Source organism: Coturnix japonica, chromosome 20, assembly GCF_001577835.2.
Source record: "Coturnix japonica isolate 7356 chromosome 20, Coturnix japonica 2.1, whole genome shotgun sequence".
NCBI lineage: Eukaryota > Metazoa > Chordata > Aves > Galliformes > Phasianidae > Coturnix > Coturnix japonica.
Genome location: NC_029535.1, coordinates 11,117,828 through 11,189,916, shown reverse-complemented (window position 1 = coordinate 11,189,916; position 72,089 = coordinate 11,117,828). Strand labels below are relative to the sequence as shown.

The 72,089-nt window shown below is 43.1% G+C and overlaps 1 protein-coding gene across 4 annotated transcripts; it reads right to left on the bottom strand.

Moving 5' to 3' along the window:
* Nucleotides 1–15,750: 15,750 nt before the first annotated feature.
* BCAS1 (breast carcinoma amplified sequence 1) lies at nt 15,751–52,881 on the bottom strand. 4 transcript variants are annotated; one of them, XM_015882072.2, is made up of 13 exons: nt 52,753–52,881; nt 49,000–49,073; nt 48,806–48,887; nt 44,222–44,799; nt 39,502–39,660; nt 38,888–38,932; nt 34,701–34,838; nt 32,321–32,356; nt 31,776–31,982; nt 26,621–26,785; nt 23,701–23,766; nt 21,425–21,694; nt 15,751–16,684 (listed from the first exon to the last, which is right to left on the bottom strand). In XM_015882072.2, exons 2-13 carry the CDS (start codon nt 49,066–49,068, stop codon nt 16,610–16,612), a joined length of 1,890 nt encoding a protein of 629 aa, XP_015737558.1. In that variant the 5' UTR covers nt 49,069–49,073; nt 52,753–52,881; the 3' UTR covers nt 15,751–16,609. The 4 variants fall into 4 exon arrangements, with proteins under 4 accessions (XP_015737558.1, XP_032304471.1, XP_032304470.1 ...); XM_032448580.1 differs by lacking the exon at nt 34,701–34,838; XM_032448579.1 differs by lacking the exon at nt 23,701–23,766 and having other exon boundaries at nt 52,753–52,880.
* Nucleotides 52,882–72,089: the final 19,208 nt, after the last annotated feature.

Below are 72,089 nucleotides of genomic sequence, written 5' to 3'. Positions count from 1 at the left end.
TTTAAGTCTGTTAAAAATAAATAATAACAGCAAAAAAAGGTTTTATCTCCTAATCTGCTTTTTCAGAAAGGAGTGTTCTACCTGGGCAGAGCGCTGTTCTGCTCCTGGCATACACAGCAGGTGTACAGCAAGCAGGATGGCAGTCACCACTACACCCCATGCGTATTTCAAGGCAGTTCAGTAAGAAATACTGAAGAGTATTTCTTAGCGATGCTCACTATTACATTTGACAGATAGCATTTGCCTCCAACCTTTCAAACCAGAAGTGGAACAGATGTTCATGAAAAGCCAGTTAATTTCCTGCCATTTGTGAACTGATTAGAAACTGAAACATTAGCACACTGACACTTCTTTATTTTTAATCTTGCTCATGTTTAGAAAGGAAAAGAACCACCGGGAGCTAAGGTCTGGTTTTCAGAGAGGGGTGGCCACACGTTTTTATTTCCTCTTTTAACCCAAACCTGTGCTGCCGAGGAAATAAAAGGAGAGCAGAACGGACTCCCTGCAGCCCAATAGGAAGCAAACGCTGCAAACCATCAGCTCGTGCTGGGCTGATGCAGCGCAGTGAGCAAAGGGAAAGGCGTCACTGCCTTCTCACAGCCCAACCTCCTGCCACAGCTGAGGTAGGTTGAGCTCCTGAACAAAGGTTCTGAAGCTGTTTGCAAACACTGTTACCAAACAGGCAGTTCTGCTGTACAGGTCATAGTCAAAAACTCCGTATTCTGCCCCATAATGAGGAAGAAGGAAGGAGGAACTTTCCCAGTTCCAGTTTTCAGATGCAGTGGTACAGAGCTGCATCTATAGCAGGACAAGCACGATCTGCTTTCACAGTTCCCAGAACAGAAATCCAGGCCCAGGTACAAATCTGGTATCAGCAGGCTGGATTCCATCCTAAACTGAATGCTGTCTCCAAATCTACTTCAGGGACAACTAGCTTTTGTTATCAACATGTATGTGCTCTTATTAATGCCAATGGGAGAACTTTAGGCATGCATTATCAGCAACTTCTGCACTCCTGCCCCAGGAACGCCTTTTGCTCTCCCAGCTGAGATGTAGGAAGTGACTCAACAGTAAAATTGGTCAGAATTTTTCAGACCAGACCAGGCTGCATTGGACAGGCACCGCTCACTGAACAGGGGTTGAAAACCTACCATCCTAGTGCAGACAGTGTGTTTAAAGCAAGCAAAACCAAACAAACACCTAGTTTTTGCAAACTGGAAACCCTGCTTTTCCAGCCAGCTGTACCTGGAGTGATTAAAAGATGAAGGGAAAAAAAAAAAAAAAGAAAAAAAAAGTTAGATTTCTGAAACAAGGATTAAAGGAGAAGAATCTGCCAAGAAAGACTTTCTGCCCAGTCACAGGGACAGTCAGTTCTGGATATCCTTTGCCCACACTGCATACACCCACAGTGGGAAAGGCGCACGCTTTCAAGCATGTAATGTATACATTTGTTATCTTTGCTTATCTGAAGCCTGAGCAGTGTAACTGTGATCAAACAGAGCCTCGGTGAGCAGTGGGCTCTCTGTGAGGGCACGTGTGTGTGCGACCGCACAGAAATGCAGGGCTGGTGTACAGCGAGCTGCTGAAAGACAAAAGCTGATGCTTCTATGAAAATTGTCTTGACTGCATAGCAGTTCCAGCCAAGGTGTGCCTTCCTGGGCGCTTCTGGAAATGTATGTAATTGCTTTTCTGATTGAGTTTCACGTTTTAGTAACAGGTGGTTGGACTAATCCTCACAAAGTCACATGCAACACAAAGCTTAACTCATCCCGACACTGCTTTTCCCGTACTGAAGCGGCACACACCCAGCTTAAAGGTTATGAAACCTTGCAGTGAAACTCTCCGAGCCATCCACCTCCCCCCTGATATATGTGCAATGAGGATGTTACACAAACGTGCTCACCTCTGCTTTATCCAATTCCTTCAGGCCACACCTTTGATTTGAATAAATCAGAGGAACTAAACTAATAGCAGCAGGATCATGCACGTGCTTAAACATAAAGCCGGTGGCTTATGCAGGCTGGAGCTTTCAGTTTATCCCAGAATTTAGCCCTCATCCCAAAGATTCACCAAAAAGTGCACAGTTCCCCTTTAAATCTCTTTCCTTACTCCACTTTCCAGTTTTCTTTACTATTTAATTCCTTTCTTCTTCCCACTTCTACTGCTCCTCTGCTTCCCCCTCTGCTGGGGGAGGGGAAAAGGAAGAATAAGTGCTTTGTTGTCCCTCCCCTCCCCCAGCCTGCCAAGTTTGCTTCTCCTCCCACCCCCTGGAAAACTGCATTTCCCAACCATCCGAAAGAAAGAAAAAAGTGCAATTTTTAATTGATAATTAAATGTTTTGGGGGAGTGTGTGTGTGTGTGGGGGGGGGGGGGGGGGTGGGGGGCAAAGGCTTTGTGGGCAGAAAGAATGCTTTTCTTTTTTCTTTTTCTTGTTGGCCATGTGATGTGTAACTGCAGAACGGGGCTGTACATCATGGTGCTACATTTGTGATCATGTCACTCCCACCAGCGAGAGTGGAGCAAACTGAACTCACTGAGAAGTGAGAGAAGCTGCTCCGCTCCCCCCAGCGACTGCAGCCCTGCGTCCTCATCCACTTGGCTCCAGGTCTGTCAGGGTTTTAATTCCCTGCTCTCTACTCTGCAGGCATTTCCTATTCCCAGCTCTTCCAGTCACCCTCACGCTTTATGAGGTGATCAGCTGTTAGAATGGCAAGTGCCACCGTGCAGCTGTGCTAAGCTGCAGCCATGCACTCCCATGGCAGCACCCCCAGCAGTGGCAGAGCTCTCCATCCCATCCATTCTGCGCTCCCTGCTTAGTTCTCTTCCAGCCTTAACTTCACTCCCAAAACCAACAGCTTGGAAGGGGCGATTTATCAGCTCACATAGGGTCAATAACAGAATTAATAATTTCACATAAACCACAGATGTGCTAAATCAATTCACTATCAAAGACTGAAGAAAACCGGTCACAAACTAATTTTAAAGTCATACACATCCAACTGAAAAGAGTTCCACTCAGACTGTGCAAACATTGACTCCTCATTTGCACTACTGTTATAACCCTGAACCAGAGCTTTAGAACCCAAACCAACACAGAGCTTCAGAACTAAAACCTCCTGCCTCCAGGCAGCTCCAAAAACACGACCCAGCAGATAACCAAAGAGAAACCAAAACAGCATCGGTCCAGCTTCCCTGTGAGCACAGAGCTTACTCCAGACGTGTGCTCCCAAAGCAGGAAGGGCTCTTCTGAAGCCTGGCACACGCACTCCCTCTGGGCAGCATTCCACATTTTGGTCCCCATAACAACATCCTTTTGTCCAAAAGCAGAGCTTTGGGAAAGGATCTCCAACATCACCCAGCCCAACCAAGACTTCCCCACTAAGCCATGTCCCAGCAGCACCTGCTCCAGACACAGACAAACACTGAAATAACAGGAGAGTGAGTGAATCAATGGCCCAAGCAGAAACATTTCTAAAATTAAAACTCATAATAAAAAAAATTCCACTAAAAACCTCCAAGTAAAGACTGCTGATTGAAGATCAACAGACAGATGCTCATCCACACTCAGGGCCTGCTTGTATGTTATATTTGTGTTGTGCTAACTCTTTTTGTATCATTATTTGTTGCGGTTTTACTCAATTGCTATTAGTCAATATTGCTGGGACCGTAACTGCAATGGAGACGTACTGTTGTGTGAGGTGCATTCTGCAGTGTTTCCAAGGCATCTCTGAATGCCATCAGTCTGTGTGCTGGCCATGCACTGTGCCACCACTTGTACACATAATTGCAGGCTGTCTGTACTCATGCATTAAATGAACAGTGTAAGCACTGCCAAAAGAAAAGAAAAAAAAGCAGGAAGTATAAATGCAGAGAACCAAGATTTGTGCATCTTTGTGCTGAAGAGTACTGAAGAAAAGCAGCTGCACAGTGAGCCCTGATGCAGTGCTGGCTGGGTAGAACAGTCACAAGTAAAGGTGCTCTTAGGACAGCTCTAAAAAGCTTTAAATAAATACATAAATAAATAAAATCTTACTGTAGTTAACAGTTGAGATAATTGCAAGACCTGCCATCTCCTAACCCAACCACCAAATAGGAAACAGCAATAACAGAGTGTGACTTGTGACCCACCATGTGACCAACACTGAACAAAGCTGAATCTCTTCCTGTACTGGCTGTGGAGCAATCACAGGACAGGGTTTGTTTGCAGGAGCTGGGTGATGAATCACTGCTAACGAATAGATTCAAATCAGGTCATTCAGAAACAAATAGGAGTTAAATTAGATAATTTATGATAGCTGAGATCAAATTTAAGTGGCTTATTTTATCTCATTTCTTTTTGTCTAATCAGACCACTCAAGGCTTAAGGCACTGCAGTATTGCTTTCAGTGAGCCACACTGAGCAATACTTTGAGTGATGAATGTGTTGAGCCTCCCACAGTTCAGATTTGAGTTGCTTGTTTGATTCAGTCCAGTCTCATTCCTAAACCCACACCTGACCCTCAGTGGCATTATAAATATCACTTCTCTACTCCAGGTACTGCATATCTTTCTCTTCAGCACGTCCCTTCTGCGTGCAAATCAAAACAGCCCTCTCTCTGTATCCATAACAGCAGCAATAGCTCCAAGCACTGCAGCCTGGGATGGGTTATCAGCAGCTCCACGTGGGTCAGGTATAGATTCCCAAATCTCCCTGTGTGTATCAATCCAGGATTGGAGTATATGACTTGATTCTATTTTCACTTGGTGGCCTGGGAAGAAGAAACTGCAGATGCTGTTTCAAAACAGAATAAATCCTCCTGCCTGCAAAATACTGACCTCTGGATCCCCATAAGCCACCCCAGGCCTCACACTGCATCCCACTTGGGATTTGCACTTGGGAGATCGTGCTCTCAGAGCTCTCTCTGAGGAGCTTTATCGATAAACCTGAAATAAGTGATTTCTCAGAGCAGAGATGTGCTCTTTCTAAGAACACAGATATCTCTTCTGAAAATCTTCAGCGAGATGTTCAAGCAGCACTGGTGCACGTGGGAAGCTGCATTTCACAAGCATCTCATCACACTGCCTCCATTCCATACGCCAATAAAACAGGGCACGGGCCCTCGGAGGTTAAGTGCTGCATTTATTTGGCCTTTAAGTTTTGATAGAGCTTTAGCTGCTGTGTGATCTTTATTAGAAGCAAGGAGACACTGTGCAGCGTGTCAGGCAGCGGCAGATGTGAAGGAGTGTGTGGTTTCTTTTGTTTTGTTTTTGACTCCTAGCAAGTCCTGACAGCCCTGCAAACATTTGACCCTATGCTGCGTATCAGCACACAACGTGCATTTTTTTATGCTTTTCTGTTTCAACTTTTCATTCATCGTAGTGCAGTTATGGTCAGAAAAGAACCATCTGAAAACACACCCAGCCCTCCCTGTGATGTGTCTTGTGGCTGTGTTTACCACATTGGCTACAGGCACTTTACAGGACAAGGCAGCGCATGAAGCCAACCTGCACAGCTGCCCACTCACCCCAGCGATGCTCCCCATCATACACAGTGCAGCAGCACTTCCTGAGGAGGATAATCTGGAAGGAGTTTGTCTCCATAAATCAGACACTAGTTTCCATGCCCACTCCTTGCCAGCAGCTCAGAGGTTGCTGGTGTGCTGGTTGTTATGGCTGGGTCACTTGGCCTGAAATCAGTGAACCTGAACAATCAAACAAGGTGCTTTCTGCCAACCTGGGTCACATTGCCTGAAGCAGGTTTGGGACCAGCTGTGCCAGCAGCAGGCAACACAAGGGACTTGGGCAGCTGGGCAAAGGCATCCCTGCCCCACAGGCAGCCACCACCTTATGCAGGGAGCTGCAGCCCACACTCATCCCTGGGTCTCCATGTGCCCCAACCATCCCACAACAAATTTTGCTCAGAGCTCCAGTGCTGGAGGAAAGCCACTCCTCTTCTTCCAGGAAGGTGACCACGTTACAGCACTGCCAAAACCACGGGTTTGGCAGACAGGCAATAGAAATAGCTGAACAGGTTATCCTGCCTTTACCGATGCTTGGCAAAGCCATAAGGAAACGCAATGATCGTTACTGGACCGACACATTGTTTTTCTCCTCCTTCCAGATAAGCCCTGAAACAGAGCCCTCCTTCACAAGCAGACCAAAGCAGAAGCATCCAAGCAGAGACTGAAAACAACTACTGCACATCTGCTTATTGCTGCATCTGAGAGAACACAGAGGTGCCTCTGGTACCATAGGAAGAGTTGCTGTAGGGGCAGAACACAGAGCACATGGCCTCCCAGGAAAACACCCTTTTAATTTCTGCCTAGGTCTGCAGCGAGAGGGGACAGCACACCTCTAGCATAACAGCAGCAGCTCCTGGTCCGTGATTTTCAACACCCAACTCCATTCTGAGTCTGAGAACTAACATTTCTTTTCGGAATATTTGTGGGTTCCCTTGAAGATCAAAGTCCCAGAAGACAAAGAAGTGGCGACTGTGTAAAAACAAACAAACAAAAGCACTCTGGGGCTTTGCTAACTAGGAGGCTTTTCTCCATCACACGATTCAAATGCACACGGGGTCAGAAACACACACCAGCAGGTACCGAACTTCTCAAGGATGAAAACACTGCAGTTGTAAACACGAGGGCCTCAAAAATAATATTTTCTTCCTCTAAACGAGGCGTCCTCCCCTTCCCAATAACTTCTGTTTCAACCTGTGAGCTGTGATTAAAGGACAACCCGCTAATTGCTTCAGCCAGCAGGCTTAAATGCTCATTCTTATCACCAAAGAAATCTCAGCGCAGAGCTGTGCCCGTCGGAGCCAACCGAAGGACCCGAACATTCGCCTCATTTACACAACAATTCGATCCGGGTCCGTGATTCATATCTGCCTGAACCAGGGAGCTGGTACTGAATACCGGGAACTTCAGACAGCCCTCGTGTGGGAGCTGTCCCTTATCTGCAAAAAGAGGGCTCAGAATACGCTTCTTTCCATTATTAAACTGAAATACGTATTAGTCAGTTTTAGAAGCGTTTCACCATTTTCAGTGTCAGGAAATGCCATGGTTCCTAAGAGCTGCAGCCACAGAGCAGAACCCCGTTGTGTCAGTGGCTGCAGCAATAGACAAACACTACACAGCCAATGCCTTCTCCCATATATAAGTAAAGTAGGAAATTAGAAGTTTTCTTTTATGCCAAAAGGGTTAAAGGATAATGAACAATTTATAACTGGTCCTGCTAAATGTGCTCGTTAAACCCAGATGAGTTTGTATTCTAAATAATACGGGCAATGCTGGGAGATCCCTCCCAGGCTTCAATGTGGGGCAGGGGCCACAAGCACAGGGCTGGTACACACTGCAGAGCATCACTTCCTTCTAACACCCACTGACGCCGGGGTGGCTCTTCCACTCAGGTGACCCATAAGGGACCCCCACTGTCCTGGTCCATGCGAGGCCCTCGTTAACAATTTGTCTCTCTGGGGATGCTCAGCCTGTCGCGACAGGTATGGCTGCTCTCCTACCCCACTCACACGGTTATCACTGCATATATTATTTAATTAATCATGCACATAACCAGGCAATTAATTACCTCAGTGGGCAGTTACACAGTTATCTGATGCATGAACCAAAACCACAGACCCAACGGTGCAACTGCATAAACACGTGTGACAAATCAGAGGACTTGGCTTAATTTCGAGCACCTGCCAGTCAGCAGCCCACCAGCATTTTTGTGCCAGGCATTCTTTGTCACTTCTATTAGCAAGCAGCTTGTTCAGATAGATGGCAGCGATAGGTGGGAAGGGTTGACATCAGGTTCTGAAGGGGGGTGCACACAGGTAAGCTGGTCTCCCCTCCAAAAGCCATCTGCCCCAGCAGGGCTTTGTCCCCTTCTCGCCATTAGCATTGCTTTTCTTTCATTCTTAATACAAACAGGGCACTAAGAGAAGAACAATAGCACTATCACAATAGCACAAAAAGTGACTTCCGTGTTATGGTGTCGGCCAAATCTCTCTTGACCTTTGTTTTTCTTCTGCATTTGAAAGAGAGAAAGGAGCGCAGAATGCATCTTTTCACATATAGAAGGCACTTCTTTTAATCTTTTTGTTTTTAACGGCATTTCCGCGGTGTTTGCTTAATGTTCCTCTTAAATTGTGCACCGATGCCCATTTAGGTACGTTATTTTTCCGGGCTTAAATATATTCGGTTTTGAAAGAGATGAAGCCTCCATAGCGCTCTCTCTCATTCCCCCCTTCGTCTCTTCATCACCCCGCTCCCCCCGGGGTCTCAGCCCCGAGCCCCTCAGGTCCCCCCTGAGGCTGCAGGTGAAGCCTCTGTCGGTCCAAACATTTAGAACGAAACCACGCCGTGATGCTGTTTCATTCTTCGTGAAAGGACGTAGCAGCAACTCCGAGAAGAAGCAACTGAGCACAGTATCTAAGTTGAGTAATGAATCACTATGGGGAGGACACACACGTATATAAAACGTGAAATGTATATGATGAATAACCAGAAAGGAGTGAACAGAGAAGGAAGCCGCAGGAGCGGAGCTGTGCGCTGCCGCCCGCCCAAGGGAGCGCTATAGAGCGGAGCACCGCGGGGATGAAACCTCTGAGAGCTTTTCGGAGGCGACTTTCTGTGCCCGCCCCCCCCGAGAGGAAAGATCCTCCCAAAAGAGAGCATGGCTTGAAGCCCACCGAGACGGCATCCCCGGGCACAGCCCCGCAGGCACCGCTCCGTGTGCTGATGCCGATCACGCAGCCTTCGCCCGTTTCCTGCTTTTAGCCTCCCGGTTTCTATGAATGGGACATAGGAAAAAAAAAGCCTACAAGAGCAGCTCGGAGCGCTTCCAGGGAGAGAAACGTCCGAGATATTGAAGCCAGGAGCCCTCCAGCGGCACGGGAGAGAAACGCGAGGCCGAAACACATGGCGGGGGGGAGGGGGCTGAACTGGCAGCTGGTGGGGGAGATCTGAGGGCACTTCATAGTAACAGCAGCACTGCTGGCACACAGCCCCGCCCTCCCCCCCTTTTTAACATCACACACAAATACTGAGAGGTACAGCCTGGAACTTTTGAGTATTCCCTACTGAAATGCCTTGTTTTTAAAGCTCAGAAAAAAATCAGTTGTGCAACAGTGACATTGCTACATGAATCTGGCCCTGGAAGAAATTATATCACATTGCTCTTATAGGAACTTAATCCATGAGGTCCCAGGAATGCTGGGATGCTGTGTGAACATGCACGCACACACTGACAAAACTGGTCATGGAAAAATCTGTTTCAGACTGTCATTTTTGGACAGAGAAACTCATCCTTGCCCTATTGGAAAAGCACTTCATAGGATTCTATTGGTGTCACTGTGCTGACATTGGGTGAATTTGCAGCATCTAAAACATTCTGTGTCATATACAGTTATAGGACAGATGTTATTGAGTCTGGTAATCTATGGGATCTTATCTACATCCTCAATAAGAATTAAAATAAAGGTAACTCTGCTATGGATAAACAGAGGAGCTGCAACAGAACAGCAGATAGTTAACATACAGGTAGTTAAAAATATACATAATTCCAGGAAAGTACTTTGAATTCCTGTAATTACAGCAGCAGGTTTCTCAGATTCACTGAAGAGAACACATTGAACATGAGAGCATCCCAGCGTGTAGGGGTGCAGGGGGATGATGCTCTGAGCAGGAGGGCTGGATGGAGATGGGATTCAGCTGTTGGATGAGGAAGCAACTTGGGGAAGTGACAGCTCTGCTTTCTGGCAGGAAAGGAGGGGAGCAGCCATGCTCTGTGCAGCCTGAATTGAACTGGACAGGACTGCAATTACTCCCTGCAAGACTGAGGTAACCACTGCAGATCTGTGCCATGTCACTTTTCCCTGCTGTGTCCCATATCAGTTTCACAAGTGTCACATGCTGAGTCAGTCAGAACATGGCTGCAGCACTCATGCTGGGAGAGACGTGATTCATGCTCTTCATTCATGATCTTCACTATTGGATTTGCTCTGCACTCTACAGTCCAGTTTAAGTAATCTTGACTTAACACTCATTCAATTACAATAAAAGCAAGTCCAGTTTAAGTAATCCTGACTTAACACTCATTCAATTACAATAAAAGCAAGTTCATTTCTGACATGTAAATTATTTTAATATGTGTTGAAACCTATAGAAATTACGGTAAGGCATTGTGTGAAATCAAGTTCATTCATCATACTTTTTTAATATATTGCATACTAGACCAGAAGCTGACACAAAGATCAGATTCCCACTAACCAGCACCTCCAGACTGACCTAAAACTTAAGAACTTGGTCATCTTTCTGATGTACATTGTGTGTATGTGTATATATATATATCCTGCTAGCCAGTTAGCTTAGGATCTCTTTCTGTATGAAACACATGTTGGTATTTGATTACTTGCTATAATAGCATCCATCTGTGAGAAGGGCTGCAGTGCTAATACACACACGAAAGCAGTAATCTCATTCTCAATACCAAGAACTGTTTTATCTGCTTCATCTTTAATATTTCCCTGCTGAGAACAGGTTGTGCATATGGCTCTGAGGCTCCTTTTTTTGCAGTCCTTCCACTGTGAACACCTCCCCTTCCTCATCTGAGCTGATCCTTTACACAGAACAGGGTTAGTTTTTCTGCCGTGTTCATCATCTGGCCCAAACCCAAACCTCCTCATGGGCCGGATATTAAATCATAAACAGTTCAGGACTAGTTCTGGTAATGAAAGTTGAATATCAAATGCAACAAGACAGGAAAAAAAGTCAGCATTTCTTAAATGAGGACACATCTCACTTGAAGAGTGACAACACGGGTGTCAGGGCTGGAAGCACACTCCCCTGGTGACAGATACCAAGCCTACCTTGTCTCAGGTAACATACAGCTGAGAACAATCAAATTAAACACATGCATACACAGCTGTGTTTCATGTGCTCCTTGTTTACCACCTTGGGAAGAGCCCCCAGCTCATCCCCGATTGGCTCAGCCCCATCTCAGCATGCAATCTCAGCCTGGGAGCTCCCAGCAGCAGCACAGAAAGCTCCATAGCCACACTTCAGCCCTTCACCTGCTCGTTTTGCACTGTAGACAAACAGCAAGAATGATTCCAACTACTGCTGGATTAAAGATCTCTTTGTAAGTACATGAGATGCTTGCTGGTGATGACTGGATTGGTTGTGATTCTCATCTCAAATGAGAAACTGAAATCTTTCAGAAGTACTTTGATACTTCCCATTCACTTATTGGTAGGGCAGAGATCATCTAGATATGTTAAGAGGAAGCCAGACAAAAAGAAGCACAATGAAGTAGCCCACAATGTACATATTTGATCCTGAAAGCAACATCCTGAGACCTACAGTGCTGCTTCCTGTGAACACTTCAAATCCATTTCTGAATTCAACGGCTTCTTCAGCTTGTATAGGAAATACCACCACACTTTTACCAAGAGCCCAACAGGGAGAACAAATTCAAAATGAGAGAAGGCTGAAATACGCTGATAGTGTCAGTTTAGAGCAATCATTACAACATCACTGCCAAAGAACCAGCATTCATAGGAAGTTCTTTAAGAAATTAGAAGCCAAGCACCTCAAAACAGGAGCATGCATAACCCTGAGCTGCTTAGGAAATTCCTGGCAAACATCACCTAAGAACAAAGATACATCTGTGAACAAACACTTAAGGAGCACTCTATGCAAAGCCTTAAATATCGCTTCTATCCCAGAATACCAGCATTCACAAGCCGTTTTGCCAGCAACCAGTTGTAATTTTAGTACAATGTTTGTTTCCAAGCACTCAAAAGCACCTACTCGTGTAATGGACTAGAAATAGTCACTGCCAGCAGAAATCACTCTGCTTTTTTTCCTCCCTGGAGCTGGAAAAACGAAGCATGGGTTTAACAGAAAGAAAAAGAATAACCTCCCTAAATTCTTCTCCTTTCAACATATGGTTTAGTTTCAGTTTCCTCCAAGCTACAACAATATGCTTTACAGGAGACAAGATGATGAATGCTTAATTTGGGGCTCAGGAGAAACAAACAACTTTCTCTAGAAGCACATGCTTTGTCTCAAAGTGACATTTGTTACAAGCTCTGTGTGTCCGTATTGTGTTACATCACTGCAGGTCAACTGTCAGGACTGACACAGGACAAGGCCGGCACAGGAAGACAGGCTGCCCTTAACCCTTCCTGCTCTGCTTCTCCTGGGCACTCCACACAATTCACATTCACTCTGCACCTCTTCTAAATCACAATCAAGGCTGACTACAAGCTTTAAATTCACAGAGGCTGAGAAAGGGATTAATGCAGCAACCACTTAAAAAATACACCAGAGAAACATTTAGCACAGACTGCACATAGACAGCAGCCATCACACACCAAGATGCTGCTCAAAGTCTTGCTCCTGCCTGCAAAAAGACAGAGCTTGCTGCTGCTCTGGGGAGGATTCTCACTACTTCTGGCTATCAGTTCGTTTACATTTTAGCACAGCCATTTACCTTTAACAAAGTATCAACCGGGGTCAGAGTTGTTTATGATTCCAGGTTAAAGTTAAGTGGCTAAATCCACATTTAGACTTGTAACAAAAGAGACACATCGCCTCACTGACTTAAACCACCAACTTACAGGTGCACAACATTCCCAAAGCCTTCACAAATGAGCCAACATATTGCTACAAACTTTCCAAACCAACCCCACCATGAACTCCAGAGGACCTAAAACCAGACAGGTTTGCTTACTAAGGGCCAATGTCCTCCTAGGAGGATATAAGACCGACCCCCACCCCCATGAAAAACTGAACACACACACACCAGTTCAAACCAAACCACCCACCCCATCTGCTCCCATAGTGAACAAACCACTCTTACCTGGATTCTCTCTGCAGCCAGTCCCCTCCCAGCACAGCTGCCATGTTACCTTTATATTCTTTCCCAATCCCTCTCAAAGAGTTTAGCTCCTTTACTGCCACCAGCTGTGCTGGCCCACCCCACAGCAGAAGTTAACCCTTGCAGGACCTGTGTGTCCCACTATGACAGCAGCCTATGGGAGACAAGGCCCAGATTCCCTCATAAGTGTACCAAGAGGATTGATTGGAGGTTAGAAGGTGCAAGAGGGGACCCCAAATGTCTTTCAAGTACAGTCATTATATTCCTAAAAGCCTTAGTATGGATTTAGTTACACTGGAATTAAATGGCTCATGTTTCTGATGGAGCCCCTTTGCTATAGCACAGCTGTAACGACAACCACCAAGGTGCTTCTGTGCCCAGCATCAGTGGGTTCCCTGGGTACTCAGAGCTATTAATTACAACATTTACCTGCTTCAGGATTGGGATTGTGTTGAGGGTCTGTGTTCATTGTTCTCTGTGTCAAGGTGACGGGGCAGTGTCAAGAGCTGCATCACCTGATTACAGTGGGATGTGATAAAGGAGGAATTTGGACTTTGCACCTTTCTGGTTTAAAGTAAATTGTTAATGCTTCCTCTGCAGGATTAAGAAAAAAACAAAGAATGTTGATAGGGGATTTATTTTTCTTCAAAGCTTTTGATAACTTGTTCTCAAAAAATAATGCAGTCTTGAAGGAATCTGTTCAGTCCTTCAGTCTCTGTCAAGGCGGGTGCAGAATTTCCTGTTTTTGTATTCTCAGAACTGCTAAACTGCTGAAGCTGCCAGTAAAGACTTGGGTGTGTTATCCAGAAGAGGCGGAGCCTAAAGCAAATCCAGCTTCTTCACTGATATTCTCAGATGAGTACAAAGAAATTACAGCTATCCCATCTCTGTGCTCACAAGAGGGCTCAGCCCCCACAGTCACAGCTCTGTGCTCTAACCTTGTGTGCATTTCTTGCCATGCTATTCTTTCTCAGTATTAAACCAGATTTTCTTGTATGTTATCCCAAAGCCAGCTGTAAATGCTTACATACAGAAGAGCCACAGGGGCTGCTCAGAGCCTCCAGCCCTGCTGCCATGCACAGGACAGGCTTGGAAAGGGTGGTTTGTTGTTGTTGTTGCTGCATTTTAAGAGAGGCTGTAGGTGATTGCTCACACCAAACAAGTACTAGCTGCTGAAGCGCAATTATTTATTTTGTGTGTACTGGTAATTAGCAGCTGGTTATGCATACAATTAATGGGTAGACTGTTTAAGACCGGATATTACCTTGTTCTGTGCAGGCTGTGTGTTGTACAAGTCAGTGCAGGGCAGCTTAGCTGGGAATTATCTGTAGAACCCACCTTGAAGTGTAATGAATTTAGACATCTGGACAGGATCCAGAGAAGAGCAATTGAGCTCTGATATACTTTCAAAGGAGATCATTTGCTTTCAGGTTATGAAAACCCACAGCATGCAGGCTGCTGCAATGGTGCTCATCTCCACCAGCTTAGGAAGAGCATAGCCCAGCCCCAGCCCAGCCCTGCACGGCATGCAGGAGGACAGGCCAGGGGGTAAATTCCTGTCTACTGGAGAGGAGTGCTTTGCATATGGAAAGCAGCACTTAAAATCTATACCCTGGGTTATTTATTCCTCAGACTGCATTTTGTCCTTAAAATTCTTCTGCACATGCATATCTGAAGTAGTCTGATCCGCTTCAATTCCCCTCAAAAGGTCTTATGTACAAAACCAGAACTGTTTGCTGACAGCACAGCCTAAATGCAATGCCTTGGTTTGGCTGCTCTTCTCCTTTGTTTTGGATCGCAGTCCTTCCCAAAGCTTTGATTTTCCAGCGACTCGTTAAGCTTTACCCGGCCTGAACACAACAGCTGTACTTTCATGTTTCTTACACAGCACGTGGAATGCGGAAGCTCGACTTCACTGGGGATGCATCTCCTAAGACTTTTCTTCCTCTTGGGGCTCTGTGTGCTGACTCGCTTCCTCAGAGCTCATATTTTCCTGTTGTCAGAGAGGAATCAAACATAACGGGGGATTTCTCTGTGGGAAGCAGTGCCAACAGAACCCTTATTCCATCTGCAATAACAGCTCCGTGGCATTGGGGCACCCGCAGCCAAACTTGCTGTTTTTCTTGTTTCTCTGCCAAGAGGATTTCCTGATTCCTGAAGTTCACCCCACTGCCAAGGGATGGGGCCGAAGCACATCTCACCAGCCCTTATTGCCTCAGGGGGGCAGAATGGCAATCAGTGCAGTTCTGCTCCTGAAGCACAGACCAGCAAAGAGTTATCTTATACAGAAGGCCTGATCTGTCCGTAATATAACAATCTATGCAATCTGTAACGCAGTAATAATAATGTATGGGGCCTATCATACAATTAATTAGCCCTTATTTTTTTCTTCTTTAAAAATAGATTAAGTGCTTTTCTAATGCAGAGGCAATTACGTGGGGCATGAGGTCAGTGTTACAGCATGATGGTTTATGCGCCTTTCCTGATGGCATTCACTGTGCTGACATCAAACTCTTTCATACACACATGTAACCACGGTGGTTGTCACACCACAACTTTGCATTCACCGATTTAATTAAGACTGCGTGCTCCTGCAGCATAGACAAAGCCTAAAACCATTTAGTTTTGTTGCAGTGTTGGATATAACAATCCCAGTTCTTCCCTCTTGATGCCATAAATGGAGACCCACAGGAAATCCCACATCTCATGCAGCGGTAGAAGTACATTGTTTTTTTTTAATTTTTTTGAAAGGATCAGTATTCCTTTATTTAATCAGAAGGAGCTAATAACAGAGTACTGCACCTTTCAGATGCAAATGTGCCTTAAAACATCAGGTTTATGGTTCCTTGTTTGAGTGAGCCCAGGGCTGAATAAAGCACCGACACCTCTGTTTTCTGTAAAATTTATTAACCACAGTTATTACAGGAGCCTCATGAAGCAGGGAGCTGCCTGGGCAGCTTTGATTTTATTAGGATTAATTACAAGTACGAATATAAACAAATATCGGAAGCGGCTAAGTATTTCTTCCTATCATCTGCCAAACATTAGGAGCAGGATTGAAGGTACAGCCTGGCGTTAGGGCAGCGTGGGGATGCGGCTGCCCCCGTGTGTTCCCATTAGAACTTCAAACAGCTTTAAATTTGTTATCCTGCCTCACCAATACAGGAGAGAAGTTGCCTCAATCACGGAAAGCCTTTGCGTTTTAGCTTTTTAATTTACATTAATAACCAAGACAAAGCGTAACTTTAGAACTGCTGATTCTATTGGGCTGCGGGCTGCTGGCTAATTTCAGCGCTATATAAAACCACAGTGGGTGACTGGGTTGTTTTTACAATTAAGTATAACATTTATCAGAGGAGATTTTCTTTTCCTGGCTAATTTAGAGCTCTCTAAAGCTGAGATTTGTTGCTCACACTTTGCTGCACGAACTGCATTCCTTTGTCACGTGCACTTTTTCTGCTATTTATTTAATTCACTGCCACTTTCTTACCTTACGTGCCCTACCTTCCACAGACTAAAAATGACCTTGCTTTAAATATGCTACTACACATTCTTGATAATCTTTACAGTTTCTTTCTAACGTCTAAAGAACATACCCTGCAAATGATACACCTTACATGATACACCAGCGTTTGCTTGAGCCTCAGGCATTCCATGACAGCCATGTAAAGGAAAATAATGAGTCATCTCTAGTGCAGGTGAGCTCACAGGGAGCTGCCCATCCTCCTGCAGCCAAGTGCCTTTGTTACTTGGATTTCCCAGCAGGTAGGATAGACACTGGATCTGTTTGCACTTCAGCATCAGACATCCTTTTGGAACCCTGTGGAATAAGAAACAGAAATGTATGAATTTTGTTTTGCTATTTCAGAAAGGTTAGGTCAGAGATTACATGTTAAAGCTTTGCTAGTAGACACCATGCACTCATTCTCATTCCTGCTCTTTGATTTCCCTAATTTACCCCTCACTTAGTCTGTATAAGTATATGAACACATCCTGACAGTCCCAGAACAATACTGCCTGAGAGTTTGCTTAAATTATTATTTTAATGTATTTTTAACATAGTTTTCCCAATCAGCATAAAAAGCAGTTGTGCTTAGGGAGAGGACTAACCTATCAGAGACGTGTCCTTCTTACTTTCAGTTTTGGCCAATTCTCACTAAAATATCTCTGACCTAAATGGTTCATTGAAGCTGTGCTGGGCGCCCCTCAAACATGATTAATAATGCATTATAGCCAGGCTTGGTCTGCTCTAAGTTAAAGGAGCATTAAATACTTTCATGCATGACAGATATTTGACAGTGTTAGAGTGATAAAACTTTTCTTCGCGACACATATAATTCCAGGTCTGGAACCAGTTCAAGACACTAATCCAGTTTAGGATGAGGAAGTGCACAGATCTAGCTCTGCCAACTAAATTTTTGGCCAGTAATTAATAGAAACTTGGCTCTAGTTTAAGCTATCTTGACCTGATTTTACTGGCTTTGAAGCTATTGAAACTTGAGAACACAGCAGCAAAATGGATCCACAGACACTAAGAGATGGCTGTTAACAGTGTGTATGGATGCCAAACCTGTTTGTAACCCCATGCCTAAATCTTTGCAGGCTGAGCAGAAGAACACAGTGACAGTGCTAAGTGGGGCTATGTGCTTTCCCTACAATACAAACTGTACAGAATCGTATATGAGAATGTCCTTTCACACAGCACGCTTCACTCTGGAACCTGCCACATCACTTTGAGACACCATGGGACTATTCTGTGTCAAATGGGGAGAGAAAGACCTCAACTTCCTCATTCCATTCAGAGAAGTAAGATCAGTGTTTTTTTTTAGAGTGACTAGACTTCACTGCACTGATATCCCTTCAACCTTTCACCTTTGAAAATCTAAGTATAAAGAACAGACAACAATCATAACGGACTGAAAACGTCCCCTGCCTGAGCAGAACTGAAGTCTTGTACTGGGGTGGCTGGGTGAAACATCATTTCTTGCAGAGGGTTTGTTTCTAGTTCTGGCATCATTTGGAAGATGTTAGAACAGAATGATTATGATTTTGTCACTGCAACAAATAAAAGACACTTTAAAAAAGTCTCAGGCTGTAATGTGTGTCACACAAAGCTGAATATCATTTGTTGGATGATTATGATTTGTTTGTATCATTAGGGTTTGTCCAGCAAACCTAAAAATTTGCTCAAGTTAGATTTCCTCCCCTATAAGGCTCACTTTGAGTCTGTCAGCTGCAGCTATTCCATCCAAAACATGAAGATACTGAAACATTTCTATGCTGATCTACAAAACAAGATGATGGTATTTGCTGTTCTTCCTGTAAATGATGTAGATTGGGTGGAGGAAGGAGTAGGGGAGGTAAAGCTCATTTCAGATAATCCCCGTTTTGACTCATTTAGCACATTTGCAGAAGTGTCTCACATTATTTGCCAACACAAGTCTCCCTGCTGCACCCATTTTCAAGGTGATTGCTGAGTAAAGCAGGAAGCTGTGAGGGAGAGGGCTGATGATTCCTGTTAAACTGGAATTTCCAAGCACCACATAAAATAAAGAACCTTGTTCCTGCCCTTTTAACGGCAGAATTCCAGCTCTGCCATCAGATTCTTAAGCACAGGTATTACTGCCCATGTCTTGCTCTCAATTACTCTGCACGTCCCTTTTCGCTGCAATGAAAGTTGTCTGCATTTGTGACAGCTTGTCTGGAACATTCTTAGGGCAGAGCACCTCCAAGGGCACATCCAGGAATGTCACAGTGATGGAGGTTTTTTTGGTCAGAAGTTCATGTCAGACCTGAATAGGTCAGAACATTTCCCATGTGTTGAGCACTCCCATCTTCTGATAACCTCAGTACGAGTTATTCCAGCTCAGAAAACAATGTAACTATTTGTTCTTTTATTATCAAATCTCACTTTTCTAACTCTCACTGAATGCCTTTGTATTTCACATAGCTTAGAAATCCGTCTGTTCAGCCATAAGAGCAGACATCAGACCTTAAGGTCTGTGCCAAAATCATGCAGCCAACCCCTAATATTGTTTGCCTGCATAACTGGCTTCATTTGTATTAAAAATTTCTGTGTTTTTCAGCCCAAGTGGGAGCAGATGTTTGAACTGAAGCATCTCCATCAGCTGCATTCCAGGGCTATGACATCCTCTCACTCTGTGCCCTTTCCCAGAGGAATCAATACATTGAGGAGAAAGTGGTGCTAAAATAGCTGCGATGGAAATAGCTTGCCAGAGTTCAGGAGGAGCTCCATGGCCACAGGTTATGCAAGCGAGGCCTCCTGGATCTCTTTCTTAGTGTGCTTCTGTTTCATCAGCACGAAGCTTAGTGGGTTTTTTTCCTGATTTGTTACCAGAGATCTGTGCTGTTATCTGCAAAAGAAACTTCTGGCTTTGGCTTGTGGGGGATATTTTCCATACACAGAACTTCTTCCACCCTCAAAAACACAAAGAACTCACCAAATGGGTTATATAATTATTAAAACAAACAAACAAACAAAAAACACACTAAAAACCAAACATCTTAGAAAGTGTTATGCCTTGTTAATGGCAGAGGGAAGTTAGAGAAATGTTACCCTCTATAGCTGCAAGAGCAGACGGACTGGCTCCATAGCCAAGCTGTGCAGCTTACTGCTGGAGCAAGCAGAAATCTCACTGAACACTTCTACTTCCTCTATGTTTGTTCTGCATACCTTTTTTTCCCCTTGAATGGTCCTTTTACCTGTACACAACCTCCTCGCTTCATCAAAAAGCTTTTCTTTCCCCTGTATCACAGCTACTTTTCCTGCACCTCTGAATCTTTCATGGCCTTGCACTTAAAAGCATGAGCTTACAGCTCCTGCTATCTCTCTGTCTGGAATAAGTCTAAATTTGTATCTATTGTTAAACTCTATGCAATATTTTGGATACAGTATCTATGAATGTCACTAAACAAAGCACAGTTGGCAACACAAAAACCTTCCTCACACATGCAGGAAAAGTCACAACAAAGGAGAGCTGGCAGAACCTCATTTCAACAAGTCTCCAGACTAGGAATAAACCACAAACCTCAGCATGTCCATATAACAAATAACAGGGGTGGTTAACATTTGCCTCATTTCCAGATAACCTTATGCCAGAGAAACAGACCTTCAGAGTCATTTAAGGGCTGTGATTGACAGAACTCCCAGATTCATTGCTGGAAGGAAGTTGTCAGTATACTTGGTTCTTAATGCCCCAACCAATATTTAACTATTTTGGTAATGCAAATTGCCTTCTCTGGGATAGAGAGTAATTCAGTGAAATGTGTGCAAATTAAACACTTCTTATGATGTGGAAAAACATCTGCCTCAGAATGAGTCATGCTGGTCTGCAGGGCAGCCTGACTGCAAAACTCCAAGTCCTAATGGGGCTCCTTTTCAGATCCATGCTACCATTTCACTCCATATTGCTTGACCTTTCATTCAGACCTGGAGGGTTTCTTGGCTGTCCTTCTCTTTTGTGACATGCTTAGAAGCAGAGTAGTGAGGAAGGGATAAAAGCTGATCATCTCTCAAGAGAAACCAGATTCACTAGGAATCGTGGCAGGTAACGTTGTTCAATCAGTTCACATTCTTTGCATCACTCAAGCTTTGTGATGTAGCTCAAGTTTTCCTAAGGATGCTAACAGTGATCCCATAACTCCAGACTCACTGTGGCAACATGAGGAAAGATGCAAAATGCTTCCTTGCAAATGATCTATCAAAAGTAATGGAAATCTGCACTCTTACAGAGAGGTTCCAGAGGCAGTTCCAGGTCTAACCTGCACCCTCAATGCAGACAGGAGAAAAGAAATCCATGCACTTAGTGCTCTGAGGAAGCATTTTTGTTGCATGAGTAATAGCAAGCCTTACAGAAACTCAGATTTTTAGTGTCCTGAATTCTTTCACATCTACATTTAAGGTTTCGGTGAAGGGGGGCATATCAATTTTACAGTACATTTTGACAAAAGGAGAGGAAAAAATAGCATGTGTAATTTTTCATTTGCTAGTCTGTGGTTGATTACTAATTCTTGGAGCTTATCTCATGACATCTGCGCTGGTTTCCAACCAGCAAGAGGAATGCCTTGATTTTCTCCTGGAGTTCGGTCCACTGCTCCTTGCAGGGATGCACCATCTGCTCCAGAGCAGCAGCTGAGCTACCACTATGAAGGAAGCATGCCTTGGCAAACAGACATCACCCTCACTTTTCCTTCATGTATACACTATAATTTGTAGGTGGTTCAGCACCTGCTACAGGAGCAGTTGAGTCATCCCCATGGCCAAGGCATGAACCTGTGAAGCAGGGGTGTGGGAGCAATTATGGCTGTCCCACTGTGCACTGTACCTGAAAATCACTACCCTGAAGACCAAGTTTTCTTGCCCTTAACCAACACATTGCATTTTAGCTCTAGTCCTGCAAGCTTCTTACAAGGTGACACTCCTGACATGGACGTACTGTGCACCAGAGCACAAATCTCACAGGGTTAACAGCTTGCAGGTTGGGAGTTAAAATTAGTTAAGAAATAAATAACTTAAAAAGATAGGACCAACAGAACGTACAAAGCCTTTAAAAAAGCCTCCCAACGACTGCCTCTTCTCCATCCTCTTGAAGGAGGTGGGTTCCTTGGCAGTGTCCCCTCCGCTCTGGATGGAGTCGGTCTCAGCTGCGTGCTGCTCCCTGCAGTCTGGCTGCTCTCGGATTTCCTGCTTGCTGCCCTTCTGCTTGCTCAGCTCCACTGGCGGCTTCTTGTCTTTGGAACTCTCCTTGCTTTTTTGGCCCACTGGTTCACTTTCAGCTGTGGCAACTGGCCTCTCTGTGGAGTTTAATGTCTAAAGCAGTTTCAAACAATAGTTATTTTTAGTGGGGAAAGTAAACATTTTGGAAAGCGATCCATAAGTATGTTTAAACATGAAAGGCCACCTGGCAAGGAGAAATCCTGCTATCCAACAGGTGTCCATTTCCAGAGCTCAAGAGTGACTCCTGCAGCCTTGACACAGGGAGCTGACTGACCTGAGCCAAGATGGCAGGATCAGGCCATTGCTGCCCAGCCTTACTGACATGTACATCAGTGCTCCAGCTGTGTTAGGAGTCAGGGATCACACACACAGATGCACAGAGCATCTCCACAAAACTGCAACACTGCATCAGAAACTAAAAACCAGGCATGGCTATGAAAGACCACATTGAAAATGCCACCCACAAGTGCAAAAGAAGAGGAGGTAACAATCCAAAGACAACAATGTCAGCGCACTTAATTATAGTGAAGGCAAAGATTCTGAAACTCAGAAAAATATGGGATGTGCTTGAAGTTGACTGGAAAACAGGTGGATCTTCAGTGCAATTGCAGATGTGCACATTCAGTTCAAAAATAACCACAGCACACAAAACACACCTATGAGATGGATATATCGGAGTTCAAAGGTGGCAGAAGAACTTCCAGCCTTTGTCAACACTCCATGAAGTCTGTGAGTTTACTCTGTGTAAAATTAGAGCTGAGTCTTCCACTCCACACATTTAATTGCGCTGATGCCTGAGATTTGCAGTATTGCAGCCCAATGCAAATTGGGTGCAACAGGGCTATTTCTGTGAGCAGGTCTGGGCCTTTGATGTCTGCCCCTCTCCCCCCCCCAAAAAAAAAAACACTAAAAAAATATTCACGATATATTTTCCAGGCAAAATAAGAAAAAATATTCTATCAGATAATCTCTTTGAGGTGTTTCATATTAACCTTGAAAGGCAGGAAATTGGCATATTTTATATTGACGGGAGCAGCTCAGGAAATACAAAGTGAAACCTATGAATAATGAAACATGCTAATATTTCTTATTCTACAGGCTGATCTGCACCTGACAGATTGCTTTTACTCTCTCAGCTTTAACATTGCCACTGAAAGGAAAAAAAAAAGAGATTAACAGGACAGTGGTTTCCCCATGGCGCTGCAGGAGGCCTTAATCCAAGGCTGCTTTTTAAATGAGAAAGAAATACCCCATAAATTTCAGCAGACATTGGGTGAGCACTGCAATGCACTGCAAAGCATTTTGGTAGAGTACAGAACGGCAGTGAGGAAAATAGAAGAATCACAGCGTCCCAGAAGCACTTTGGCAACATTGCAGGAGATTATTTGGCAGAAATTCTAATAAAGGGGAAAGTCAGCAGCAGCAGCAGCCCTCCTTGTGCCTTAATTCCTAGCAGCACGAATAAGAAAGGCAGCAGAACAAAGAAGTTGTTCAAAACAATTTGAACTGGATGCTAATTGAAGTAATGGAATACTAAAGAACAGATCCAGGACTGTAGCTTTTAGCTGCTGGGGGGTGATTATCCTGGATGTCCCGACCTGAAGCTGTGCCTCTCGGAAAAGATAACAGTATTTGCATTCCTAATTAAAATATGGGTTTGGGTTTTTTTAGGTGTTTTTAAAGCTATAAAGCATATAATCTAAAGTTCATATTTCAACTCCCAGTTTTAATGGCACAAACACAATAAAAGAATAAAACAGATAGAAAAATATCTGTTGGTAAATTGTAGTGAGCAGTTTTCATTCTCTCCTTTTTTCCCTCTTGTATGGGAGCTCCCACCTAAATGATCCTTTCCTCTGCAATATAAATCAGCAAAGTCAAAATCATCCTGGTTGTCTATATTTAGCTTTGCTGGCTAAACCAAGGTACGTGCACAACGTAACTAGCAGGAGAGGAAAGAAATGAAATGAGGCAATACAAGAAAGTTGGTGAGCACATAGCAGTGTTGTGTCAGTGACTGTTCCATTGGAGAAGCTAAAGCTGGATGGCAGTAGGTGAAAGCGACCCTCCACCAACAGAGAACACCTGCAGGCACTTACTTGGTGGTCAGGGCTGGGTACAATCTCCTCTGCTGGGGGGGTCAGCCCTCCACTGCCCCGGCCTGACTGAAACAACACAGCGTTACCGCGCTTCTGACTGGGCTCTGCTCTGCAGCGGTCAGTAACATGAAAACATCGACATGGAACAGTGCAAGGTTTGGTTTAAGGACATTTTCCAGTTTCAGAATTGCAAGGCAATTCTCCCATGAAGCAGTAAGAAATTCCAGTGAGGTCTCAGTGGACCAGAGATCATGGCCAGTAAACAGGGCAGTGCTATCAGCCCACTATCAACCCATTGCCCTGTGGTGTTCTAGGAAAGAGATTCTGCTTGCTTTCCAGAGACAAACCTGTCTTACAACATCCAGCGTGCCTTCCTTTCTATTGAACCATCACACTAAGAGCATACTCCGTGAATAATTAAAACCCTCTCAGCTGTACAGATACATTTCTATACATATATATATTTTCCATCAGAATTCATTTTCCCACTTTCTGCCTGTCAGTTTATGCCCTCTCTCCATATGCAGCTGCCTAACAGCCCCTCTGGGTGCCCACCTTCCCATCCCAGTACAGCACAGTGGGCTGCCAGCTGACACATGCAGCTCACTCACAGTGACCTTAAAGCATCTGAATTATTTATGATACAGAAAATCACTGCTTGGCAAAAACAGCTCAAGAAGTCAACATTACAGGGTTTTGATCATTAACATTTAGTTACAATTAGTAATATAAAGAAACTGTATGTACGCGCTAAATGAAGAAGCACGTTAGAGGGTTCAGCGTGGTATTCCCTGCAGTACCACATAAGCCACAGAGCTCAGCAGCAAAGCATAAAGTAAACTCCAGAATTTCAACGTGCCCAAATTTAAACGTCATTTTTCATTGCATACGATCAGTGAAAACAATGAGAGGATGTGACCTTTGTTCTAAAGACAGAACTGGACGATTTGTGGTTTTATGCAGCTTGTGGATTTGTTACTTGAAACATGTTATCTGCTTGATCCTATGCATGCTGTTATTGCAAGGACTTGTTTCAGACTCCGATTTTCCCATGAAGCCACAGAAAAATCAACATGTAGCAGCAGCAGCATGAGAGAAAGCTGAACTGCTCCACAGCAATTAATTAATTGCCACAGACCACAGGGGAAATCTTCCTCCCAGAGTGTGCCCCTGCTCAGCCCCTTGCACATCCATGCCATCATGTCTTTAGATGGGAGCAGGTTGTGACAAGCAGTAAACACGTTTTTGTAAATAATATTGGAAAACTAGGATGAGACAACTTGGTTCAAGCTACAATTAATCACGTAAATATTTACCTCTATGAGGTAGCAGCATTGCACAGCTGCTGCAGAATAAGTCCTACCATTGCAGATACCGTTTGGAAAACTTTGCTAGTTACTTAGTCTGCCTAAGAGCATCTTTCTTAGTCCAGAAATAGGTTGTTTTATTTACAGGCCACACTCAGGGCATTTTCAGACCACCTGTTTTGCTCAGCATCTTCCTGGCTAAGGACAAGGGCTTTCACTCCCAGTTTACAGTCAGCAATCCTGCTCATTTGGATCAAAGAATGTTATTTTGTGCTCTATTATCTCCACAAAAGAGATATTTAGAAAATATTTATTTTACATAAACTTGCATTCCTGTGCATAAACACCAAGAACACAGGAATTTTAAAGGCTCAAATCATCTGATGTTTTCTAGATCCAAAGGGACTCTTGGACTGCTCACGTCTACTCATTGCTTCTGCGGGGCATATGGGGGAATGGCTCACATGTCACCATTGCTACTGAAACACCTGGACCATGTTAGGTATATCCTGTATGTGGTAAGTCAGCTATTTGATTTGATTAATGAGAAACAAATGAATTCCAATTAGCAGCCCTGGATTTTGTATTTGTGTAGACGTGGCCCATTTAGATAACAGAAAAGGGGGATTTTATATCAGAAAACACTACTTGGTGTGTGTTAGACAGCACAAAGCTGCATGACAGCTACATGGCTTGGATTCTGTGCAACAGCATGGCAGTTATCCAGCAACCCAAGAGTTATTCAAAGGAAACTGCTCGGGACACACATCAAAGGGCAAGAAATATATTCAATACTCAGGGTCTGGTTGGAAATTGATGGCCAAAAGTAGAGCAGATGAATACGAAGTGTTTCAAAAAGCCACAAAACCACTTGTCTGAAGGTCTGTCTACATTCTACTCCTGTCTGTCCAGGCCAAACTGTGGATTAACCCTCTGCTCTTTTAACAGCTGTTTTTTTCCATAGTGACTAAGATGGGTGTGGAGCACAGCTTTATTTTCAAGCAGTGCTTTTTATTTTTTTGGTAGGGTTATATGGCTTGAAGTCACAGTTGTCTCAGACTTCAGTGTTGGATACATTTTCCTTATTCCTAACAGACAAATTCTTAGTGACCTTCACAACCAAAGGCCTGTTGGGTCTACAGTGCCTTGCCTGATCCTATCATGGTTTAGATACTCCAGTCCACCAGACTGGCTGTATAGCAAAGTAACACCAGAAGAAATAAAGTAAAGGCACCTACCACGAGTCGGGCTGCAGCTATCAAAGCCCATAAAGCCAAACATTGCAAAATTCAGGGGGTGGGGAGAGATTTGGAGTGTAGCTTTTTCATCCTGGGGTCTGACTCATTCATTTTAATATTTAACAATGTGACTATTCATAGCTGTGATCATTTGGAAAACTTGGGCCATTACACGGCATCATAAGAAGAGGGGAAAAAAAGTCATTTTTTGATGTATAAGCTATTTTGATTCCCACACCGTGTAGGTGCTTGAAAATAAAGCTGGTCGCCGCCAGGAGGAGCTGCAGCACGAGGCTGAGCTCAGCATTATCGCAGGTCGGCAGGGGGCTCTAGGAGTTACAGCACTCAGCTTGTGGATCGAAGCGCTCTGCTTACCAGCTTAAAGAACTTCCTCAGGTTTGCTTTAGGGGTTTTGCTTTCTTCTCTTCTAGGTTTCACTTCCAGCACTTCTGGGCTCCTCTCATCTTTGTCCGGAGTCACAGCTTCTAAAGACGCGTCTGCTTTCTCATTGTGAGCAACCTCCGCTTCTTCCGATGCGTTCTAAGGGTTGTTTTGAGCAGACATTAAGAATGCAGGGAAAAAAAATAAATACAGGTTAATGAGTGAATAATCGGTAATTCTGGGTTTAGCAAAACAAACAAACAAGCCAGTTACAAAGGAAGCAGTGGTTGTACCTGCTCCTAAACACAGGAATTTACCTTCAGCTGCAGTTTAAATAGAAAATGTAAATGAAATTACTTCCAGGAGGATGCAGTGTGAGCAGGTGACGCTTGCTAGAAGCAGTAAAAATGAGCAGTTCCATGCACAGCTGATTCTTCTGCCTTCAGCAAGTAAGTAACAATCTCCCATGCCAAGAACCACTAATTAATTCCCATTCTACCAAAATTATATGAAGAACTATCTTCCTTTCTGCCACAAAGAAGCTATTATACTAATAACCAGGTAATCTGAACTGGAGACAGCACTTGGCCATTCTGTACCTTTTGCATAAAGGCACACAAAGCTATAAACACGGCATAAGTTACACTTCAGCTTTCAATACCAAATCAAACAAAAGCAGTTACTCTCATCATTGCCATTTTAAACACAGGTTTCTGGTAAAACAGATAGCAGTTACAGCTGAAATGCATGCTGACAGCAAAAGGAAACAACTGCTGTAAGTAAAGCAGAATAATTTATATTTGATAACTTTAACATACAGGAACTCACATTTAAAGAGTTCTCACAGTCTTTTTACTAAAAGTAATTTTAGCCACATGCAGAACATGAGAACAATTTAGACAATAAGACCAAAGATGCACTGCAGCACCAGATACCATCTCTGACCATAAACGGAAGCCTCATACAGCAACACCTTTCAGCACTGCTGCCCTCTTACACTCACTGATTGCCATGTTGTATGTCTGGTTTAATAGTCCCTGATGGACTTTTCCTACACAAACTCAGCTGAACACTTAGAGTTGATGTAGACTCCTGACACCAAGCAGCATCCCAGGGCAAAAAATTCTGCAGCTGAAGTATGTGCTGTTTGGTAAGTACTTTCTTTTTCTCATCAAACGCTTCCACTTGATACTCTGCTGCTTTTAGTCTGAGCAATAACAGCTGACCATTCCTGTTCACATTTCATGCTGCAGTGGTCATCCTGCATGTTGCTCCCACATTCCTTTCTGACAACTTTTTCGAGCCAAAAAATTATGAGTAGTTTATGTACTTCTCCTAACAGAAGCCATTCCATGTTTATGCGCCTCTTCCCTCTCATCGTTATGCCTTTAGCTTTATGATATGCTCTGAGCTGGGGAGACCAGGGCTGCAGGCCATGTGCAAGGTGTGGACTCAGCATGTGCTTGAAGAGCAGCACGACAGCTGCTCTTGGTGTTTTTTGCTCCTCTTTTATGGATGGGGTGACTCTGGGAGATGACAGGAATGATGCAGGAATAAACATCACTTGTCCCCTACCACCTGAGATGGCAGCAGTACACACCCTTCCCATGGAATTGCAGATTTAATTCATATTTATGAAAATTCTAGAGATAACACCTAATAATTTTAGTTCATACTTCTGTCTCCTTCACATAAAGTCAATTCACCATCTATCTCCTTGAAGAAAACATTTCACTGCATGAGTTGGAGGAGTGGCTCAATAAAGCAGCAGCTTGGCTTCTGGGAGCCCATCACTCAGTGACTGTGGTTTGGGATCATATTACTGTTATTCTGTTACAGCTGCAACCCAGATGAGTTTTGTCTCTCAAGCTACATCTGTGCAATGGCATCAGTGTCACTACTAACAAACGTACCCTGGGGGAAATGCCAAACTGAGAAGTACTGCCTATTTAAAAGAGAGGAGAGCTAAGAGTTGGCAATCCAGAGAGATGGATTTGTTTAAAGTAATTGGTATCTCTTTGTACATTTCTTGTGCATTACTCAGAAGCCTTCAGGAAGATGTGAGCTCAGCTTTAGTACACTTAATTGTGATTTATTGATTGAAACAGATAAACCATTTACCTACTGAGTTATTTTAATTTGCGCTCTATCAGACGAGGTTGTTGCAGAAGTTCATTTATCTTGAGATCTTCAGCTTGCAATAAAGGGCCACAATCCCCTTCTGTCCTGCCTGCCAGGGCACATGTTCCAGGTCCAGAGCAGGTAAACTGTGGTGGGGACTTGATAAGTTCTGAATAATTCTAACATTAATCTTGCATGCTCTGCCCAAATATTTATCTTTGTTTTCCTAAGGCACAGTATGATTGCAGGGTCAGCAGTAAGTGGTGTCATTCTGCTTCTCTTAATAACTAACCTGTTGGCTGTTTGTATCAGAGGGACATAAATTCTCCTCAGCAAGAAGAGCACTATATTTCTGTGCTTGTATGACAACAGTTTGTAAGGCACCAGCTTGTTTTGTTTGCTTTAAATAGATCTGCTTTTAAAGACAATTCACAGGGCAGTCTTAATGCTCTGAGATTTCCTCCGTTCTTTACTTGCATACTTTTGACCCGATGTAAAGGAAGTGCTGTGATTCTTTGCACTGATCATATATGTACAAGGTTTTGAAGTCAGCTTTTCAGCACAGATATGGGAAATTATGATCTGTAATTTTCTCTTAATATTCCTTAACATTTGCTAGAAATGCTTCTATGACAAACAGTGGAGTAATGCTCGTTATCATTCTCATATGGAACAATCAGGAAACGGGGTAAATAGAGCTGAAGCAGTTTCAATCTGCAGAGCTGAATGAGGATTTTTATTTTCCTAACAAATATATTCACTTTTAGCCAGAGCTGCAGCATTAACTGCAACACACTGACAGTCACTTCATTAGCTGCGCTTTGAAGTGAAAGCTCATCAGAAGATGGATATCTGAGAGTCTGCCTGGAAGGAGAGAAGTTGGGTCTGAATTCGGAGTGCTGCAGTTGCTATTTGTTAGTTCTAAAGGACGATACAAGGCTGAATGATGGAACAGCTGTGAGCATTATCGCTCCGCCCTAGCAAAGGAGCTGTGCATGCCAAAAAGAAACCCAGCAAAACAAAACACTGCAAGTAAACTGAGAGAATCCTCAAAGCAAACCAAGTTTGAGATTAACCTCTGCTTTAAGGGCCATTATACACCTATGCCTTTCTTTTAAAGCCTCAAGCTGATTGGGTCACCTCTCTCTCAAAGGAGAGAATTGCTGTCAGCCAAGATAATCCAGCAATGCAACTTGAGCCTTTCATAGGAAAGGATTCAACCTCAAGCAAGCAGGTTTTATTTGTTTTATAAATCCTAAGGACCACACTCAGTTTTCCATTGCAGAAGTTTACCCTCAGAAAACTTGCAAAAAATAATTGGTCTCGGGGTGACTCCAGAATCAAAAAAGCTCACATTAAGCATAAATAAACTTATTCTGCAAAGCTTGATGCCAGATGTCATCTACTAATATAGTTCAGTATATTTGTTACAAGGATTCAAGTCACTCTTAGTGTTTTTGGTAGCAGCCAAAACCAGCCCTGGCTTATAGTGCTTTCTCCAATGTTTTCTATTCATTGAGGTAAACAGCTTTATTTTTATGTAGGTAAAACTGGATCCAGCATTATGAGCAGAAAAGTGAAAGGATTTTGGCAAGACGTGTGCAGCCCTGAGGTGCTCAAGATGCCAGAACTTCTGTGAGAACTGTTGACAAGTTAAAAAGCCACATGGTAGTTATGTAGGCCTAATTTAACCACAATATGGAATACAATATCTGCATCAGTTTGAGCTAATCTTCCTAAATAAGGCTTTGAAATCTTACTAAAGTTCAACCAGATTTCTGAGTTCCCCAATCCCTCCCACACAGGACCTCTTTCCCTGTTTTTCTACAAGAAAAAAATCCCTGTCCATGTTTTTCCTTTCTTGAATACAAAGGGCTTTGTTACTTCAATTATGAAAACACAGAGCTTCAAACCAGATTTATTACTCAGCTTTATGCTGCAACAGCACACAAACACTGACCAGGACTCCTCATTTCACCCTGATGCTCAGCATACATCCTGCTTCCCAGCCTTGTTTCCAGCTAAGCCAGACTACTCATCTGTAGAGAAGGTTTCCGTAGTGATAGTGGCTACGTAAAAATATGCTCCCCCCACCTCCATACAGGTTTCCTGTCATTCTACTTATCCAATTCACCCAGTTCCACTGGAAATGAGTTCCTCAATAACAAATGGTTCAAGCTTGTTTACTCTGTAAATATCTAAACTTTTTCTTTTCTTTTGCAAATAACACCCAAACCATCTCCAGTTCCTCTGCCCACAGGAAAATACAGCTGCAGAAGCTGCAGGGCTGGCTGCTCAGTCTGCATCTGTGCATTTGGAAGCATTTCGTTTCTGGGACTGGAACTTGAACAGAAGCCCAGCAGAGCAGTTATCCCACATCCAACATTTCAGTGAAGTTTAACCCAGCTCTTCTCTCAAAGAAGGAAAGCAGCAGCCTTCAGCTGGTAAAGCACTAAGGATCATGGAAACAGTCAGTCCTAATTTAAGTCACAGTGGCTATTTAACCCGGGGAAATGCATTTCTGTAACCAACTGACCTCAATCACCAAACTTCAAGACTGATGCACTCTCATGATTTATTTTCCATTGAGTAAGAATAGACCCACCAGAACTAAATCATTTCTCAGAAAAGAACAACATTTCTACACCTATATCTCTATTAAGGAGATAACTTGACAAATAATATTATCTCTGGGATTTTTAGTGCTCGTGTTGAACTGATGATTGGTATTTTTTCACTAATGTTATTATTCAAAAACACTACAGCCAGGTTTTAAAGACTGTGGTTTGACAAGATTTTTCCAGAGGAGCCCAATTGCCATTATTGGCAAGGTGCGCAGGTGACAGCCCAAAGCTTGTATAAACATTTGCAGCTGTATATATTATTTGTGTCCCTATGCGCTTAGCATGCAGGATCTACTCAGCTTTGCAGATTTGCCTGCTTTACTGTAACCATAATCTCCACAGTAACTCCAGATGTGGGTGATGAGTGAGCAGTGGGGTGGACCAGCTTTAAAATGCAGACATACCTTCTTCCAAAAGAGTTTGCTCAGTGGCATAGGAGTGGATGATCCTTTCTCCTTTGCAGCCTCTCTGGGGGCTTCGGTGGCTGCTGCTGCCTGCTGCTGGGCTGCAGGCTCAGGAGCCTTTGTGTTCTGCTTAGCTGGCTGTGGCTCTTGAGCAGAAGGAACATTTTTGTCTGGTTTTACAGAGGTGACGGGCTGCTGTTCAGTTATCTAGAAACAAACAAACACATCGGCTAATGGAAACAGATGAGCTGACTGCAGTGTGTTTGGGCATCAGCTGGTGCAGGAGGTTGGTGCACAGCATGCTGTCCCTGCACCGGCCATGCAAAGCAGCAAGGTGCAGCGTATGAGCTGCCTTGCCCTGTCTTGAAGTGATGTCTCAAACAGAGGAAGCAAATTACGTAGCAACCCACCCTTCCTAACAGAGAGGATTAACTGATTGAAACAAAAAACACCTTGAACAGTCTTTGAAGCTGAGAATGACAGTGAGATTAATTACCCTTAGACTACATTATTCATACACAGATACCTGGAATCATCCTACTCACTTTGGTGTTAGTTGTCTGTTGGGTCTCCTTCGCAGCCTGGAGGGAAACAAAACAAAGACAAGTCTGACAACGTCAGCTCTCAGTTACCCAGCTCAGGAACTGTCTGTCACAATGCCTCGTATTTTTAGTGAATGTTTGTGGAAGTCCTGGCTCCTGCAACTATGGAAAAGTGATCCCTGGCAGAGGCAAGGCTGCCTGGAGGGACTGTCCGTGCCTGTCCCACCTACAGCAGCTCCTCAGCCCTGGGCCGAATTATTTCATGTTAATCTTGCTGTGCTTGCAGTCCTCAACTTGTTTGTTTTGGTAAATAAATGTATATTTACAGACACATTTCCAATCTCATCAGGTAGGACACAACACAGAGGTTTAAGACATTAGTTTTTCATGGCTGGCTCAGTCCGTGCACTTACCACACATACATGGAAGCTGGAATCAAGTCTACTACTTCCAGCAGCAGGCTTTGACCCCTGGGATACAGAACAGAAGGTTTTTGTATGGAGGAGGGTGTAGAAAGATCTCAGGTAAGGAAATCCAGGTAATTGTCAGCTCAGCAGCCAGGTTTTGCAGCGTGCTGCTCTGCCTGCAGACCTCTAGAGAGAGCTGATGAGGGTTGTTTGCAGGAGCCAGGAACTTCTTTTTGTTGTTAGCTATAACAAGTAAGAGCCAGAGCAAATGATAAAAAGTAACATCAGTGCCATGAGCTGATGTTAGTAGTAATGCTGAACATAAGGGATTAACCCTCTCCAGTGAAGTGCCTAGAATTAAACACGAATATTTACACACTTAACGTGATCATTTCAAATAAACCAATCCATTACCTATCCATCCAGTTAGCACGTTTGGCATTTCAAGGATACAGTAACTTAAAGGTGAGGATTTCAGGGCTTTCCTGTCTGATTTGAATTCCTTCTATCAGCCTTTCAGATAAACATAGCACCATTTTAGCTCATTTTGTTTATTCTTAATACATAATGAGTAATACCCTGCTTTTTTTCTGTATTTTCTATACAGAAATAAAATTATGCAAATAAAACAGTGAAGTTCTATGAGACAAGTTTCTTTTTTTAACCATAAAATATTAGAGGTGATGCTTTTCTTCCAGATAATGGCTCTCATTCCAGACCCAGATATTTAATAAGAAATCATATCAAAGCCTAAAGCAGAGGAGCCATTTTTCCTGACAACAGGTCTTAAGACTGAGATACTTCAAGAGGTTTAGCACCTTAAAACAAACAAACAAAAAAACCTGTTTATTCCTTCTTTTTTTACATAGAGGGAGCCCCAGTTAATGATGGAAAAATTCACATTTTACATATGTTAAATAAAAATTAATCATTGTCATAGATACAATAACATCTTAATTGTTTAAGTAGTTGGCAAGAACTGTAGTCTTAATGCACTGGCAAGATCCCTTCAGTGACAACGAGATGATGGTTTTAATCTCCACAATAAAAAGAACATAATTGTTTCAAATACAATAAAGATCTCCCTTTGCCCTGTGCTCAGATATAACCCTCGAACACAGAGCCCCTTACTCACCCCATATTCCCTGTGGGTGTTTTGAACAAGCATTAAGTATTAATCACTTTCCTCCCCCAGCCCAAGGGTCTCTGCTTCTGCATTCTTTGGGCTAAACAGCTACAGCTCCCTGCTCGCCTGCCACAGAGCAGCATGGCACATTAACCTCTTCTGGAAAAAGCAGAAATGCCTTTCACTGAGGATGATGAAGAGTTCTAATTTTCATTTAAAAACCACTGAAAACAACCACTTGCATGAGAAGTGTGCTTTACCAACTACTTTATTTCAAGTTGCCATTGACATCCAGGTTTTTCTCATCCAATGTTTTAAATCAATCAAATGTTTTAAAATATTACTTTTCTTTCAAAAGGAAATTTCTTATTTCTCTTATCCTAACTGTTGGATGTCCCAGTTCATCAGATCACAATTCCAGCCACCGATTTATACACATCAATATCAACCTTAAACTTCAGTTGGACTGAGCTCTTAAATCCACTCTACAGTCCAGACATGGATGTATCTGCATGCACCATTGCTTGTCAGTACCTTTTACGTTCATTTTCAGTGGCCAGTGACATTAGTGAACATTAGTAAGCATGACCTGGGCAGCCCAGAGCATCATGGGGTTCAGGAATGGTTTCAGAATCCCGAAGGCACACAGATGGTGTATCACATAAAGCACTGCACACTGAGATTGTTTCAGTAACGTGTGGCACAGAAATGCTCACACCGCTGGTTTTCAGAGCACTGCAGAGCGCAGCTGGCCAGATCCACTTCAGTTAAAAATGCAGTGATTTCATTCTGGGACAGGAACCATCTGTTACTGCTCAGGGTTCTGCTCATCCCCGTGTTTCATACAGACCTTATGCCTAAAGAGTTTGCTAAACGTGCTGTGTCCCAGCTTGGGACTCTCTGCCTTCTTTTTCTTGGCTCCTTTAGTTGGCGATTCTGCCGTCTTCAGAGCAGGCTGCCCACCGCGGCCTTGTTCTGCTTTTGATCCCTTTTGTGCAACATCACATAAGTTCAGTACTTGTTACAGAACTTGCACATTTTGTTTCATGAGAAAGATTCAAACATTTTTATACTTTGTATTCAAAGCAAACATTTCCCTTCTGCTCTGGATAAATTCTACCCCCTCCCACCACCCTCCCCCAGTTCTTCCCCCTCCAAGTAATTTCTCAATTCAACAAAACTTTCTCAAGTAGTGAATGAAATAAAAAAGATACCGAAATCCAGTTGATTCCAAACAGAATCAGTTCACTCAAGTATTGAAGGTAGACTTGTGTATTATCCTAAATTCTTCAGTGGCCAACAGAATTTGGGGTCATAAGTTTAAATAGAGCAAATATAACTATTGGAAAAATATACTAAACAGTATTCTACAGACTTAATGCTGTGCATAATGAAGTATTTCTGGAATGTGCAATATCCATATTCATGAGATACCACATGAAAAATTACAAGTTCACGCTAATGTTCATAAGATCAGCAAGAAATAAGGATATAAAAATAATATTACGGGTGTAGAATCAAAAAGCATTGGTTTTCTTGCACTCCCTTCTACATGTCTTCAAAAGGCACTGTTTTGCAAATCACTGCCCATTGAAGTTAGAAACAGGATCTCTCTAAAGCTGTGAGCACCTCACTGAGAAACCATTACAACAAGCTATAAATCAAAGAAAAACTTTGATATTCATGTTTTTATTTCCCTCCCCATTACTTTCATGTATTTTGACAAGGAAAAATAAGGGGGAAAACCCAAAAGCATTGCTTAAGTGAGCTGTAACATACAAACAAGTCAGCACAAGTGTGAGCTGTGCTGGCAGCCTGGAGCAGATGCCCACGCTGTGTGAGTAACCACAAACACAGGGCAGCGTTCTTCCCACTGCAGGGTTTCAGCATCGAGTCTTGAAGCACTGAGATGCGTTCATATTACTTACTAGAAAGGAACATGTAATATTTTAAGCTGTGCTTGCTAATACCCTGAATTTCATTGTCTCCCATGGCATTTTTCTCAGACAAATCATTTCCTGATTTAGTCGATATCAAACAAGCCAACATATAATTAAAAATAAATCATTTTGGTCATCTTTCAGTTAGAAGTATTCACTCTCTTAAGAGCTTTGAAACAAGCTGACTGAAGAGTCCAGGAACTACAGAAACAAGTGACTGAACCCAAAGAAATAAATCAGTCCATAGAACCTACACCATAAAGCATCAAGCACTGTGGCTGTCCACAACTAACAGGTTAGGAGAAAAGGTCCAAAATAGATAACACAATACTTGTGAGCATATTGAGATGAAATCTTGGTTTGTTCAGGATTGTTTTGTTCAGTGCAATTACAAGCTTCTTCCAAAGGGATGTGTCCTACAGAAGGGCTGTGGTCAGTTGCATCACAACTGGCCATGTTTTCCCTGTTGTACTTGGTAGCATGGCACTCCCATGTGTGCCCTGTCAGCACCTATTGGGGAAGACTTCAGGAGGTGTCCTGGAGCCAAATGAATGCTTTTAGGTTAGTATAAACTTGCAAAGGATCAAGTCACTCCTATGACTCAGCTGAGCATTGTTTACTCTGTAGGCTAAACTCCGTGTTTACACGGATGGAGTGACAGCCATGAAGGGTGTGCCCGTGCTGCTGAAAGCACACATCTGTAGGCACCCAATTAAAGCCAGGGGCTTTCCTGATGACAGCATATTTCTACATAGCCACTATTCAGCATGAAGACAAACTCAGCGGTGCTGCACACCTCTGCACATCACCAGGAGGGAGCGTGCTGCCATGCTTTGCTGCGATATTACTCTGAATTACCAAATTATCAGGGAAGAAAAAAAAAAAAACAGAAAAAAAAATCCATCTTTTTATCAGTGAGAAAAATATTGTTGAGATCCTTGGAATGTACCAGCCCATGGGTGATAAAACCCAGCTCCTTCCTACAAAGCAGATGCATAAGCAGCAGAAATGAGAGTACAACTGGAACTCAAATACACAGTGGCCTCAGCGCCACCCAAGTAACGCAAAACAGCAAGCAACACTAAAGCCCTCCAGTGCTTGGGAAAGGCTCAGACACACTTGGAAATGTATCTAAGACAAAAGTATTTTCAGAGGTAAAGATGACCATTATTTCATTATGCACATCAACTGTTGTAGGAAATGTAAAATTTTGATGGCTGACCCATTACCCATTTTAATACTTTTTTTTTTTTTTAATGTATATATAGTGAAAATGTCATTCTTTGGATCAGAAAAATACTAGTGAAGATAAAGGAATTCTCTGTGAAAAGAAACTCACATTCAACCACGGTATATAAAACCTTTGCATATCCTGCTAGTCATCTGAATTTGTTTACCCTCACAGGTGCGATAGCAAACCAAACCCCAACTGCATATTTGTTTCTAAATTACAGCAGGCCTTCACCAGTCACCTGTTGTAGGAGCACATGATAATGTCTGGATACCACACTGAGCAGCTGGAGCTCTCAAAAAGCTGTTGAAAGAGCCCCAGACTCGCACTGAAGGGGCAGTTTGACGCTGCCTTTTCTGAACATCTTAGAAAGCATCAACCTTGATCAACAGCTCCCAGAACTGAGCTGAAACAAATTAAACCAGAGCGTACTCAAAATGTTCTGGAAAAAAACTTCATTGTAGTACAATAGTATGGAAACTGAATTGGATAAAAAGGATAAAAATGGGATAGATAAAGATGCTGATGGCAGAAGTAATTTGTTACATGAAAAGTGAGTGGAAATAACATTTTTAGGGATTTATTCTTGGTGTTACTTAGTATTTTTTCATAGGCATTGCAGGGGAAAAAATGTTGTTCTAGTCAAAACAATGTAAGCACATTTTATCTGGGTGTTCCCAGCTCTTGGGACAGCCCGTGATGTGCCTGAAACACTGAGAGGAGAAGGCAGCAGCTTAATGCAGACTGTCTCACAATCCAGCTTCTGTTGAAACTGTTATAAGCTTTGGTGTGAACAGTGGGAAAGAAGGGGGAAAGAGAAGTCCTTCAGCACTTACATTCTTTCCATTTTAAAAGATTATGTTTTCAAATCTAAGGTTTTTTTTACAGCCCTCACAGTTTTCACAAATACGGTAAATACATTGACTCAGTTTGAGATTTTCACTCTGTAATAACAAAGGAAGGCCTTCATAGTGAAGTCTTTCTGGACTTCACACATAAAGGACCCTCACTGCTCATGTGCTGTAAACAAATCTCCTGGCAGTGGAATCCAAGGAAAAAATTGGTTTGTTAAAGGGAACACAAGAGGCCATGTCTGCCTGCTGCAAGAGGAGCAGTGCTTGTGTAGCATTGCATATCTCTTTCTACATGATAAGAAGTTGACCTCCCAGCAGGAACACTAAAAGGTCTGACTTTGGGATGCAAACAGATCCTCATTGCTGCATCTAGGTGGAAGAATCCTCAATGGCACTGGAAAGTACAGCCCTCCCTCTGCAAGTCCCAGCCCTGCCCATTGTAGCTCCCTCACCTTCCTAAGGTCTCTGCTGTGAGGAACAGCCCACTAGTTCCAGCTGTGCTGTGGGCCAAGGGTGCTTCAGCCTCCTCCACTTGAAGATGTGGTCCTGCAGGAGGTGTGTCTGCCTCGATCCAGCTAATAGAGCTGCTGTGCCTGGGGGCCTCTCGTGTCCCTGGTACAGCACTGCAGTTGTGCATCTTTGCCATTTCTCTGCATATATACCTTATGGGATGTGTAGAGCCACGTATTTTATCCAGCTCTATGAGAAAACTGGGCTTCTGTAGACTCAGGAAGACTCCATTGCAAGGACTTTGCAAGGGCAAGTCACTAACAAACAAAAACATTGTCGGCTCACAAATCTTATAGAAGAGGCTACAGATCTGATCTTGACTGCAGCATATGAGATAGTTACACTTTACTCATGCTCATCTTCCTTTCCAATTTATTCAGATGGAATAACATTTTAAATTATTACTGCAAATGAAAATATCAGTGGGGAGGAAGCAATACAATGAAGAAATACCTGCATTAAAGCCCATATTTACCAGCGACAAAAATGAGGATCTGCCTACCTTGTCTTCAGGTTCACTTCTGGCTTCAGCTTTGCTTGGGGAGACCTTAAATACATTTGAAGGAAAAAAAAGTCATATCTAAATCTTTCAAAAGCTTTGAAGGATTATCTGCTTGGTTCTAGTAAGTCGGTTTTGTTTCCTGAATACAAAGGTGAGAGCACAGGCTTTCTTCCCCACATACTGGAAAGCTTCTAAAACAAATATTTCTGAAGAGTAACCTAAAGGCAGTACAAAGATGAAAAATATATGGAGCAAAAATTGTATTGGTTGTATAAAATTCAATAATTCCATATAAGTGAAAATTATTAAAAAAACTTAAAAATCGGTGCTTCAATATTAAGAAGATATTAAAAGCAGACAAATGCCTCCAGGTCTGCAGGTATCTGTGCAGCTGAGAATGATCTCAGAGTAGGTCAGCATCACTGACTCACAACTGCACTGTGCCTGCACCTCTCTGTACCTCTCATACCGTTCCCAAAGGTGTCTGTTTGGCTTCATTGTTCCTCAGTGCACATGACAGCAAGTACACTGCATTAAGCTAAGGATGGCCACATTTGGGATCTCTACAAGAACTCAAACTGAACTCCCAGATGAAGAGGAGGAGCAGTGCTTACCAGTGTTTTAAGGAAACTCATGACGGAGTTGTTGTCCACTGCAGCAGCTGGCTGGGAGCTGTCTTGCTTTACTTCTGCCTTTTCAGGCTGCCCAGCAGTGAGACCACTGACACCTGCTGAGTCCTGCCGGAGGTCCCTCTGGTTGCAGTCATCTATCTCCTAAGAAATGAGGGCAGAGTTTCCTCAGTCTCAGCCTGCTTACTTTGCAGTGGAATGCAGAAGTAACATTTGTGACTCGCATTATGTTCCACAGAGTCACAACCTTAATTCCAACCATATTTCTCCAGCCTACGTCTTCAGAACAATTGAGCATTTATGCAGCTCTTTCCCCTCTTTTCTAATATATTCAGCATTTGCTGTTGATTGGAGGAGCATTGTTCCCAGCTACCAAGTGTAACAGAAGTAAAGTTGCACACAGCATCCCAAACAACACGGCTTTTCTCTTTCCAAGGCCAAACTTGTGAATAGAAACAAATACTGAGATCTCAGTCTTCGATGGCTCAGTGTCTGATTGTACCATACAAAGATTTCTTCCGACACCCTGTTATTTTGCAACTCCAGGAATAAATTATCTTGTGAATACAAACATGGTATAGATTAAAAAGAAAAAAGTAACAACTCAGGGTAATCCTTTTGAGCCAGACTGAGCTGACTCCTTGCCGGAATTACATTTATCAGAGCCCCAAAACAGTATTCCAATAGCCTCTCAAAGACTGGCTATTGTTCTAAGTGGCACCAATATATATATTATTTTCTCAAACTTCCAAATATATGCACTCATCTGGTGCTATTTTGACCAGAAAAAAAAATATTAAAGAACATGAAATTGTACCCAGGAAACTTTTGACTATACCAACAGATTTAGAAACACTATTCTTGTAGAACTTTTAAAGAATCTACTTATTTTGTACATCTTTTCTTCACTAAAGGAGAATAAAAAACGATAACTTAGTGAAGACTTCAGGAGGTTAATCTGGCATTAGAAAAAGTGAACACAGAGTGACCAATCTTGATGCAGCTTTTAAGGAGCTAAACAGACAGCTTTACTTACAAGAACAGAATTCTGTAATTCTCCACCCACCATGTTCCAAATTTACCCATGAAGAAACACAGCACAGTAGTTAAGAAGGTTTCAACAGGCTATTTAGGAGTTACTTGCAAGGTCCTAACACACCACTTTGTCCAGCTGCCAGTCAGAGGCCCAAGTGGTTCCAAGAACAATATGTCCCATGCAGAACGCATGCAGACATGCCAGCTCTGGCAGCCCTTCCTCCAGGGATGCCATCTAAAGAGTGCTGGCTTTATGAAAAATGCTGGCTCTATTTCAGATATTAAAGAGGCAACAAAAGCATGAGGCAAGAAACCCAAGTTCTCAGAGTAGGTCACCATTTAGGCAGAATATTCATCACTAAACAAGATTTTAATTACAAAGTGTTTGATGCTATAAGAAAAACAAACATTTTTACATGTGCTCAAACCAGGGCTCTCCCTGCTTAGACCGTGCATCATTTAGGAAGAAGAAAACTGCTAAACACCACAGCAAACAGCATCTGAACTCACTGCAAAAATGACAGTCACCACCACTGGCAGCACTAGCAGGGTCTCCCCTGCTAATTCCAAACTGCCCAGCAAATGTAAATGCTATTGCAGATCATGAAGAGATTCACTCCAGAAACCCCTGCAATCACATGTGCAGAGCACAGAGGCCACCAAGTGACCCCCGGCACACAGAGCCCCAAGACCTGAAGTCCCAAGCCAGACTGATATTAGCTATCCCAGTATAACTTGGATAGATGCAGTGATCCTTCTTGCCATCCACAGGAACGCTGCTGTAAGGAAGGAGTACAGACTCAAGCCTTCAGCACATTAATCAAGGAGAGATAGCATGGAGTTCTATAGTAACGCATTTTAAGAGCCATTGTCAAATGACCACAGAAGGCTCTGAAGCAGCTCACTGTGTAATGCATCATGAGGGCCCTGAAGGCAAATAGCAATGAAAGGAACCTCTCAGAGTAACAGAAGAAAGTCACCATTAGAAGTTAACAGATCCCATGCAAATGTTCAATTCATTTCTTTGGGGATCCAAGTTTGGGGGTAATAAACACCTTAAGTACTTACACTGTCGTTTAGGTTCAGCCATTAGAAAAACATTTAAAAGAATGTACTCCTGCCAGCACTTTTGTTTGTATGAATCACAGCTCAGTGAAACATTACAGGCATATAATTTATCTTTTCTTTGGCTTACATAGTAAATGCTTCATGAATTCATGAATTCTGTCCTTGTTTTAATTATGCTGTCTTCTGAATGTAGTTTTGTGGACCACAAAAATAAAGAGTGTTTCACCAAACACAGACTGTTTGTGCAGCTCTTAAGCTACAACTGTGGAATCTCTCTTACTTACCAGCAATGCTGCTTGTTATGCGCTGGCACTCAACTCAGGGAAAGTCTTCTTTTGCTTTTACAGAGAGTACAAGCCATCACCCAACAAGAAATAGAAGAAACTACGGCAGCAATATCTGGATTTTTAGTATGGTTATCTGGTAACAGTTTGGAGTTAATAAAGCAACAGTAATTAATTTAGATTTGGTTGTTCCTCCATCCTACATGAGGATGAGCAACTTTAGAGGAAACAGAAGGCAACTGCACTGCAAAGCAGAGCCTCAGCTTTTGTTTTAGGAACACAGTTATTCTGGCAATATACCAGGAGTGTTTAATTGCTACTTTTCTCTCAGGAAATGCCCTTATCAACCATTTCCCTGTCCCCAGCACATACTCCCTCCTTCCTATGTTTGAGGAATGAAACACAAAAATTATCATCAGGAAACTCAAGGGTAAGTTTAGAAATTTCACTCTCCCTTATGATACAGTCCTCCAGATGAACAGTGCTTCTAATTCATCCAAAATAGCAAAAAAGCTTCAGAATTTCTTGTTCTGTTCTCACCCCTTGGGGGATGTTCATCAGAAATGCCGGGCTGGTCTATCCCAGTTACCAGCAAATCCATAACTTAGACTTCCAATTAAAGCTACTTCAGCTTATTTCATTAGAAACCATCTCCTGCCATAGTACTTCCACGGAACAAACTGTGACCTTTTGCATTCTGTTTACAGTCTCAGCAAAACAGGAAATTATTTATCATTGTAAAACAAGCAATTGTTTGTAACAAAATAACTATTCCAGCAAACAGCGAATCTTACGCTGTGTATATATAAACATCTGCAGGAGTTTCCAGTGTTGAAAAACTTTATGGTAATAGCTAGAAACAGAAGTGACAGCAGCACGCCAAAGAGACGATTCATTCTGATCCATGTCTCTGCAGTGAATGGCTGGATACACTGCTAGGCTGAGACTACAGATGCTTTACAGTTGTGTGTATAGATGAGATACTGGTGGTGAGTTACACATCTGAAATACAAAGGTTAAAAGTGTAACCTCAGTCTTACAGACTAAATGTAAAAACTGGAATATTCTTAAAGACTGTACAAGTAATGGGATCTTCACATCTGAGGAAATGTAAAATAGAGAAGTAATAGAATAGAAGTTGAAGAAATGTTTGGGGATAATGAGAATTGTCAGTTCTAGCACTGAGCATCCACTGAGCCACGTTCAATGTTACTTTAAATAGCTTCAGCGCAGCAGTGTTATTTGAAAGCCTAAAGTAATCAGATAAAAACCATCATAATGAAAGTGGCACGTAGAGATTCCAACAAGGGGAAGACATGCAGCCAATGTCTGTCTCCTGTTTTCCCAGCCCTGCACAGGACCTGGACCTGCACTACATCCCCAGTAGTATGGACCAGCACCATCACAGTGAAACTAAGAGCGATGCCACTTACACTCAGTCCATAAGCTGGATGTTCTCAATAGTTAGCTGCTGAAAATCAATCCTACACTGTTTTTACTGATTTCAGACTTAGCAGGAAGTGTAAAAATCTCATCATGCTATCCTTGAAAAATAGGCTTTATTTACTTTAGGGCTGAAGTGAAGCCTTACTGTAGGCAGTGAACCGTACCAGTGATGAGCCTGGGAACTGAGATGTTACACTCATTATGGCAACAAAGGACAGTAACAAATGGATGACTTCTGATCATTTATCTTCTATTACTATCTGTCCTTTTGTTTCAGAAGGATAACATCTGGGTTACAAAATGGCTACTGTTAGAAGTAACAACACATTTCCTTGATGAACCACACTAAACCCAGATCTGTTTTCAGCTCCTTTGCCTGGCAAGCTATCTTACATTGCATTCTCCCCTCCTGCAAAATCAATACCAAGGACTGGATTTCCTTGACTAAAATTTGCAATGACTAATAGTACAAAAGCTTTTACTACTACTTATCCCTCAACGTAGCTTGCACAAGATTCAATAAATAGACACTGCTCAAGAAGAGCCATTATTCCATGAGAATTTCCTTAAAATCTCTGGTATCAAACTCCAGGCTTCTAAAGCACAAGTAACAATTTTACTTTCAGGTATTTCACCCTTTATTTGTAGATGGTCACTCTTCACCATCCAGACTACTGAGTGTTAATACTGTTACCTTGCCTGTGCATGGATCAGAGCTGCTGCAGCCCTGCGTTCCTCTCCCAGCAATTACCTCCAGTGATTTTAAGACCACCAGCTCACTCACTGAGCCATCCCTGCAGCAGGTTGTCCCGTGCTCCTGTTATTCCTAGTTGTCATTAATGTGGCATGGAAAGCCCTCTCCCAGCACTTGCCTTCTCTGTTGGGATGCTGTTAGAAGCATTCTGGTGCCTGGAAGCCTTTTGTGCGGTGCTGTGCTTGTCAGGAGCACTCAAAGGCTGCCCACCTTCCTGGGTGCCCGTCTGCTCTTGGTTCCTCTCCTTCCCCTTGTCCAGTTTGAAGATCTTGTCAAAAAAGTTGACTTGTTTTGGCTTCAGCACAGCTGCATCCTCTCCCTCAGGTGTCCCTGGTGCTGTGGGGCTGCTGAGTTGAGGTGTGGGTGCCGGCAGGGCCTGATCTGGCTCTTTATGGGTGCTGGGCTGAGGCACAGCTGCTGCAGTGGAAGCTGCGCTGTCACTTGGTGCTTTGTTTGCGCCGTGCTCTGAGCTGACATCAAGCTTCGCCAATCCAACTGATGAATCTGATGCTGGGTCTTCAGTACGCCCTGGTACAGACCATGAAAACGCAAAGACAGAGCGGAGCTTTGCAGATGGCAGAGCCCTGCTGGCAGCTCTCCCAGCAGCCTCCCCACCCGCCACAGCAGCACTCCGCTCCTTTGTCTTTGGGGAAGAAGCAGCTGCATTATCCTGAGCAACACTCTCCTTCACATCCACTGCAAAAAAGTACAGAACAGTAATTACCCCACACAGCAAAGAAGTTGTAAGGGTTGTACAATTAAGCATGGTGACCACCCTCCTTAATAAAGTAGTCTGAGACGTGGAGCCCCAGGAAGGACCACACAGTGCAGCTTGTTTAAAGCTCCTGGTTTTTTTTCCAGCACTGAGCACAAGCAGCAGTTGATCTGTAGGACCAGCTCTTCTAATTTGCCATCCTGTTGTCCCACACTGATATTGGTGCAAATTCTATGCTCTGTGCAGCCCCTGATGTTGCCTCTTTTTATTTAATTATTTAATTTAATTATTTAATTAATTTATTTAATTATAGCTGGGCAAATTGTCAGTCTCAACCTCACTTGCTAAAATTCAAATTAAAAATTCCTGTTTTCAGAGCAAAGTTGAAATTATCTCAAGTAATTCTTATAATCTTTAGGCAATATTGCACTGTGTTGCCAATGAAGCCTGCCTAAAATGCCTGTCCCCCACAGCATATGATACCAATATTGATTCATTTTTAAAATTCCTTTTCAAGGTAAGGAAAACTGAACATTTTTAGATTGCAAAATCTCAACCTACTGGCTTTTCACAGTAGAGTTACATCAGCTTCTCAACAGAGATGTGCTGGCATGCCATCATTTACACATCAAGTGAATTTACTTAAACGCTCTCCAGCTGCAAAAGCAACAGCTGTCAAAGCACGGACTGCTGCAGCAAGAGTCACAGCAGAGGCCAGCATATCTCACCAGCCACCAGGAGAGCATGCAATTTGCTTCCAACATTTTACATCTGACATTTGCTTTCTTATTGTGTTTTGTGCATGTGCAGACAAGCAGAGGGGCACAGACTTCTTCCATACATGTTCTGCCCAGGTAAATAGATGTTTGTTTCTTCGTGCCCTCTAATAGAGAAAATTTCTTGCCCTAAATGTTACTGGTAGGGCAAGAAAATAACCTATGCTGGCAAGACTCCTTTGCCAGTAATAGTCTACTACAGTATTCCACCAAAATCAATTTCAACATACTGATGTGCAAAGAGAAGGTACAAATAATTAGCTATTACGTCTGTTGAGCCATTAGGCATCAGTTACAGTTCCCCAAACCTCCTGTATTCTGGATGAGACAAAGAACTGAAGATATAACTACTAATTATAGCTGGAAACTTGGGAAGAAAAAGCAAACACATTTTCAGCTAAAGCAGAAACAATATGTACTGGAAAATAATTGAAATAAATGCCAAACTTCTGTTTCATGTAATAGATAAAAACAAAGCACAGCTTTTAGTATAAAAATAGAATGTAAGATCATCATCAACAAAAGTAGCTCATGAACCTATCAAGCTACTTTTATCTCTAGTTATAATTGCAGGAATGAAAGACCTGGAAAGCATCATTGGCATGTGCTCTGCAGCACATCTCTTGTGTCAAAACAGCCCCAAGTGCTTCAGAGAAAGTCTGCTCAGACACCAGGCAAAGCAGGAGAGATCCTCCCACAGGAGAAGGGGTATTAACGTGGTGGGTGAACAGAAGGATTTGATGCATGCCATGTACACAGCAAACTGCAGAGGAGAAAGTTTTTGCAATCATGTTGTTTGGGTGGAAATGTTGCCACTTCAACAACATTTTCCAGCCTCTTGACACATCTCATTTCAGCCTTTTTTTTGTGTTTTGTTTTCTTCCCACAAAGGTTTTCATTTTCAGCCAAAGTCTCTATTATTGCCTGGAAGCGTACAGCGATGTCTGACTGAAAGCATTTCTCCCCAGCACCTCTGGACTGCTTCCCTCTCTATAACCCATTTTTCTCTGAATCAGGGTTGGCTCTTTACACCCTTAACAGCAGCTTAAGCCACACTCTGTGTGAGCATCTATTTTTAATACTCAGTTTTTTCAGTTACATTCCAGATCCCTTCTTAAAACACAATCCTTCTCCTTCGCCTTTTTTTGTTAGTCTTGTTTCAGCAGCTATGTTCACTCTCATAGCTAACACTGTCAGGGATCATCTTCAGCAAGGTCCTGTGATGTCTCATGTTTGCAACTTCTTGCCTCCTGCCCTTTCTCTTGCTGAGTCATCCACAGTGCATCTCTTTTATCACTGTTGAATGAAGAACAACCTGTATCACCAAGGTGATGCACTGTGGAAGACTGGGATAAACTGCTGCTAGCTCTGCCCCCTTCCCTTTGCTTGTTCACTGAGCACTTCTAGCACTTGAGGTTCAGAAAGGCCAGCACCAGACATTATAAGTATCTCTCCTTTTGCCACAGAGAAAGATGTCAAGAAGATGTAAGGGAACCACTGCTACTTAAATGGATTTACAGGAGGAAAAGGTGGATGATAGCACTGTGCAGTGTCTGCAGCCCTGAGAATCAGAAGCAGGAAAGACAAGCAATGGAAAGAATCCCAAAAGCCCACACATCTGTCAGCCTGTTTGAGAAGAAGCAGCAAAGTCACCAACCTGCTCACCCAGATGTGAAGCAGATGGTGATGGGGCTCTCCCAAATGACGTTACTTCCCCTGGTCATATTAAGTTAACTTTCATGATTCCATTTTTTCATTATATTAGCAGATATAGATTTCATACACTCATTTATCAACTCTATCATTTAATGCATAGCACATGGTCATATCTCTGGCAATCTAACAAGATGAAGACCACAAACCTATCTGTTATCACAGCCCTCTTGCTTCACTTGCCTTTTGCTGCATGAAATGAGTATGTGTGCTATTTTTGCCCCTTTTTTCCCAACATGAACCAGATTTTCTTGATACAAAATCTGACATGATTTCAGTGGTATTCAAGTAGTTGATGATTCAACTGTTCCTGGATCATTAATAAAATTACAGAGTAATATCAGTACAGCCCAGTCCAATATTTCAGCTTGCTACTTAAACTAGTTAATATGTTAACGAGTCCATCTAAGCAAAATAATAACATATGCTTAATTTTACATGTTAAAATTAAAACATGCACTTATTTCTTAAGTCTTTACCCAGCTTTTATTTACTGGCCAGGACTCTGCTGGCTTACACTAGCAGAAACACACAGTGATGGGCTTGTAGTTTTAATGGGTAGCCATTTCAACTGACTTCTTACAGCTAGGTGGCATTAGGAAATTAGCAGGGAACAGGGCATTCTGATGGCAATCAGTACCATCTGCTTATTTCCATACCTGACTCAATTATTTTTGTCTACATTTTGATTTTTTTCAACTGGATGTAACAGGATATAACAGGCTGAGAAGTTTCTCTTAACAATGAATAATAGAATAATATTTTCTTTCCTTACTGAGATTGGAGAGAATTGTTGGCTTTCATTATGATCTGAGAACAGAAAGAAATCTAATACAAGGAAAACAGTGGTAAAATTAACTTAGCTGAATCTGTAGAGACACGAACTGAAGCAACACTGTGACAGTGAGCACTGCTTAATATGGCTCCAGAGCCAATGAGAGATAGTAGGAGAAATAAATGAGGTACTGAAGTGCAAGGGGAGAGAAAGAGACATTTCTGGGGCTGAGAGCAATTGCCCATGAATATATGGAGACAACATCCCAAAGTTGCTCACAGTTGCCACTCAGACCACATACTTCACAGCTGATATTCAGAAAGGAAACGAACAAAGAAAGCAGGGCTGAGCTGCTGACAGCCACTTTCCCTTAGAGGCCAGGACCCAGCCAGCCTCCAGCAGCATCATATGCCAGCCTGGTCACTGCCCTGCTATGCACATCACAAAATAGGTGATAAATGGGATGCTCTCACTGAACAGCAACTTACCTATAACCCTCCAAAAGCACTTGATACCTCTCTTCCTTTTTCTGTTCTTTACTTCATACAGAAAAGCACTGCACAAGAGCCAAGCCACGGCAAATATCATTCTACTTCCAAACTAACACCCACAATTTACACCTAAGGGTAAACCGACCCGAACCATATGTCAATGCTTAGCGTTGCTCCAGCATAAAATTCTCTTTCGTAGCAAAAAGAGGTTTAAATGCTTCCCAGTGCATACCTCCACCATTCATTGTAGGAGAATGAGCCTGAACAAATACAGCAGATCCATTTTTGACAGTCGTAGGAGATTCAGGTAGAGCCTGAAAAGCCAAATGAAAAGGTTGTTAGGATTACATACGCCATGAGATTTAAAATGTAATGACTGCAATAAGTTGTAGCCAAGGAAAGTGAGCGTGGGCAGCTCTTAATTACCTGGTAGCTTATTACTGGACACGTGCAGTCTTCTTCAACTTCCTCTGGTGCACTCCCTGTGTTCCCCATAGTTCCTATGAAATGGAGAAGAAGGAAAAGCACAATTCTTGTTCTCATTTATATCAGTTTACCAAGCAATTCAAATTGAGAGACAACCAATGTCAATAGACTTCAACAGGCTGTTTAAATTCCTGATAAGCCCCACCTGTTTTCTCAAAAGCACCTGCCCTAGTCATCAGTGTTCCAGCCTGGTCACTCCTAGTGGCTCACAGCTACTTACTGGAAATGCCATGGATTACATTCTTCTTTCTTGAGGAAAACTGGAGGAGTCACACTTACACTGCTTATCTGGACTCTTCAGATAGGAAACAATTGGGTTTAATAGCAAAATAAGGTGGAAAAGACTGAATCATATGAAGGAATTACAGCAGCTTTGTGGAGGTCTACATTTGTGTTGTTGCTGTTTAAATAACGGGAGAGAAAAAAAAAAAAAAAAAAAAAAGATGCTTATGGCTGTTAAATGTGGGGCAGCTCCAGGTGGCTTTGCTACCCAGCTGCAGTTCATAGGTGGGCTGAGGGAGGTGTTCCCTGGGCTAACTTCAGCAAGGCAAGCACATAAATCAGCCCCCATGGTGCTTGCTTATAGTCCTGGTTGTGTTTTTGGAGCTCAGTGCATCTTGTGTTGGTACAGCTGTATCACCGCTGCCCATATTTGGCAGTTTTAAGACCACTTCTTGCATTCATTTACGTTGGAGTCACAGCTCTGACTGCAATCCAAGCATAATCTTGGCTTGTTAATTACCGGTAGCTCATTAAATAATTAAAGCTTCAATCTGAAATATATTTATGTACCCTCTGAATTCTTTATGCCTGTGAACTGTAAATTCTTTGGGACCAAGCACATCCCCTGCAATGTGGTTGAAGGTCAAATGTAGAGGAAGGTTCCTATTGACTTTAGCTTAGGATACACATTAAGCTCTCACAAGTAAACAATAAGGAGAGACCTTTCTGAGACACTCCTTGGTGGAGGATGGTCTCCAAAGAGACGAAGGCTGAGGACTGCAGCCAGTTCTAGCTCCAGTGCATCCTACTGGATGCCTGGCACAGTCACCATGAGTGCCAAGCATCCAGTATTGCTTTGGTGCACCTCTGTGTGAGTCAGGGGAGTTGTAGAGGCATGGTGGAACAGCTCCTTCCTTAGTGCTTTCATTAAGCATCATTGGCTATTGCAGAGAAGGAGGAAAATAATTGTTCCTTGAAAACTGAACCTCAGAATCAGGAGGAAGCTCTCATTTCAGCCTATACTTCCAGTGTCTGCTTCCAGTTATTGTTCCAGATGGTGGGTTCTCACTAACCACAGTCTATGTACAAACCTTTTCTTTACAGAGAAATTCAGGTCTGATTTCTATTCTATGCTGCATCCTAGTCAATGTGAAATACAAACTGGGCTTCTCTTCAGGCCTATTTTTTGTTCTCTGAGTTCCCAGTGCTGAGCTGAACACTGAATAACCCTCACTGAAGGATGCTGAAACATGAACTGCGATCGTGTCCAGTTGAGAATCACTGCACTGATGGCAGCTGTAGAACAGAGCCTTGATTTCAGATGCAGACTTATTTTATGTGGGTTTTATCTTCTCAGCTGATATTTCCACTATAATTCAGAACTTCTTTATTGTGGAAAACAGCCAACATCTCCCCATGGATGTACAGTGCCCTCTTGTCCTTGATATGCAATTCTGTTTCTTAGCAACATTGAATATTATTCTATTGGAAGAGAAGAAAACAAGATTCAAATCCTACTGCTTACTCTCAGTGGTAAATTTAGTATCTTGTTGAATCTGGAGGATTTACTTTTGTTTTCCATTCCCAAGGCCTCCTGGTTTATGCCAGAAGACAACTTAAGCAGAGGATGGAATATTTGCAGGCTGTGTGCTTCCTCTTTTGCACACACTGTAAAATCAGAACACATCTGAGAGAAGCAAAATCCTATCTTTTTTTCTTATTTTTTCTACAATGATTTCTAGCTTGATTCTCAGTTGCTCCAGTTTCCTGCTGATGCAGCTCTACTTACATCAGATAAGTTATCTTCAACTCATACAGAGCAGAGATCACAGGCTCTGATCTCTGGTGTATTTTATCGTGGAAGAAAAATGACCCATCTTCTTCAGTATATAATACTGACTGAAATAAAACACATACAGTGGTTATGTGGGCTTTTAAAATATTACCACTCATGAGAAACCAGAAAAGACTCACAGGCTATTTTTGCTAAAAGACTGGGACTAACTTGCTGTGTAACTACCCTGGAATACACCCCAGAAGACAGAGCTCCATCATGGATGCATACACATGCATGTATGGAGTATCTTCCCAGACTTCTGCCTCCTTGCAATAGCAGTTGATTATTGCATTGGGAGTTAAATGGTGTAAGCAGTATTACAACTGCCTTTTTAGTGTGCTCTGCAGCAAAGTGGCAACAGAAGAATGATGGCAGCTCTGTAGCAGTTCCTCACAATACCGAACTCATATCTGGTCCAGATTGCCCAGTAAAATTAGGAAGATTTTCATGCATGTATGTTTCTGTTTCTGCCTTATTTTAAAGAAAAAAAAATGAAAGGTCACTGCCACCTATAGACAAAACCGAGAATCGGCAGAAGGGATATCATGCAAAATGGTCCAAATTGGCAGAGATTCAAAAAGCCAGTTGAGCAATGTCACAGTGATTCACTTCTGGCATTGCACCGAGGAGCTGCTGCTGCAGAGGCTACGGCTATTTATATTACATTATTAATCATGGCCATTTGTGAGTGGTAGAGGACCCACTGGTGCCTTTAGTTCCACGTGTGAAAACATCACTTTGATCTCTGTGGGAAGCTGAGAGCACAGAGCAAACCTTCCCCAGAGCCGGGAAGTGCTGCTGGAAGATGCTCATACAGACCAAGGTACTGAAAGCAGGGAAGGATCCTGATGCAAGAACGTATTTTAAAATGTGAATAAACCCTCAAAAGTTGAGAGGAAACGGAGTGAGCACATTCTCAACTTTAGGGTTCCTTTATAGAAAGATTAACCTCCAAAGATATTATTTACCCTTTCTGGGGGCTCACAGCCCTGCTGGAATGTAGCCGGACTGGTTTGGAAGAAGCACTGCCAGCCTGCGGCCAAGACACAGCTCGGAAACCCTTCCTTGCCCAGCTAATGCTTCAATTAAAGAAAAGAACCTGAATGTCAAATCATACTTTAAAGATTGTTGTTATGCCACATGAACTGTAGCAGGAGCATGAGCTCCACACTAGGTAAGACATCTGTAATACACTGACCAACCTGCAGTATTACAACCACCTGTGTCACAGTGTTTGTTAACATAGAAAGTACAGGCAGATTCAACTGATTCCTCACTAAAACTTGTTATATGTTACACTTAGATGTCAGAAGAGAACCATGATCAGCTTCACCCAGTTCACTTCGTATATCATTTCACTATAGATATGTCTACTCCATAAGCATTGGAATGAGACCAAAAAAGCCTTGCATAAGTTCCAGAGGCAATGAAAGACCTAACATCCATCATTTCACACAAAGAACATATACACTGTGTCAGTAGGGTGAGGGCTCTCCAGTACCTCTCTATAGACTGTCTCTTGGGAACAGATGAACATGGGGCCGTTTCTGGGCAGAGAAGCATTGCTCCTGCTCTGATGCACATGGAGCCAGGCAAGCAGAGGGTTTAGAATGTCTCTTAGAATGTCTCCTTACCTTTCTTCTGCGCAGATCTCAATTGCTCCCTGGCAGGAAAATATAACTCAGACACGTGAAGTGTATGATGAAACCAGGAGACAAATACATCTGAGGACTGTCAATGACCACGGGGAAGAAATGAACAGACAATGGACAGGAAAGTGACAGAAGGAAGGATTGGGTTGACTCACCCAGAGCAAACAAGAAACACCCAAGAACAATTCAAGCTGCAGCCAGGAAGCTGGCTGTGCATTCAGGACATGCAAAATTACAGCCCTCGAGGCTCTATGGGCAGTTTTTAATACAATCCCTTCAGCCACTTTGCATTGTAGTCAAATGGGAAAAGCAAAATTGTTCAAACATTCACACCCTTGTTTCAGGGTGGGAAAAGCTCAACAATGGCACAGAGGTGAACAATCCCAACCCGGATGGTAGAAGGTCTATCAGAAAGGAGATCCTTTTATTCTTCTGTCTTTTTGTTGAAAATACAAATGCATTGAAAGGGAAAAATCATACTAAATATGTTAATGCCCAAAGAAAATAAGCTGAGGACTTGCTGGAGCTCCCAGCCCAACTTAACACGGAGCACCCACAGTGCTCAAGTGTGGGACAGAAGTGGCAGCAGAGGAAAACCAAAAGCAAAGCCAAGAAGAACACAGATGAGAGCAGAAGCAGCAGAGTTACCTCAGGGAAGGTAGGCAGCACCCAGGGACCAGCACAGCTTGGGGCGAGGAGCTGCTCGTGTCCACGGCTCTGCCCTGTTCTGCCCCAGCCCTGGCACTGTGCACACAGTGGGTGCAAACACACAGAGGGAGGGGTATTCCACTTTCCCAGCCCTTTGTGAAGGGTGTTCTGTTCTCCCTGGCCACCCAAACCTGTACAAATGTATACCTGAGTTTATAGATTTGTGGGCAGCCCATTGTCTGTTGGTGCTGGAAATTGTGGCTTTGGGCTGGACACATGAAAACCCCTTCCAAACATGGGTGTTTCCCACAGTGGCAGAACAACAACAACAAAAAGAAGTGAATTTAATGGCATGGCTCTTTACTGTACTTAAAGTGGATCTTAATATCTTTCCATAATATGCAAACTGACCTAGCACTTATGTCTTAAGCCTGCCATCACAATGTGCTGATCCCTCATGCTCATCACTGAGCCCACACTGGGGTGCCTGAAGCAGGAACAGGCTTTTTCTTCTGTGCATTCATATCTCCTCACAAAATAAAACTTGGTTCCACGAGCTGGGGATTCCCAGAGTCTATTGTAATACAGCCAACAAAAACCCCACCTTTATTCTGTATGGAGCAAAGTGGTGTGAAAGGCTCCACTGGGTGATGCCATGAACCAGCCTGGGAAACGCTGCGGGGCTCAGGGCTTGCACGCTCCTCCCTGCACAGCAGGTGATAGCAGCAGTGCTGTTAGTGTTGTCATGATGTGAAGATACTAAAAGCACAGTGTCAACTTCTCCTTAATTATTAATGAATTATTCTGAGGCCAGGGGTTTGGCAATGTATTTTGCTTGCCATGGGCTTATTGCTCCTAAAGAGTTGTCAGTCAGACATAAAAACTTAGTGAGTATCACAAAGGAAACAGTTTGGAGTAACACCCTTATCTACCTTATTGCACATGCAGTGAATACAAGCAAGACACCACTGCCTTTCAAGAAGGTTACCCTTAGAACTGACTAGTAACAACCAGATGGCAGTATTGCTGAAGGGTATCTGCTTGCTTTCCTTTATTTGCCACAGCATCGTGTTTGCCATTAACTATCCAGGCATCATTTTTCCTTTGCCCATGGCAAAGCACTGCCAGCTTCACTGTCCTTGCAAAGATGGAGAGATGAGCAGCAATACAATCTCAGTAACGTCTGAGAAAGATGAAAGAAGGAGCTGCAGAACAGCTGAGGGGAGGAACAATTAGGCACTAATATAGGTAAATTTTGACAGCTTCAGACAAAAACCAAATGATACTTTGACTCAGCCTTTACCATTTTCATCCCAGAGGATAAGTGAAGTGAATCATGGACTTCCTCTTTCTTTCCCACAAGGGAGGACCAGCCCAGCATTCACATTGCCCCATTTGCTTGTTCCCAAGGCCTGTCAGCCACATCCAGTCCCGTGCCAGATGAGGAGGAGGAGTGGGCTGGACAGACAGGCACATGGTGACACACAGGGCTCAAGGTCTGCAAGGTTTGCCCTGGGCTGCTGGCTGAGTAACAGCTGTAAGCACCACGTTGTGAAATAAAACATGTTTCATGTGCAGAGAAAGATTCCAAGTTCATTGAGTGCAATTTCATTCCTAGCCAAGACTACAGTAGAAAGGGAAAATTAAATATATTTTTCCCTTCTTTAGCCAAAGAAAGAGGCTGATCTCTTGGGATTAGAGATCTGCATTAGTCATGTGCTGGAGTTGGTGATGTAGAACTGTTTCTCATGGTAACTGGATAAATTCATCTGGGGCTACGCAACCACCCCCCGTTCTGCGGTTTCAGCTTAATCTAGATGTCCAAATCACATCTAATATCATCCATCAGTCTCAATGGGAATTTTTTCCAATGAGAATGTTTGCCCAGTGTATCACTTAATACCCTGTTTCAGAGAAAGCTGTCCTGGCAGTTGCACATTGTTACAGCCATCTCAGAGACTGGGAGAGACCCCAGCTTCTAACACTTCAGTGCAGGTGGCAAACAGCAAAGGGCACAGCATCAACCTGAGGCCTCAACTGCATCCTTGTATTTCTAGGAACTTTGAGTGAGACCTCTGCAGTTCTGCTCAGTCAGACCAGTGGAAGTTCCTTCAGTCACCCATCACAGAGCAGGTTTCCGGAAGCTTCCATGCATTTCAATGTGAGGTTGTTACAGACCTGGGGTGTCAGCAGCTGATCTCCCCCAAAATAGGACACTGGCACTCCTGTACACCTGGAATGAAGTTAAGAACCCTTGGGACTGATGTAGGATTGAAGGATGGTGTAGAGGTAGAGTCAGCCGTCAGCTGTGCACATACCCCCTCCTCTGAGAGCAGGCACAGTCCTGAGCTGGATTCAGAAGAGTGCATCTGAAGTCCTGTCCCTCCAAAACCTGAATGCCTCACTCAGGGTCATAGGGAAAACTGTTTCTACTTAAGTTCTACTTAGGATTTAAGGCTTATTGGATCTGACTCCTTTACAGTTAGCAATTCCTACTTATTACTAAAAAATCATGCTTTCAGCAATCAGGTTTCCCCCACTGTCTCATATTAATTGTTGAATCTGTCTTGTATTTAGCCAGTGCAGCCTGAATGGGTAATGAAAGGGAGTGAATAATTGCTTCAGCGTGGGGAGCTGTGTGGGTAAACCAGCATTAATCAGTACCATACTCACAGCTTCGCAGTGAGTTCGGAGAGCTCAGCCATGGCTGCAGTTGCTGTGCTCCTGTTCCAAACCAATTCCACCAAGCCTGGAGGAATCCCTCCAGCCTCACTGCAGTGTGAAGGCAGAATCTGGCTCATGTTCAGCTGACACACTATGTGGAATGAGATCCATTCATCAGGCAGCTTACCAGACAGAGCTGGAATGTGATTTTCCAAGCTGTGTGTCTCAGCCTCTGGTTTCTCCAGAGGGTCATTTTGGTTCACAGTACTGATGTAGGAAAAGAATTGGTAATCTGTTATTCTCTGCTTCCCTCATCACAACGTCAGGTTCCTGCTGCCACAATTTTTTTAAAAAGAGGGAGAGTTACAAAATATATACCAGCTATTTCTTCATGTGGGAGCTTCAAGAACAAAGAAAGGTTACTGTGTCAGGAATGAAACACAGAGGCATTGTACATATAGCTCCTTAGTGGGTGGGACAGGCATCTGAACTACAATTATTCTCCTGTAAGAGCATTTTATGTTTCCATCAAATATGCACTGATGATTACAACACTATGTTAAATATTTCACTTCATTAATACAGCTTCTGCAAAGGCTGGCTCATTGCTTATGGCAGCTGTCACAGCTTTGGATCCTGCAGGATGTACATCCTCCCATCAGTCTATCACCCTTCCTCCTCCCAAGGCTGAAATATAAAATGTGAGGAACCTGGAGTACCTAATATAGAAAAAAAGTGTGTGTGGGGGGGGGGGTTACTATAGACTGTGTGCACTATGCTTTGCTTTACACCTCACTGCTTGTTGCCCCTCTGCAGTCCTCATAGCATCAGAACTGCAGGTGGTGGCCAAGTGTTGGATGGATGGCAGGCTCCTTCCTGAGCTCCTTGGTAAACATCAGAGGGTTCTACATTACATTAGCAAGTGGGTTAGAGGTGCTGAAATAAATGAGACAGTGGACTTTTCAAGCAGCACAGGTGGAATTGCAGGATATAAAAAGTGCACCTTTTTTCATTCAGGCTCTTTGAGACCAGCTCATTATATAGATGCGTGATCAAAATGACATACCCTTGTATTCCATGGATCTTTAATGAAATAAACCTTAATAAAACTTAAGATTCACCCCCATTCTGTATCTCTATATTGTTGAGATTGCAAATGCTGTGTTATAAGTCTCGTGTATCCCTAAAAGTCAACACAGGGGAAGCACAATAAAACAATGTGGGTGATAGCAGAGTGAGTAATGCTCTCAGGTTCAAGCCAATTGTGGATCAGGTAAACAAATGAGGCCTGGGAGCAAACGTGGGTTGGGTGAAAACACCTAACAGTCTTGTTAGTACAGAGCAATTGCACTTTGCTTTTGGGACTAGTGCCAATGGGAATGTCCCCAAGGTAGAAAAGCATGCCTGCTGGCTAGCTGCAGTGATGGCTCGGGTAACACTGGGCAGTGACAGCCTTGGCATATCATGCAATGTACAGAAGTGGTCTGGGTGCTGCCAGCCCTCTGCTGCTCCTCCAGATCCAGATAGGAGAGCTGCTGCTGCCTGCAGCTCCTCCTAAAGGTCCCAAGCATGGAGCAGGTGCTCTGCAGAGTCAATGGGTTTTGCCATGTGAGCACAGGACAGGCATTCTCCTGTCTGCAGCAGGCTGCGCTTGGGTGCTCCTGTGGACATGTAGGGATAAGTGAAGTTACAGCATAGGCTGACTGTCCGTTTCAGAGCTATAGGAACTCCACAAAGGCAGATGTGAGATGGCAGAGTCAAAGCATGGAGATCCTGGATTTACAGGCATCTGTTCCTCCCCAATGACAGCTGAAATTTCTGCTGAGAAATTCAGATTTCTGCCAGAAGAAATTCATTCTTTCCTAACAAACATCTCTTCAATTGCAGAGATGCAAGCATCCACCTGTATATCTCCAGCTGTCAGTAGGAGTATTTACCTAGGGAAGGTGAGAATGTATTGCACCTCTTGACACAACAAAAAGCATATTGCCAGCTTTGCACATTTTGTTCCTTACCACCTTATCCTCTTTAGCCTCACAGTCCCTCTGCATGGGGTGGGAAGCCACCTGGGCTGATATGTGTATGGCACATTGGTTGCAGGGCAACACATGTTTAGAACTGTGATTTGTAAGAATGACATTAAAAAGTTGAGGCTTCTCCTAATGACTTTTGTAGAGAAACACTGTACTTTTCCATTGTAAAGAACAGAGATGGGGCTGCTGCTGCTTCTGAGGTGATTCTTTCATGGATAGAAGCCAGTTTGCTCTATAAATTTAATTTGCAAATTACCATTGTTTTCAGTTATATTCAATTGCTAACACAACTTTAGAAGTGTTTGGTTTGTTTTTTTTTTTTCTTTTTTTAAATTTGAAATTAGAGTAAGGATGGCGACCCTGAAATATATATATACATATATATATATATACATATAAATATATAGATATAAATCACAGCTCCCACAATGCAGCCATTCCAAGATACGAAAACGGGGGGGAGTTTGCTCTGCTGGAACCACTTTCCCCATTCCGGCAGCAGAGGAGCAGCAGTGAAGGCGATTCCTGCTGTCCCCCCCCGGCAGGTGGCAGCGTGTGAGCGCTGCGAGAGGGCAGAGCCCAAAGCTGCGGGATGGGGGGATCCGAGCTGCCCCAGCCCCGGGATCCGCAGCGCAGCATCCACCCGTTGGGATCAGTCGGATCTCAGATTGCTTTGGATCTGAACTTTGCTGCTGTGTGACCGACTGACTGAAAGGAAGTGGCCGAAGGGGCAGAGCTGGGGGTGATGCAGATATTGAAGCTGAGTTCTCTGTTCGTGTCCATGTGCATCTCAGCAGGTTCTGTGATCGGGGGCGTTTAGTCAAAGTGAGGTTAATAGTGGAGCATCTGTTCCTGACCTCCGGCATGAAAGAGAAATCTCAAACCAAAGCCATGTAAATAATGGGCATTCCAGCTCAGTGAGTGAAAAAAATTACTCAGAGATGACTCAAAATGAAAATATTCCACCACCCCCCCCCAAAAAAAAAAAAAAAAAAAAATTAAAAATAGGGAAAAAGAAATCTTCATTTCATCTGGATCATCTGGAAGATTTTAGTTGACCAGAAACTGCAATTAAGTAGCTCATACTGAATCCATTTCAAAAAAAAAGGAAAGCCCTCGAATGAAACAGAACAGAACAAAGAAAAAAAGAAGAAGAAGAACAAAAAGGCACACAACAAAAGTCAATAATTCACCAACTGAAAACAAAACCTTGGAAGCTATTGGAATAGTTCTCCTTAACTTTTTCCTCCAGGCCTTAAGCAGCTTCATCCACACCTAGAAGCAGCTTCACTCCAGCTCTTTCCTAATGAAACAATTACCTGCTGAAAATAAGTTGCCTGTTCTCATTAATCACAGACGTGATCACTCAGCTCAGAGTGTGACACTCACACTCAGTGCACACTGCCGTGCAAACTGACCCAAATCCCTTTGTATTCCTCTATTTACAGACTGGCAGAGCCCACATGTGGCAGCACGAGACCTGAATCCCCGAGGGGAAGCAGACAGGCAGAATGTCATCCTCTATTACCGCTGCTGTGACAGCAGATACGTAACTCTTACCCTTGTGCACATTAACAGAACGAATGCTTGCAGTCAATGGGAGCCTGTTTTTTGGCAAAGCCTTTACCTAGTGCTGCTACTGCAAATTCTGCAAGTGGAACTGGGAGCATTGCTGGTCACAGCCACTGGTGTAGGCAGCTGGACTGAGCACTGCTGTTTTACTACAGACAAGGACTCCCAGGGGCTGGATTCCCACCTGAATGGCATTTCCCATTGTTTCCCATTTCCCAGTGAGCTGGGAGAGCTGCAGGAAGGGACTGCTTGGAGGAGGCAGCCAATAGTGTGAGGCAGAGGGGAGAAGTGCGAGGGGCTCTGTTGGGGAAGCGGTATCTGGGGAGGCAAAGAGAAGTGGCAGTCAGCACTTAGCCCTGATGCTGCCTGCTGTAATTGTGAGTGACTCACGGGGAGTGCCTCAAACAATGCTGCTGCTTTGCATTTCACTTTCCTCTCCAATCTGATTAGAAAGGTCAGCTACGCTTGTGATGCGGTGAGCCATTTCAACCAGCATTTCATATGGACTTGGGGATTTAATCATTAAAGCAATACTTTGGATATATCTCACTGCACTGTCATTTGGCTCTTTTCTATCCCCAATAAGCTGGAGCTGTGAGGTGAATGCTGTTCCTCGTGCCAATCCTGTCCCTTGCAAGTCTCAGCACCTTGCACTTTTAGACCTGATATCTCTTGTTCTCCAAAGACATTGTGGGCAGCAACTGTTGCAAAGGTTGTAGGTTGGACCACAGTACACGAGGGTGAGATTTCAGAAACCTTCCCAGGGGACTGGCTGCCACATGAAAGGAAAATACAGAACAACGATAGTTACTGCTGGTGTGCTCTTAAAGTAACGCTAAGTAAAATAGTGTAGGTTTTAAGATATTATCTTAACAGAGGTTAAGAGACCTCCGTAAGGAACAGGGTGTTTGGTACCTTGCTCAGTCCATCTTTCTCCTGTTGTTCTTTGAAGGTCTTTGAAGATCATTCCTGGTGACAGTGAGATCAGTGACTGATCAGAGATCTCATCTGAAGGAGCAGATCCAATAGATCCATGGTCTGATCCACAGTTTGGGTAGGATCTAGGATAACTAACTCTACCAAATGGAAGCATTGTATCACCCAAAATTTTCACTGATCCAACAAGCTTCCATTTTGGCCATTGTTTGGCCATTTTCTTCCAACCCAGATTCAGGCTTCCAGAGGACACTGAAGTGATTCCGATCTGACCACGTGGACTTCTGGCCTTCTCAGATCATCCTACCTGTATGAATTTGGAAGTTTGTCTTTCCAAACCTGCTTAGTTTGGTTCAAAGCTGCCCACTGTGTTTATCTTTGTGCAACAGTTTTTCAGTCAGTTTCTGAATTTTGCATTAGAAAGAAATCAATGCCTCAAGTGAAGTCCAGTTAAAACCACAAACTTTTTTCCAAGCCAGTGAGATTTGCATAATTTCCCCAACAGAAACCACCTTCCAACCATCCGCTGTCCTTGATGCCAAGCTGAAGGCCGTCTGAAATGTCAGATCCAGGATTACCGAAAACACAAATTTGGTGTGTCTGGGAGTTTGGCAGATGTTGCTTTGCAGTGTGATCTCAGTTCATTTGGCAGTTGGTGGAGGGTAGTCTGAAATTGAGTTTGCCTGATTTGTCCTCAAACCTGAGTGCCAACAAGGGGATGGGGTTCAGGATATACTTTACACAACTGTTTCTCCCACAGTCTCCAATGACAAGAAAACAAGCTGCACTCTCCTTTGCTTTTCTCTCCCTGCTGACAAGTTTCAAAACATAATCAATCTAATTTTTATGTTTCTGAACATGTGTATGCTTGGAAATCACTCATTCTCACACAGCTTTGTGCTTTGTAACTGTGCACAGGTTCTTCCAGACTTCCCCTCCCATCTGTGAGGGAATTTTCTATCTGCTCTCCTTTGCCTTCAACCAAGGAAGAACTTGTCTGATTAATTGCACACGTATGTGCATGTTTGTACAAATCCATCTGAAAGTGACACGTCTCCTATTTAGTCAACAACCCCTGAACTCATCTTTAAAGTGCTCTTTTGTATTGTTCATGCTGATACAGTGCATGCCATTTCCCGTGGGTTACTGAAATAGACAAGCTGTGGTGGCTAAATGGTGTTCAACTGTAAAAGAGCTGTTCTTTCCACTGACAGATCCACAGCTAGGTTTGTTTTTTAGTGTGTGAAGTAAATCCATAAGTCACAGCTGTGAAAATAATCTGTACACATCAAGTCAGGGACAAGCAGGTATATCCTTAAACAATCTTGCAGTCCTCCATTAGGATACCTGTCTAATTGCCTCTTAAGCAAATAATCACATTCAAAACTAAGAAGCAGCTAAGATTTTTCTTTAACATTTGGATAACTAAGAATAAGGTCAACATACATTTGTCTGACTGCAACCAATTTTCTCTCTTTAGTGCAGACTGGACAGGGAGTGGACATACTGCTTGTTGCTGTCACCTCATGGGGCAGCCGAAGTATTTCCTATTCTAACCTTATTCTTTTGAACAACACATCCAAGTTAGGCATGAGAAATTTTCCGAAGGTGGATCTACCCATGATGTGCATGGTGTGTGTGAACCATGATGCTGCTCAGACTGTCTCCCATGCCCCATGGCAGGACGTTTGCTCTGAACTTGTCTCATCCCAAAGTCAGCTTCTTCAAACCAGGTTTTTGTGCTATTAAAGCTGCTTCCAGGGGTTACGGAGTCCATGCTGACATTTTCAGGTGGGGTTAATGATTTAATGTGACTCATATGTCAGTGCTAGCTTGCTCAGGTCTCACAACAAACCCAACCGATGACTCAGGATGTCTTTTTATCGTTGTGTTAAATGATGGGTGCTTGCTGTGTCCAAGATTTCCAAAAGAAAGAAGTAATATATATTTGGCAGTTTTTTGTCCCTACTATCTCTTTACAACTTTGTGAAATGATTAGATAGCCATTATCTGAAATAGGTCACGTCTCCCAGAAGATCCCAGGCTGTTGGCTCCCTGCTGCTGATAGAGGGCTGGGTTTAAAGAGGACATAGTGGTTAATGTTTTTGCAGTCAGCATGTGACTCCTGCCACAGGAGAGACACAAGCAAGAAGAGAAAGGGGATCTGTGCTTCATGTGGTGCTGCTGGGGTTGCTGAGTGCAAAAGACAGAATCATTCCAGCTTCATGTAAGGCATGAAAGGAAAGGAACCCATCAATGTGAACATTCTGCAAAACACTGGTAGTGTGAAAGAAGACAAATAACAAGAACGTTACAGAAATAATGTTGCATTTTGCAGGTGCTGGCGTGCACAGCACTGACACTCCATGCCCAAACAGAAGAATGGTCCCAGCCTAGAAAAAGGTCCAAACCAGAAAGAGACCTGTGCATGGCTCTTTGCTCCGCTCCTGCTTTCCCTGGGGCACAATACAGAAAGGGGGCATGGGATATGCCAGGTGAATACAGTCATCTGTCCTGCCTAGCAGATTAGATGCAGCAAACAAGAACACTAGTCCCATAGGAGAGACATTTATTCATCAGAATACTTTCAAGTGTATTCCCTCCATTTCTGTCAATGAGCTGAAATACCCTATTTTTCAGATGCAGTCAGTAGTCAACTGAATGCTACAGTTAGACACTAACTTTCTTAACATTTCCTTTTGAGCAACAATATGAAATGAGAACTTTATTACATAGCAATGAACTGAGCTCATTCTAGAAATGGCCCAGGGATTGCAGCAGATACGATTGCTGAGTGTCCCCATCCCTGTTAATTTGTCAGAGATAGAGCTAGAATAAACAGAAGCTGGGCTTTTGCTCAAATGTAAAGAATGAGCTTGAAATGCTGATTCATAAGAGATACCACAAGAAAAGTGTGGGCTCAGAGCTGAGACCTGGAGGTGGCTCATAAAACAGGAAACTTATTCAGCAAACATTAGTAATACCTTCAATATAGTGTTATGGGAATGCAAGTCTTTGTTGTGCTGGTGAGACTCAGACACTAATTTTTTATTTTTATTTTTTAATTTATTTATTTTTTTTAACTTGGGCTGGGAATTCAAAGAGCATCTTTGTTGTATTTGCAGAACCTGCAATTTCATATCAAAACACTTCCCAAGTCTGATCCCTGTTTTTGTAAGAGTTATAAATAACTGGTAGGAAGTTCCACACGTACCACTAGTTTGTATAATGTTTAAACTAGGTCAACGTGCAATGAACTCTGCAGGTAACGGAGTCCAGTGGACAATTATTGCCTGACACTTCAGTTTTCTATTTGGATAATTTGACCTTTTAATTGAGCACTTAACCTGAAAGTTTACACAGTTCAGGGGCAATTTGGTGGGGGGGGAAGCATATCTCTACTACATGTGTTGTTCCCTAAGATCCCAATTAAAATGAAGAAAATGGAAAAAAGCAAGAGTTTTCATGCAGTTGGTGACCAGTGTTGAATTTTACAGGAAAAATATACATGGTTGTTTCTCACTTGAAGCAGAAATGTCGCATTTTCCAGCAGGGCAGAGTGGGTCATGTACTCATTTCAGCATTGGGATAGGCTGCACTCTTTGGTCTCTTCCTTATCGTGTAAGAGCTTTGTGCTGTGTATTTGTTCCAAACACACTCAGTGTGAGCTAGGTTTGCCACCTATATAAAAAATGACTGTATTTCATGTTTCCCAAAACCTGATGCTTTCCTGGAAGCACTGGAAGCACCGTGTGTGCTGTCAATTTGCTCATCAGTTTCCTAAGACTGAGCAGGGGAAAAGCATGAGCAGACACAGCCAGCAGGCTGCTCCCTGTGCAGCCCCCAGCCACCCCAAAAAGGCGTTTCCCACAGCTCTCATCATTGTCTCCACGGTCTAAAATAAATACTGCCTGCAAGCTGTAGGCTGGGTCACATACCTAAAGATTGAGACTGGTTACAAGGGAATTCTGCAGAAAACACTTTTTTTGTTTAGAAAAGCTACATCTGGATCAAAAATAAACATTCCTGTTGCAGTTTCTGGGGCAGCTGGTTATCTTTACAGCTCTTATGGGCTGCCCAGCTGGTAAAATAGGCTGTAACGCCACCAAGGAGCTCACACAGTGTTCCTGAGGCCTCAAATTACAATGTTTTTCCACCTTGACAATGTCCAATAGAGGATAAAGGTTGAGAACTGCTTTTCTTTAGATCAAAGACTGCTAAAAGCAAGGGCAGTACTCTTACTCATAAGCAAACTCAATAATCCCAGCAAAGTCTCTCATCAGTTCCCTGAGATGAATATTCCAGTAGACATCATGCAGTTCATTGCTAGTAAAAAGGAGGGGAAAATTTTGCAATCTGTGCCTAGGAGTTGATAACCTGTTTCTATTACCCTTTTACTAACAGGTTGCCTATGAAAATCAATGAAAACCTTCAATCAGTATTTCCACACCAGTGACTACCTGAAGGATTTTGGCCAGTTGGACTCCGGATATTTTGGTGGAGAAAGCAGCAGTCTTGGCTCGAGCTGAGCTGGACAAAATGTCCACAACTGTCCTCAGTGTCCGTTCTAGCTGAAAAAACAAGTGATTAACATGCACAGTGAATGACAGCCTCGTCCAGAAGAAGAGCCTGGAGGCAAGGACTGACACAGCTTTATAGAAATCTACCTAAAAAATGGAAATGTTCATTTCCAGCAGAGCTAGCCGTATCCTTTTAGTCATCAAAAGCAGGAAGGTAATGGTATGCAACTGGGAATGTGTATATTGTCACAAGATGAAGGTTTATCTTTAATGGAGACATAAGCTTTAAAGAGAAGTAAATGTACAGAATCTTGTGGAGGAAATATAGCTGCTCAGATCTCCTGCTGGGGCTGGCAGCAAGGACCGCACGTATTTCCCTGTACTTGGTGTACTCTCTTTAATAAGAAACTATCAACTAAAACATATGTTGACAATAGAGAAAATGACTAAAAACCACCTATCAAAGAACAGCACGGAGTTACGTTCCTTTGTTTCGCCATTACATAAGGTGGGATGAGCTGCCTGTGTGCCCTGGCTGACATGAGCTGGTGGAAATCTTGCCCTGAGAGTGCCCATGAGAAAGACTGTTGGACTTGTCAGTGCAGGGAAGAGCAACCCATCATATGATGCTTTTATTATTCATGTCTTAACCCTGTCCAGCTTGAAAAAAAAAAGATAAAACAAAGGATGTTTTATTTTCTATAAATATGAATGAATCCTTCTAGCCTTACAGGAAAACTGGGGGTGTAGGGAGATCAAAAGGAGGGGAAATCCGCACGGGCCTAGAAAAATGTTTTGTATGTTTTACATAAAAGCACAACATGTAGTAGATGATCAAAGTTGCTGAATTAGTTCAAATATTTGTCTTGGAACAGAGCAGCAAAGGCTGCATTTCTATTTCTTCCTCAACCTTCCAAGTGCAAATACCATCAGAAATGAGAGCGCACATCTCCGCTGTAAATGCAGCTCTCCTGTGTGGACTTTCCAACTGACAATGACCAATTATTATTGTGCAATGTGGTGTCTGAGGGAGAACTGCATCTTTTATTTCCTCCCGCCACGATTCATCCCAGCTTTTCAGACCCCAGCACGCCCCTAACGACATCACACTAGGAAGTCCAGGATAAATTTGCAACTAAGACTTGTAACTTGCATCCACCCACCAAGCACTGCCATGGTGCGTTCTGCCATAGGTTCTTGTTCCCACATGCCAATGTTGGTAAGGTTTCCTCCCACAGCCACACACCACCGGGTCAGGGCTGCAGGACAGGCTGGTGTTGGGTCACCATGGTGCTGCTGGATGCTGCAGTGCCCAGCTCTGTGTTGGGCATCCAGGCAGAGCCCTCTGATGGTTTTTTTTTTTCCTAAGTGGATGTGAGGTCATTAAGTTCACAGAAGCAGATGACAAAGAAGTGTGAATGTATTACCATGCACTCTGAGGTTACTTTTTAACGCTTTTTCTATTAATAGTAAAGCAGCAGCAAACAGGTCAGGGGTGCGAGTTCAGCCGGTACGTATTTCTACTGCAGGAAGCCAAAAATAGACACACAAAAGTCCAATCCTGATAAAACTTTAATTTATTTAGTGAAAAACACATACTATACTCACTTGGTGAGCCCTGGAGGCGCTGACCCCTGACACTCATTTCCTAGTTCCTTGGGAGCTACAGAATAAACACGGTGTTAAAAATGCAGGTGAGCATCATCCACTCCACCTTTAATCTCTCTTCTGGGAGTATTTCCAAACTAATAAGCACTTTTCTCCCCCCCTGCTTTTCAGCCTATGAATTGGAAAGAAGTCCAGGAGTGTTTTAAGGTTGTTTATTAAGTGCAGTCAAAGTGAATACAAAGCATGCATCCGGCTGGTTCTGCAGCAAAGAATGTACTGTACATCTTGGGTTCAATGCATGAAGCTTCACCCTGAGCACGGTGTTCCCTGTGTCAGTCCATGCTGATGGAACTGAGGAACCAGTTGGTCCAAAGTGTGCTCTGCTGAGGGCTCAAACCCGCATCTCCTGGATGCTTCCAGACTCCCAAGGAAATTGACAGACATTTTCAGCACTGAAGAACAACAGGATTGAACACTGAAGTATATGTAGTTGTCCATATTGAAAATTATAAGCACAGGGAAACAGGAGAAGTTGCTGCAGAAACCTCAGGATAATTAGTAAAGGACAACTGGGAAGTACTGTGCTGGCATGAGGGAAACCCTTCCTCCAGCTGGAGCTGAAGCAGAAAAGGTGATGGAGATGGCTTTTCCAGATAGGTCTGATGCAGTCCTTCCTCACAGCTGACTCATGAAGCCAATGAGTTTGGACAGAAGCCTCTTGGGACAAAAGAATTCTGCAGGTGACAGTAAGAAGTGTCCCAGGTTGTTTTAGGAAAGCATTTAGCACAAGCCAAACCAGTTTAGTGAAGCTGCCTTGGTGGATGTGGAGGGATTTCTTTCCCTGCAAAGGAAATGTACATCCTGCCAACATGTTCAACCTCACCTTATCACCCAGGAGTTATAGAGGAGTTGTCACCTGTATTAAGATATCAAGACAACTTTTCCTTGCAGCTGAAATGCACAGGTCAGCAGTCCTTATCTGCTGTAAATATGAGCCTAGTAGACAGCCTCTTACCTACTGCTCTGTTCATTCAGTCACTGGCCATCCAAAGGCATTTAATCTCACTAAGAATACCTACGTGTGGAGACCTGATGAGTATTCTGTTTCTATTACACACACTTCATAGCTTTGCTTGTGTGCCCAGGAGCTCCAAATTTCCCCACAGCTGCCAGCTTTTCCTTCTATTGCTTTTCCCTGGATCTCAATGTCTTCTGTATGTAGCCCAAAACTCTTTGTGGCCTCAAGAACTGGTCTCCTCTTCCAATGAGGCACACTGGGCACCGAGCACAGCCCAAGCAGAGCTCACAGGAAGCAGCAGCTTCCCGAGGGGCCGTTGAATATGTAGAAATATGCATGTTCTGTTTTTCTGAGGGCACCTGCCAGAACCCTGCAGTTGGATCAAAGAGCAGATCAAATATTTGGCATCAGCCATACTTTCCTCCCACCACCTCCACCTGCAGATGGTATGATATACTATTTTTAAATATCTATTGCATTCATTTGCATCTACACACAAATAAAACTTTCCTGCCCCGCAGTGAGTGGTAATAACCATTTGCACGCTCTTGGCCCACAGTGAGCAAGTTGATTCCTCCAGCAGTGAGCTGATCTTTCTTTTTTCAGCTCTGCCTTCAGGCGAGAGAAACTTTGCAAGAGTTATGAGTCAACTCCATTTGAAGCTGCCCCTTTTCCTGGAAAATGTCCTCCAGCGCATCTTCCCATGCGTTAGGTGCCAAACTTCACTCCCAGTCTGTCCCCTTGCTGGAATTTTGTTTTGCTGTGGTTCAGTAACATGTAACCCTTCTGCAATTAGTTCATATGCAATTTGTTCAAAACAGAAGGCAAACTTATGAGCTGTTCTTGCATAATCAGCGTGAAACTTAGTCAGTTTGAAAATATAAAGATCTGGTTGGATCTTGATGCTTTCGTTTCACCTGATTATTGAAGAAGTTGAGGAATGGCATGTCAAACTAAGTGGCCCAGCAGCTGTCTTTCTATTAAGAGTGATCTTGAGAATGAGTCCCTGAGTTAATATGTGCCTGAAGGTGATTTACACAAAGCTTTGCTATTGCTAAAATCTGTGGTCTGGTCCTCTTCACCTCCACAACCTCAGTCCCCAGACTCACATCCACGCCACTTTCCTACTGTTGACTCCAGCAACTTTGCAGCCAAGAGGTGAATCAGAGCAGCTCTCTGACCCTGCTAAAACCAACCCTGCCAAAGAAGTTTTTGTTTGGATCAAAGTCTCATGGTTGAGAGAGGTCACAACACATTGTCACGACAGGGGTGAAGGACAGCAGCCCATAATTGGTCCACCTCACTAACTGAAAAACGCCTCCCCGCAAATTCCTTTTCTTATCATCTCAGAAATAAAATATTTCTTTTTATTTTTTTCTGTTAGGTGAATTGTATTAAAATATAAAAGCAATTTATCAAAATGCAAAATTATTTCTGATTTCCATTGGTATGAATGAGACGAGAATATGGGCTTTTTGTGGGAAAGTGGCTTTTGCTGGTCTAGATGAAGGCAACCCATACAGTCCGAAGCAATTTTTGAAAGACATCCATTTTCCCCCATTGAAAGCAGAGAACTTTTTTCTTTTCTTCTTGAGCAGCTCAGGGCTGTTAGAAGTCCATCTGATAACGAGGATACCCTTTAGCTCAAAGCAAGGAGCCCAGCCCCATGCCTCTGCCTCACTCCTACCTCCTTCCATGTGTATCACAGTCCAACAGCAAGGTGAATCAGAATCTAATAGGGATTTGCTATCAAGGTTCTGAGAGTTGAAGTTGATAGTGGGGGGCAAAGTATCAGGTGCGTGCATACAAATTTGGGAAGACCGAGGGGTAACTCTCGTACTCGTACCTTTATTGCCCTGTGCCGCCTCTGCTGCCTTTTCCCTCCTTTCCCACATGAGGTGCCTGGAGTTCATTCAGCACACTTCACAATTAGAGGCAAACGGTTAGAACTTGTTGGGAGGAACATGCCCAAGAAAGCAAAGCGTGATTTACTGTGATTGTAAAATCCATTCCATTCCACACTTGTTTTGACACTGTCCCTTGGAGAAAAATATTTTGTCTCATAAAGAAGTCTCATTGTTACGTTCTTTGTCAGGAGGAGGATTGCTCCATAAGTGCTCAGCCTGAAGTAATCCCCATAATGCGAACACTTCTAAACCTCCTTTTGGATCCAAATAACATTTATGAAGTTTTATTGCTTATGCTGTTCCAAAGCTACAGATTACCATTCATACAGCTGAGAGGGAAGAAATCAAAACACTCTGAACGAGAGATGAAAGTTATTGTAGTCATACTTCACCAGCACAAAATAATATGGGAATGTAGAATATAGGGTGAATAGAGCTGCTGGATGAGGTAGTGGTGCTCTCCCAAATACAGAAATAAGAAAGATGGGAGCAGTGATATACATGTAGAGTGTTGGACTGTCTGGAAGAGTCTATGCCATAACTCACAACCTGATCCCAGGTGCCATCTCCATCTGCACCACTTACACAAAAGGTGGCTGATATCGGTTCCATGTTGGTTTACACACCCCAGCATCAACAGATGTGTTCCTGTATTACCCCTCATTTTGCAGAAGGGAGCTAAGGCCATGGATGGGTCTGCACCTGAGCTGCAGCTGTGGAGTGGAGAATGGACAGCACTGAGCAGAGTGCACAGGAGGATCAGGACGTGTGTGTGTCAGCAACTCTCTGTGGTTTTTATTCTCCTAAAAGCTGGTGCTCAGAACACCCATGTGTAATTGTTGGTAAGCATAATGTTTCCTAAGGCAGCATTCACACTTTTTCCTGAGACATGCATGGAAGGACATAAAAAAGAAATTGAATACAACCACCCACACCGTGGTATATCATTCCACAAGTTATCACAACATGCAGAACCAACAGAGATGAACTGGGCTGCATGGAGCTTCAACCTCAATAGGCCCTTTTGTTTAAGTTCAGTGAAGTAAAAAGGCAGAATTTTCCTCTAAAGCTACACCCCTTTCGTGAATGTTGGGTGTTGTGCCACAGAGACATGCTGGAAATTGTTAAGCTTCTTTCTTTTATAACAATTTAAGACATTTAAAAGCCACTGACATACATGCAGTCCCACTGGGGTCAGTGTGATATTTTCCATATTTGAAATTAATGATGTGATGAGTTGTCCTAAAACTTATTCTGAAATGAACTTCAGCTATTAAATTTTCTCAGAATTAAGTTCTCAGATCAGCTAAAATCAGTGTTGATGCAGACATGAATTCTAACTCCTTTCATCATTACTGAGAACAAACATCCCTCTCAGTATGGAAAACATCAAACTGGAACACATTGTCTGTGAATTAATTGCAACACTGAAAAGCTGTATGTGCAGACTGACTCGGAGAAATGCTATGTAATAACCAGTTTATAAAGAACAGAACACATAAGAGAAATGCCAGGTTGTCAGTCTTGGAAACTGGCATTTGTACTCCTTAAAGCACAGAGTACTTGGCTCCAACTTCATATCACTCCACCAACACGCCTGAAGCCTGAACAGAACGGGTTTCCTTCTGGATATGTAAACCTAGTTCACTTCCTTGTTGAGAAAGCTAATGGGGAGGCCAACTAATTCATTTCATTTTATGACCCAATTATCTTTCTCTAAGGAGTAACCATAACAAACGTTAATAGGGAAGTGGCATTGTCGTTGTCCTTTCAGTAAGCAGCTCTGAAAGAGCCAATCGTTTCAAGGAAACAAAGAACAGAACTGAATTCATCCCAATGACAATAAGTAAAATGGTCCACAGACCTTCATTAATCCCAGAAGCAACATGCTGCTTCTCATACTTCTGAAATACGAGGATCAGAAAGATGCCAGGATTTCTTAATGTGAAATTCTGGTTGATCATTCATTATCTGTGTAGTTTGATAATTACATGTTTCCATCGTTTTGGCCATTTACTTTGAGGTAGCAGATTAATGAAGTTCTTTGAAAACTTAAGGAATCTGAATTCCGGAACAGGCTTTTCCAGATCAGTGGTTATTGTACCTTTAGAAACCCAGAAGACAGTGCACATCTGTACCACAGCTCACACCCGGCTGGTCAGTGCCTCCCACACAGCAAAACTCATGTACATCTCTGGGTCCACTGAATTTAAAGAGTGAAATTAATAAGCAGCCCAGTAAGCAGGAACTTGTGATTTACAATTCAGAAGCAATAAAGGATTTTGAAATGTCTGATTACTGAGCTGTCAAGGTAAGTTCAAGTAGATAACTCCTCTTCTCTTTGGTTGTTTATAAAAGTTATAGTGTTAAAAAGCAAGGCGATATGCCTGGAACTGAACAAGAATGCTGAATC

What these genes read in the sequence shown, in the direction of transcription:
- BCAS1 (XM_015882072.2), bottom strand. Translation starts at nt 49,068, where the DNA reads ATGGGGAACACAGGGAGTGCACCAGAGGAAGTTGAAGAAGACTGCACG. An exon ending in GCAAACTCTTTAGGCATAAG is followed by an intron (nt 32,357 to 34,700) that starts GTCTGTATGAAA and finishes GTTTCCCTCCAG; the next exon opens with GCTGCGAAGGAGACCCAACA. An exon ending in TACCCAGCCCTGACCACCAA is followed by an intron (nt 21,695 to 23,700) that starts GTAAGTGCCTGC and finishes AAACTGCTTTAG; the next exon opens with ACATTAAACTCCACAGAGAG.